This window comes from Bos javanicus, chromosome 26, assembly GCF_032452875.1.
Source record: "Bos javanicus breed banteng chromosome 26, ARS-OSU_banteng_1.0, whole genome shotgun sequence".
NCBI lineage: Eukaryota > Metazoa > Chordata > Mammalia > Artiodactyla > Bovidae > Bos > Bos javanicus.
In genome coordinates this window covers 33,875,400-33,936,358 of record NC_083893.1, presented here as the reverse complement: position 1 = coordinate 33,936,358, position 60,959 = coordinate 33,875,400, and the positions used below count along the sequence as shown (strand labels likewise).

The 60,959-nt window shown below is 43.8% G+C and overlaps 1 long non-coding RNA gene across 1 annotated transcript; it reads left to right on the top strand.

Annotated features, from left to right (window-relative positions):
- Nucleotides 1-33,567: 33,567 nt before the first annotated feature.
- Nucleotides 33,568-49,966, top strand: LOC133239427 (uncharacterized). The gene is made up of 3 exons (XR_009733834.1): nucleotides 33,568-34,298; nucleotides 46,249-47,765; nucleotides 48,509-49,966. It is a non-coding gene; the product is annotated as an uncharacterized LOC133239427 (long non-coding RNA).
- Nucleotides 49,967-60,959: the final 10,993 nt, after the last annotated feature.

Genomic DNA, 60,959 nt, shown 5'->3' with positions numbered 1-60,959 from the left:
CACTAAAACGGTATTGACATTTTAGTCCCGAAAATTTATTTTTTTCTTATTCTGGAAATATCTAAAGTGATGATTTTACTCCAACTTGTCACCATTTCCATCCCACTCCTTACCTTTCCTCCTTCTGCTGCCAGTCACACTGTAGGCATTTTGACATCTCCCCCATTACTAATTAATGGAGATTATGTACATTTTCATAGATCTCTCTTGAGGATAATTATCTTGGTTTATAAAATTCCCACACATACATATTGGTATGTATAGTTTTCATAAGTTCTTACCTTGGAGTTGACTTAGACTAAAGTAATTTATTAAGCAAGCTAAAAACCCACACTTCACCTCACAGAAAATAATCTGTGTGTTATACCATAACCAGTCTTGATGGGAGATTTTGAAAATATCCCTGGCTTATACATTTTTGTTTTGCAGGCTTTTTATTACATAATTTCAAATTGTGGCATTTTAGTAAGATGAAACTAATTTTCATAATTAGTTGTGACATTTACCTCTCAATATATACCATCATCGGAGAAGGCAATGGCACCCCACTCCAGTACTCTTGCCTGGAAAATCCCATGGACGGAGGAGCCTGGTAGGCTGCAGTCCATGGGGTCGCTAAGAGTCGGACACGACTGAGAGACTTCACTTTCACTTTTCACTTTCATGCATTGGAGAAGGAAATGGCAACCCACTCCAGTGTTCTTGCCTGGAGAATCCCAGGGACGGGGGAGCCTGGTGGGCTGCCGTCTCTGGGGTCGCACAGAGTCGGACATGACTGAAGTGACTTAGCAGCAGCATATACCATCATGATTAAGCATGCAGCCTGTGGAATCACACTGCCTGAGTTAAAATCCAGGTTTTTGCCAGTTAGTAGCTGGATAAGTTAACAAGTTATCTGAACATCTCAGGCCTCTGTTTCATCATCTGTTAAGTGGGAATAATAATAATTGTACCTACCTCTAAGGTATTTGGAGGGTTTGATAAGATACACAAAGCCTTTGGTGTAGTGCTTGGCTCATTGTTAAGTACTTAATACATGTTACTTTTTCTTTTTTTCCATTCTCCCGCTCCCCCCTGCCCCCCCTGCCACCAATGAGAAAGATCGTGGCAGAAAAACCCTCATTCTGCCCAAAACCAAGGGCCACAAAGGAGGTAGCATCTAGTCCATGGAAACTGAATAATTGCATTTTCCTTTTAAGTGAGAGGATGCAGTAAAGAATCTAATTTGGTAAGTACTCTTTTGCTTTCAAAGGCAAGTTTATTCCTCTATGGTTGTTTAACTTGATTATCATTCCGTTTGGGGAATTAGAATTTCTCAAACTAATTTTACATTATGGAAAGGTCATTGTAGGGATTTCCATCCTGTGATATAAACCATCTTCCAAATATATGAAACAATAGCAATGACCAAATAAAGCCTCACTTGGACTCTTAATAGAGAGGCTTATTTCCTAAGCTCTAATTGATTCAAGCTGCTTCTTTTTATGGTATAAATTCATAAGATTTCAAGGAGACCAGAAGGTTCTCTTGTGACTTGTTTTGTGTCAATGGAAGACATTTCGGTTGTCCTGAGGACAAGGGGTCTAACCAGCCCACACCCTAAGAACAGAGAGTAAAGAAAGAAGCAGGCAACAAAAGGTTTTCCCAAGACCATGTGGCTTAAACCCTCAGAGAGTCTTTCAGACTCCCACGCAGAACTATTAATTTTATTCCCCAAACAGATTCAATATCTTGTTTGGTTTCTGATTTTTCATAACAGATCAGGAGAAGCAAATTAAAGTGAAGGCACAAGGATGGTGAAGGGATCAAAGGGGCTTCGGGGAACTTTACATTAGAGGAGAAAACAGGAAAACAGATGATGCCATTTACTGCAGAGACCAGTAGTGCTCTGTGCTCTGCAGCTTGAAGTCACTGATAGACCTGGGTCACTAAGAAAGTTGTGTGCATGCATGCCAAGTCGCTTCAGTCCTGTCCAACTCTTTGTGACCTTATAGACCTCTGCCCAAGGAATTCTCCAGGCAAGAATGCTGGAGAGGGCCACTGTGCCTTCCTTCCTGACCCAGGGATCAAACCCACGTCTCTTGCATCTCCTGCATTAGCAGGCAGATTCTTTACCACTGGCTCAAATGGGTAAAGACAGTTGTAGATTACATTAAATCATCCTCAGTTTAAGAATATGGAAGGTGTGTTTTAGAAACATTTTTATTGAACAATAGTGGTATGAAAATTGGTGAACTTATTTTCTAGAACACTTTGGTTATCTAGAAAGCGAATAGATATAGGCTATTTTTATCCTCCCATGGTACTAGATCAATGAGGTATACAGTAGTTTGCTAAGAGTCCAAAATCAAGATGTTGGCCAAGTTGGCTTCTTCTGAGGTGAGCAAAGGACCTGCTCCAGGCTTCTCCCCTTGGCTTGGAGATGGCTGTTTTCCCCTCTATGTCTGTCTCTGTGTCCAAATTTCTCATTTTCATATTAGATTAGGAACCACCTTCATGACCTCACTTTGCCTTGATTGCTTCTATTGCCTGTATCTCATACATGCTTTATTTGTTATGTCTACTAGCACAGAGGGCAAGTATAATGTCTTCTCAAAGCTCATACTAAAAACGGCTCTGCAAATAAATAGTACTCAGACCCTGATGAGAACTCTCAAGTTTGTAGTGGAGTTCCAGGCTGTCACAAAGTCGTGAATGCCGCAGGCTGATGGTGCTCAGATCAAGTCCTCAGGTTTGCTGAGTAGCCTGGTTCTTAGATAGGGTGGGGGTGTATGTCCTATGCCTTTTAGGTACTTGTTTCCCGGGTGGCTCAGAGGTTAAAGCACCTGCCTGCAATGCAGGAGACCTGGGTTGGGAAGATCCCCTGGAGAAGAAAATGGCAACCCACTCCAGTATTCTTGCCTGGAGAATCCCATGGACGGAGGAGCCTGGTGGGCTACAGTCCACAGAGTCACAAAGAGTCAGACACGACTGAGCGACTTCACTTTCACTTTAAGGTAGGAAGGAGCTGATGTACTACTCCCTTATACTTTTCATTAGGCACTAATGGTAAATGGTGCCAATCAACCTGCCCATACAGGAGATACAAGAGACGTGGGCTCAATTCCTGGGTCAGGAAGACACCCTGGAGGAGGAAATGGCATCCCACTCCAGTATTCTTGCCTGGAAAATTGCATGGACAAAGGAGCCTAGCGAGTACAGTCCATGGGTTGGCGGAGTCAGATACAACTGAGCATGTGTGCACGCACAAACCAGGAAACCACTGTTCTCTGGGAAATGGAGTAGAATAATTCAAACTCACCTTAGTAATTCACATTCAAGGAGAAGAACCAGCCAATCCACTTGGTTGTTGTATAAACCACTTTCCGCAGGTTGTTTTGACACTGTGTGGACACATTCAGAGTTGTCCATAGCTGCAACACGCCTGTTATTTTTTTCCTGAGCTAAAATTAAAGTAACAGACAGCAAATAACTGAGTAGGTGAGATATAACAAAGCTTTATAACTGAAGAACAAAGCTAGCCTTTGAGGTGAGATAAACCAGGTGCTTACTCATATGGAATCCATTGAAAAACAAGATTTTTATGACCTTGAAGTAAAGATTTTGATTGAGAGAGTGATTCAGATCTTACAATACTGGCTAGCAGAGGTTTGACCTAAGAAATAACTGCCTTCAGTATGTTGATTTAGATTTATTATGGAATCTGAAGTTCACAAAGAGCCTGCTTGTATGTGTCCCTAAGTTGTATATCTGATTGGCGTTTGTTGATACTGATGATCAAGCTAATAATATCTTAATCTATACATGTCTGCAGACCAAATCAACCTGACCTTCATGCCCAAAAAACAAATCCCCGCCTAATTAAGATCTAAAAACTCAATCTGATAACTTGCTTGCCATTTGGTATTAAGAATGACTCACAGCTGTCCTAAATACCTCTGCCACCAGAGCTGAATGAGAACTGGATGCCCAAGTAGGAAATTCTGAGAATCTAACATCCTTACCATGCATTCTCCATGCAATGATGCCAACTCCTCCTTACAGTGTATCTGCTCTGTGTATGCTACAGTAAAAGGTAAAAAGCATGGATTTGGATGTATATGAAACTGTATCTTTTTTTTCTTTTGAAACTGTATGTTTTTAAATGTCACATCTATATTTGTTTAATGGTGAGGTTAGTTCAGTAGAACAAGCTTATATAAGATGGTACTTAAAGAAAAGCTCAGTTCTGTGGATCTTAGTATTATTTAGTCATCTGTTTGTGCAACTGTATTTTTAACCTGATTTATGATGAGCAAATAATTTTTCTGAACTCCCAAGCTGTGTTTCCATACTTCAGTTTGGTTTATTTTCCTCTCAGTTTCCTTCAGAAAATATTACAGGGAATTTTCTTTGGAAATTTCATAATACTTCCCTGAAAGTAGGTAGCATCCATCAGAAAGGACCAAACTGAATGATGAAAATTAAAGAATTGAAACAGAATCATAGAATACATGCATTCTTTCCAGTGCGGTGCAATAGAAACAGATTTATGTCACATTCTCTTTAGTTTGTCCTTTTTCTTGTTTCTTTTTATTTTTATTGAAAATATTTCCTGTGGTCATGTAAAACCTGTGCCAACACTTCTGACTGACAAAGATTCTTGAAAATTTTAATTGAAATATCATTATTGTCATAGTATTAATAGTAATATCCAGCTGTAAAAATTCACTTGGTATGAAATGTAGAGTAGTAAGTCTGTATGAAAGATTTGGACCCATTCCTCAAGAAGCTTATCTTTGCAGAGTTTCTTTCTTTTTTAAATTTAGGAATAAGTGACACATCTAATTGTGCATATTTAAAGTGTACAGTGTGATGATTTGATATACATACGTGCTGTAGAATGATCACCAAGATCAAGATAACTGGCATATCATCACGTCATGTTGTTAGCATAGATAACTCTGTATGTATGTGTTGGTAGAGCGGTAAGGATGCTAGATCTGCTCTCAGCAACTTTCAAGTCTGTGATACCATAACTATAACCACCACATTGCACTTTAGATCCTTAGAACTTGTTCTCATAACCAAAGATTTGTACCTTCTCATGTGTATCATGAAGAAGGCAATGGCAACCCACTCCAGTGTTCTTGCCTGGAGAATCCCAGGGACGGGGAGCCTGGTGGGCTGCCGTCTGTGGGGTCGCACAGAGTCGGACACGACTGAAGCAACTTAGCATGCATGCACGTATTGGAGAAGGAAATGGCAGCCCACTCCAGTGTTCTTGCCTGGAGAATCCCAGGGGCGGGGAGCCTGGTGGGCTGCCGTCTGTGGGGTCGCACAGAGTCGGACGTGACTGAAGTGACTCAGCAGCAGCGGCTTGTGTATCACCCTGTGTTTGCCTCCCTCCAGCCCCTGGCAGCCACCATTTCTCCATTCTTTGTTTCTGTGAAGTTGGTTTTGATTGTTTTTGTTTTGATTCAACATGTAAATGACACCATACGGTATTTGTCTTTCTCTGACTGGCTCATTTCACTTGTCGTAATGGCCTCCAGGTTTATTCCTGTTGTTGTAAGAAGCAAGATTTCCTTTTTATTTTTAATGACTGAGTAATGTTCTATTGTGTGTCTATGTATGCATGCCCGCTCGGTTCTCAGCTGTGTCCTGCTCTTTGTGACCCCATGGACTATAGCCTGCCAAGGCTCCTCTGTCCATGGGATTTCCCAGGCAAGAATACTGGAGTGGGTTGCCATTTCCTTTTCCAAAGGATCTTTGAGAACCAGGGATTGAACCTACATCCCCTGAGTCTCCTGCATTGGTGGGTGGATTCTTCACCACTGAGCCACCTGGGAAGCCCCTGTGTATGTATATGTACATTCTGCTGCTGCTAAGTCGCTTCAGTCGTGTCCGACTCTGTGCAACCCCCAGAGACGGCAGCCCACCAGGCTCCCCCGTCCCTGGGATTCTCCAGGCAAGAACACTGGAGTGGGTTGCCATTTCCTTCTCCAGTGCATGAAAGTGAAAAGTGAAAGTGAAGTCGCTCAGTCGTGTCTGACTTTGTGCGACCCCATGAACTGCAGCCCACCAGGCTCCTCCGTCCATGGGGTTTTCCAGGCAAGAGTACTGGAGTGGGGTGCCATCGCCTTCTCCAATATACACATTCTATATAGACATATATAGAGACATACACATATGTCTAAATTTATAATTTTCTTCATTCATTTGGACATTTAGGTTATTTCCATATCCTGGCTAATGTGAATAATGCTGCAAAGAACATAGGTAGGTAGATATCTCTTCAAGATACTAACTAGTTCCTTTGGATGTATACCTAGGAGTGGGATTGCTGGATCATATGGTAGTTCAATTTTAAACTTTCTGAGGTGCCATCGCACTGTTTTCCATAATGACTGTGCCACTTTACATTCCCACCAATGGTGCACAAGCGTTCCCTTTTCTCCACATCCCTGCCAACACTTGTTATCTCTTGTCTTTTCTATAACAGCCATCTAGCAGGTGTGAGGTGGTATTTTACTGTGGTTTCGATTTACATTTCCATGATTATTAGTGGTGATGTCACATTCTCTCTCAAAACCAATGACTAAACAGCAGACACTTTGCAAAGGGTATCACTTATAATATCCCATTTACTTCTTGTAATGGTCTTGTCAGGCATTATTTTCCCTCTGATGGAGTAAATTGAGGCTTGGAGAAGTTGAGTGATTTGCCCAAAGTTTCACAGCTACTAAATAGCAAAGCAGGACTTCCAAGCCAAGTCTGTGTGACTCCAAAGGGAGCCCTCTTTATGGCTCTAAAATAAGACCTCATTTTATTTTCCTTTCGTTTTGAAACAGCTTATTATTTTGAAACTAAGGTCCAAATTCAATTGATATCAAAAAGTCTTAAGTGAATGCTACACGATGTCATAAGAGGTTTTTGTTTTTTTTTTTTCCTGTGCTTGTCTTTTGTAAAAACTTCGTTTGTAAGGATGTTTTCCATGAACTTAGGGCTGGTCCTCTGTGACTTACTGAATCTATCTATTTGGCATTTTTTTCTCTTCTGCTGTTACATTGGCTGCCTCCTGACTTCCCACACAAATCAACAATTACACCCTTATAAAGCCTTCAAGATTTTTTCTAACTTTCTATGACCAGTAGAGAGAAAATAGCCACTAACTAGGGGTCACACCACCTGAAACAGCATTGATGACAGTTGACCTTGGTCCCTTCTCTTTCCTCACTTAGGGCCCAGACCAGAACCCAGCCTCTCACTATTAGGGTTTTTCAAGCGTGAGGCAGGTGCAAATTCTCTGTCTCCCCAGTTCCGTAAGGCACAGGCCACACTCTCCAAAAGACTCTCTTAAAGCTCCCTGCTTGGTTTGAGGCGGGTGGGCAAGAGCCACAACAGCCCCTCAACTCTGCAGAAAACCCAGGAACCACCCCCCAGCCTCCAGTAAAGATCCTCAGGATGAGACAAGGCCCCTGTGCAGTGTTTGGGTCACCCTTCCAGGGTCTGCATGGATGGCCTAACCCCTCTATTTAGAAGGCATGGCTGCCTCACAATCCTTGCCATCAGCTCTGGGGTCTCAACCCAGATGGGAGCATCAGAAAAATCCTATTTTAATATCTGATTCCCTATACATTTGACAGTGTATTTAAAAAGCAAAGACATCACTTTGCTGACAAAGGTTCATATGGTCAAAGCTATGGTTTTTCCAGTAGTCATGTACGGATGTGGGAGTTGGACCATAAGGAAGGTTGAGCACTGAAGAATTGATGCTTTTGGGCTGTGGTGCTGGAGAAGACTCTTGAGAGTCCCTTGAACAGCAAGGAGATCAAACCAATCAGTCCTAAAAATCAACCCTGAATGTTCTTTGGAAGGACTAATGCTGAAGCTGAAGCTCCAATATTTTGGCCTCCTAATGAGAAAAGCTGATTCACTGGAAAAGACCCTAATGCTGGGAAAGACTGAGGGCAGGAGGAGAAGGGGGAAACAGAGGATGAGATGGTTGGATGGTATCGTCAACTCCATGGACATGAGTTTGAGCAATCTCTGGGAGATAGTGAAGGACAGGGAAGCCTGGAATGCTGCAGTCCATGGGGTTGCAACAAGTAGGACATGACTGAGCAACTGAACAAGAATACATTTGGGCATTTTTAGCACATAGTTGTAATTAGAATCCTGATGGAGAGAGAGGAGGCAGGGAAGAGCTGCTTTAGAAAGATACACAGAGTAGTGAGGCTGTGAAGATGAGGAGGACTACCATGTAAAAGGTACCAAGGGGAAGAGTAACCCACACACAGAGGGGGAAGAAAGAAACCAAATGTTGAGATGAGATCGTAGAAGGTGAGAGAAGACCTAGGAGACAGTCCTGTAGTGGACACAAAGAGAAGAGAGTTTCAGGAAAAGGGGATGCTTTAAAGGACCAAACTCTGTGATATTTACACAGCTCCTAGAAATCAGAAATAAGACTCACAGCTCCACAGAAAAATGGGCAAAGACCACGAACAGATAGCTCTCCAGAAAGAAAGTCAAATGGCCCTCGAACATTTGGCAAAATGCTCAACTTCACTGTCAGTGAGGGAATCGCAAGTGAAAACTACCCCGAGATCCAGTTCTCACCTTCCAGATTGGCAAACATTCTGACAACGCGCTGCGCTGGCAAGACAGAAAAGAGCACATCAGTGCTGGGCACGGTGCACACTGGCTCCACTCGGGTGTAGGCGGAGCTGGCAACCTCTATCCAAACCACATTTCTTGATACAGATGGCCACTGTACTTTCTGGAAGCACTTTCTCTTTTGGGTTCTAAACAGCAACTCCCGTAATTTTCCTCCAGTATCACAGTTGGCTCCTTTTGAACCTCTGTATTTGGCCAACCAACTTCTGCTTGGCCTCTAAATATCAGTGTGCTCCAGGGTTCAGTCTGGGGTCCTTTTTCCCGTCAACATCCTCTCCTTAAATTGTCTCCTCCAATCCCCTTGCTTGTTTTTTTTTGAGTGTGACAAAATACCATTAACATACATTTTATCCTTTCAAGCATGCAGTTTAGTGGCATATGGTACATTCATGTTGTGCAACCATCACTTCTATCTCACTCCAGAACATTCCCATCACCCCCCCAAAAAATAATGCCATCCCCATTAAGCAGGCACGCCCCATTTCGCCCTCCCTCCAGCCCCTGACCATGAATCTGCCTTATGTCTCTGTATGCTACTGTTATGCATGCATGCTCTGTTGTGTCTGACTCTTCTCAACCCCACAGACTGTAGCCCACCAGGATCCTCTGTCCATGGGATTCTCCAGGCAAGAGTACTGGAGTGGGTTGCCATTTCCTCCTCTGGGGGATCTTCCCAACCTAGGGATTGAGCTTGTGTCTCCTGCACTGAAGGCAGATTCTTTACCGCTGAGTCACCTGGGAAGCCTGTGGATCTGTTTTTTCTGGATGTTCCAAATGAACAGAATCATTCACTTAGCATAATGTTTTCAAGGGTCATCCATGTAGCACGTATCAGCACTCCATTCTTTTTCATGGCTGAATAATATTCCACAGAATGGTTATTTGACATTTAGTTTATCTGTTCATCTGTGGATGGACATGTGTATTGTTTCTACCATTTGGCTATTTTAAATAGTGCTGCTATGAATATTTGTGTACAAGGTTTTTTTGAACACCTGTTCTCAATTCTTTGGGGTCTATACCCAGAATGGAATTGCTTATGTGGTAACTGTGGTAACTCTATTTTTAACTAATCTGACTTCTTTTTAAAAAATCTGTGTTCTGATAACTTCAAAATTTGTATTGCTGGCCTAACTTCTCCTAGCCATCTCCTTCAGATCTCCCCTGGCATACTGGCATCTCAAAGTTGACTTGTCCAATATTCTCAGCTCTCCCCAAGCTCCTGCTCCTGTCTTCCCATCTCAGGAAAGAGCACCAACATTCAGCCCAGGTGCTGGGGCCAAGGTCCTGGGAGTCATGCTCAATTCTTTTCTGCCCAGCTCTCCCCACAGGCAGTTCATCAGTGAGTGTTATCAACCCTGCATCTGCAAGATTCTCACCTTCCCCACCGCCGCTCCCTTGGTGGCAGTATCTCCTATCCAGGCTCGTGCACAGACACCAGCATTTCTGCTCCTGCCCCTAGAATTCATTTTCCACTCTGTAGGCAAGGTCATCTTTCAAAAATACATACATGATTACTTAGCTTTCCTGCTTCAACTCTCCCAGTGGTTTCACCTTGCAATCAGAATTAAACCCAAACTCACTTCTGTGGCCTGAAGTGGTCGGCGATCTGTCGCTGCCTCTCCTCCCCCACACCCCCCTCTGCTTCCTGTGTTTTACCACACTGGTCCTTTTGTCCCTTGAACTGGTACCTGCCACAGGGCCTCTGAACTCCCTGTTGACTGACCTGCACAGCCAGTTCCTTCTCACTCCTGAGGCTTTCAGCTCAAATGTCACCCCTTTATGGAAGCCCTGTCCAACCACCCTTCCCCCAGCCTCCATCTCATTATAACAAACTCTTACGTCACTGCTATATTATTGACATTGTCACATCATCGTCTAAAAGTATTTATTTATATTTATGTGTTTATTTTTATATTTGGTATGTTTTTCCACCCGTTCCCTTTCCTAATCCCTCCCCCGAGCATAAGCTGCTGAAGGCAGGAATTTTGCTGGTTTGTATTCGTGGCTCTATCTCTGGGGTCTAGGACAGTGCCTGGCACATACAAGTCACAGAAAACATGTTTGAATGCTGTTGAAAAAGAAAAGTTCCTATCGCCTCTGGACTTAAATCCTCCCCATCCCACCACCACTTCTCGTCTGTCTCCTCCTCCTTGTCAATACACTTCTCAAAGAAGTAGACCATATCTAATGTATTTATTTTGCTATTGTTCCTTCCCTCTGTAGTTCTGAGCAGTCCGGTTTTGCTGCCTCTACCATTCAAAAGTGCTTGCTCAGAGGTTCTCGGAAACTCCTGGTTGTTAGAACTGGTCGCTTTGTGCACTGTGCCCTTTCTGTAGCTTCTGACACTCATAATCCTATTCACACTCATGAATCTTCCTTTGAAATCTTGTCCTTTCTTGGCATGAGGCCTGGGTCTACCAGGAGCCTGGGGAGCCTGGGAATGGATCCTATAGTCTCAGGAATGTGTGCTGAGGGTTCCATCCCTTCACACCTGCTGAGCAGGCTGGCTCTTAGCCAGATGGTCCAGAATATCTGTTGGAATGGGTCGGTGACACAGATTCCTAATGCAAAGTGCAATGGGAGATGCTCAAAGCACTGGAAGGGATCCTGACCACATTCAGGTGGTACCTTGGCAGTGTTGTGCCATGCTGTGCTCCCGAGGGTAAGGGAAGCTGTACCTGCTCTGTGTGGCTTCTCTGGACTCTAAATTGGTCTTTTATCTGTCAAGTGACTTGGATCCTTTTCCTGAACCTATAGAATTTTTTGATCCATTCCATTGGGTCAAAGGTATATCTGCTGTGTCTAGACTCTTGATGTTCTTTTAATTGAAGTATAGTTCATTTACAATGTTGTGTCAATTTCTGCTGTACAGCAAAGTGAATCAGTTATCCATATATATACATTCTTTTTTAATATTCTTTTCCACTGTCATTTATCACAGAATATTGAATATAATTCCTTGTGCTGTACAGTAGGAACTTATTTATACATCCTAATATAACAGCTTACATCAGCTAACTCCAGTCTCCCACTCCATCCCTCCCCCTCAGCAACCACCAGTCTGTTCTATCTGTCCATGTAGACTCTTAATGTTCTAAAGCACAGGCCTGTCTTGTCCCACTCGGTTCCCACTAGGTATGAGATGCGTGGAGTTTTGGAGAGCCTGCCTCTCCCACTTACTAGCTGCATAACCTTGGGCAAGTTAACAGCACGTCTTAAGTCCTCCTGCTCTCCAGCTGAAAATTGAGCAGAACCACTGCAATCTCACAGGACTGTGGTGAGGATGGAAGGAGTCCACTCCCAGAACATTCAACCATCAATGGCTCCGTGTTACCCTCCTAATTAGGTCTGGCATTCAAGTTCCCACCCCACTTTCCTCCATTATTTCTCAGGCTCCCCAAAAGGTCCCACTATCCCTCCTCATGCCAAGTCCCACACCTTCTGCTGCTTATGCGAGACCATTTTCTTCTTGGATTTTTCTTTGTTTTCTATATTTTAAAAAAACCAAAAAAATGCATTAATTTTATAATCAGGAACAAAATCTCACCATTAATGTTCTTTGGAGCACTCACCCTAATTTTAAAACCCTCCTTTCTGTAAACTTTTGCCCTGATTGCTCATCATCTGTGGTTGCTTGGGCCTTTGAATCATCACTGGATGTTTTAAACCTTTCCTAGAATTCATAGTATTGGAACTTAAAGTAACAAAGTCAAGTGTGTACAGAGATATTATACAAATATACAACCAATTGTTATAGAAATCAAAATCGTAAACATTCTGAGGGCAGAACCATATTTTTTTACTGCAGTGACTGGTGACTATCAGATTGCCTTGTTCGTGGTTTTAATAAATATTTGTTTAACTGAATTGTTAACTAATGCATGTGAGAACAAGCAGGACCTCCATGCTTTGTCTCTTATGAATAGAAGTTAAAAATAGCCCATGTAATTCATGAGATTAACTGATAAAGGTTTTGTTCTTTTGCCTAGAGAGAGGGCTCTTAAACGATCATTTAGAAGCTTTTCTTTTACAAATCCAGCAGTTTCACGCCGCTTGAATGGATGACTAACAGCAGCAGTTATAATGACATATCAGTTCATATCTATCTTTTGGTTTCTCACCCATGAAAGATACTCGAAGTACTTTACAAGGGCCAGATCAGTCCCGCTGAGGGAATGGGGGCCGCCCTCACTGCCTGCCTCACAGAACAGTAATTGCAAAGGAATGTTTGTCCCAGCTCACACTCTTCACTCTGAGGGTTGCGATCATTCACTGTTGTGGGGGATTTCAGTTTACCTGCCTCTTACCTTACCTTGTGGGAGCAATTTCACTCTGAAGTGATGGACCCTTTTCTTACAGGTTTTCAGTTCCTCTGTGTGGTTAATACATGAGAGCTGATTGTTGTTTTAATCTTATTGATTTGAACGGAAGGCTGAATAAGACAAATCATCCAGTGTTTACTTGATCATCTGTTTAAATGTTCCGTTTTCTTTAGATGTGAGCCAGAAATTCTTGTTACAATTTTCGTGATAGTGATCATCACTAAACAGCCTCTCTGAGCACCTTCCTGTTGTGAAGTCTGTACAAATTAGGTTAGTTCCGGTCCAAGAGGAGCTTGTAATTTAAAACAGCATAAAGGCCAGTGTTTTTCAACTGAGGACAATTTTGCCTCCCTGGAGGACATTTGGCAATGTCTAGAGATAGTTTTGGGTGTCGTCACTTTGGAGGGAGTACTACCAGCATGGAGTGTGTTGGCCAGGGATGTTGTTAACCATCCCATTGTGTTTAAACAGCCTTACAACAAAGAATGATCTGGCCCCAAATTTCAATAGTGCTGAGTTTCTGAAGCCTTGATATAAACATATGGCCTGAAAGGCACAATTAATTTAAAAATGGATTAAGAAATGCCTATGGGCTTCCCAGGAGAAGGCAATGGCAACCCACTACCATATTCTTGCTGAGAAAATTCCATGGACAGAGGAGCCTGGCGGGCTACAGTGCATGGGGTTGCAAAGAGTCGGACACGACTGAGCGCGCGCACACACACACACACATGTGGAAATAGCCCCAGTGACAGAGTAAACTACCTTTTTATTGGAGAGGTTTTGGGAAAGGGATTAAAGAGGATGTCAGACATCTCTGGGGGAGCCGAGAGATCTTCCTGAAAGTGCGTGATGACTTGAAATCATTCTGAGTATTAACACTGAGGTCTACATCTAAGAAAAATGCCAGTCCTTTAGGAAAAGGATCCCCTACTCATCAACTCTTTAAACTGTAAGACGGGGACTTTATCTTGGGATTACAAAATTAATTCACAAAAGCCAGAAACAAAGCTCAGAATCATATGAATTCAAAGACCAAAAAAAGAGGAACCATTCAGCCAGCTCAGAGAAATTCTTGCATCATTTCCTTGTGTGCGGTTCAGGTTAAAAATAACCTTTAATCCTCACCAGGAGTAAACTGTCTTGTCAAAGAGAATTATCTCAGAGCGTGCTTTAGAGGGTGAGGGAGAGAAGGAGCAGTTAGTTCATCAGGAAAGAAATTATTTGCCGTGTCTTAAGATGAAAGTTTCTGAATGGCTAAAGAAGTGTGGGGCTGAGGGGTTAGGGACTGTGATGGAGCAGGGCCAGAAGGTGCTTGGGAAGGGTTTGCATGTGTGCGTGTGGAGGTGGGCAGGAGGCACGTGAACCCTGGGGCTGGTGGCTGGCCCTGGTGGCTGGCTACGGTGTCTTGAACTGTTGGGCAGCCAGGTGTCCCTTTGTTGTCAGTCTTGGGCAGTCTGCCTTGGCCTTGAGTGCTGCCAGAGACAGAGGTTGAACCACAAGCTTGGTGCCCTTTGGGCCATGACATGACACATGGGAAAGGCTGACCTTAGACTGAGCCCCAGAGCCGTATCAGCACCCCCTGCATCACCACAACACACTGGGGACGAGAGCAGGCATGACCCTGGCAGGGTCACCACTGCCGAGTAGCCTACAAACGAATGGGGAGGGATGGCATATGTGAAACAAAGGCTTCTTTGACCTTTCGGATTAACTGTAGATTTCAGCCGGTCGGCAGTCACCTCCAGTTTGCCACTGTTGTTAAAAATTCTACAAAGCAAAAACCAAGTTGAGGTGCTGCCATTATGTCCTGGATTCTCAGTATGAGCACTCACGCATAGGCAAGGATTATCAAAGGTTGCAATGTCCTCTCACTCTGGCCCTCCAGCCTTGTAATTTGGGCCAAGGCTTATCGCTCTGGAGGTAATCAGCCAGACTCATTCTACCCAGTCATTTCAGAGTACATGTGAATATGCATATTGTGGAAACCGGTACTTGAAAGATTAAGGGCTTTTTTTTTTTGAGGTCACACTGTACTGAAGTCAAAGGAAATCTACACATCTGAGCTTGTTTTTTCTTTTTTTTAATCACTCAAAACCACAATACCTCTGAACATGGTTTTAGCACATGAGCAGTACCATGGTGTCCTATGTAACAAGCAAAAGAGATGCGTTTTTTCTTATAACTACAGTATCTAAGCCAGGTGATGGAGTAGAAAGAACACAGGCTGATCTAGGTATAAGTCTTACTTTGCCAGGGACTATATGTCTTTGAGCAGTACCTTTCATTTTTTCTGAAGTTCAGTTATTTCACCAACAGAATCAGAATAATATCCCTTATTCCCTAGGACTCTAGTGCGAAATGACTAAGCAAATAGGTGTGAGAGCCCTGCATAGTACTTAGTAAGTAGTATTTATTATTTATTTTCATAACTTTTGTGTCAGAATACAGTACCTCTAAGAGATATCTTTTCATCAATGATTAAATGTCACATTATATAATAGGCCACAAAACCATACCATCATTGACAGTGCATTGAACAAATAACAACACACTTTTCATTTGCTTTATCATCAAACCCCCTATGAAGTACTCACTATGTAGAATTAGAACTTGCTTAACTGCTTGAAATTCCTGTAAATAGTGGGAAATCAAAGATAATGGGTACATATGTTGATGTAAGTCCACTGTTAGAAAAATGCATGATAAAGAATATGATGTCATTTGGTTTGACGGCTGAGGAGGTTTGGTCAGCAGGAGGCTGCAGAAGCTCCAGGGAGATGCCGGGAGTCCAGCCAGTAACTTCTGACCTACAGAGAAGAGACTCTGGGAACTGAAAGGTCACTTATCACATTTTAATTCAAAAAATAAAATCTTATGCTCTAGAGTCAGAATCTATAAATGGAATAAGATATGAGGAAGAGTAGTTTTCAGGTGATAAATAGTGCCTTTGGCAAAGAGCTTTCCCCATGTGGCATCAGTGAATCACAGAACTCTTTTTCTGTCTACTCTCACCATTCTTATCATCAAAACAGATGAATGTCTGGAACTTAATGATAATCCCATGCATTTATTTAACAGCTGAAATCCGGGACACCTTGACCGATAGGACCTTGAAAGTGGGGAAGCTTATTGAATGATTGGTCTATCTGTTCATCCATCCATCCTTCCATCCATCAACCCATCATCCATCCATCAAAGCATCCATCCACCTACCTGCCTACCTACCTACCCATCCATCCATCCATGTCTGTCTACCCATCACCCATCCATCTATTCAACCAGCATTAATTGAATGCACACTCTTTGCCAGGCCCTGGGCTAGAGGCCAAGGCTACAAAGACAGAAAGGCTCAGTCCTACTCCTCAAAAATCTTTCAAAGCACTGAGAGTCAGGCACAGTCAAAAAGCAAAAATGTTCAAAATTCACTGAGTTACCCACGGGTTGGGCCCAGTGTAGACTTTCAGTAAATACTGGATGAAAACAATGGAAATGAACCGCAGGTTCTCTTGGCCATATTTAATTTGAGGACAAGGGATTTTGAGCCTGAATTTTGGCAATTTGGGTGGAGTAACTGAACCAGGTAGGTGGCTCTTGCTTCTCTTTCGAGTCCATGTTCTTCCTCTCCAGCGAGTGACTGCTGTGGCTTGAAGCCTTTAATAGAGCCAGCTCTCCCCCACAGGCTGTCGGCACTTCAGGCGAGGCAGGGCTATTCACTGCATGCTTCGTCAATGACGATCCCAGTGGAGAGGATTCAGAATCAGAGTCACTTTCAGCCGCTGAGTGGGCTGGATTGGAGCCGTCTCCCTTTATCTGTGTGTATTCGGCAGCTAGGAATATATTTTTATAAGAAATACTCAGAAAAGTTAAAAAATGGCACAAAATGCCATCCTTAGTTCAATATCAAATTGTGATTTAGTGTTCATTTTAGTTTGTGTTTTGTGTGTTTTGCCAAAGACCTAGCCGTGTATATTTTGGCTTTTCTGAGTTAGAATTTCCCACCACATGGAAACTCTGGTTTTAAACAAACAAACAAAACTTGAGTGCCACGTTTGTCTGTTTTAAACATTAGCAAAGCTGAAATTGATTTTCATAGAATTGTGAGTTTTAATAACTTTCACCTACTTGGATTTGGTTTGCAGTTTTGGCAAGCACTGGTGAGAGCTAAAATAATGTTAAGCTTTTAAGAAAAAAAAAAGAAAAAACAACTTCTGGTTTGGATTTGAAAGATTCTGGAGGTTTGAGATTTGAAAGTAATCATTGTAGAACATATGATCATCAATCAAATTACTGAGACCACAGTGTACATGGTGTTCCAGTCCACCCTGGGGAAAATCATCCCATCAATTCTAATCTAGCCATTGTCACCAAGGAAGACAAAGAATCAATCAAACCAACAAGTATTTATCTGGGACTTGTTATACACGTAGCGCAGTTCCAGGATACCATTTGCAAGAAGAGCAGGAAGACACGAAAGATGAGTAAAAAACACATTCCTTCATTCTGTGAACAAGAGAGGAGGAAAATGGCAATTGATTCCTCAAAATGCTGTCTGCTTCGGTCGTTAGCTTTGAATAGCTGTATGATTTTAGGTTATAAGGTTGAAAATATTATAACTGCTTTGTACTTTCAATGTGAGCTGAGTTATATCTGGGGAAGAAAAAACCTGTACTTTCATTATATTGGCCTGTTTTTTTTTTCTCTTCTCTCTTTACAATTGCTGCTGATTTGGGCAGCATAGAAAGGACCCCACATCCTGTCTGCTGTAAAGCTCCACAGTACAGAGAGGGCTTCGGGGGCCTTCTTTCCTCCCTGCCATTCTCATTGTGGAGTGAGTGGGCATGGGGCCAGCGGGGCCCTGTTTGTCGGTTGGTGTCGGGCTGTCTTGAAGTCCCACAGAACTGACCAGCAAGCAGATAGACAGATACTGCTGTTCCGTCCATAGTCCCTGAAAAGGTGGAAGTGGCCAGGTTATGTAACAGTCTGACTCAAGAGACATCCACTCCCTTTCCAATAAAGAAAGCCGCAAATGAGAAGTAGAAGGGAAAATCTCGCCTGTATCAGGCCCAGTGAGGGAGGCTTTTCAAAACACCTGTGATTTTTCTAACAGCTTCACGAGGTATAATTTACATAGCGTAATTTGCCTGTTGTAAGTGCACAATCCAATGCGTCTTTATAAATGTATACAGTTGTGCAACCAGAACTAGAATCCAGTTTTAGACGTCCAGCAGCCCCTAAGGTCCCCTTGGCCCCATTTGCAGTCAGCCCATGCTCCCCTGCCAGCACCCCAGGCCCAGGCAATCTCTTATCTGCTTTCTGTCTACAAATTTCAGATAAATGGAATCATACCATATGCTGTCTTTTGTGTCTGGCTTCTTTCAGTTATCATAATGCTTTTAAGGTTGGTTCGTCTTGTTTCGTGTGCGTGCGAGTACGTGCTCAGTCGCTCGGTTGTGTCCAACTCTTTGCAACCCCATGGACTGTAGCTTACCAGGCTCCTCTGTCCATGGAATTTTCCAGGCAAGAATACTGAAGCAGGTTGTCGTTTCCTACTCCAAGGGATCTTCCTGACCCAGGGATCAAACCCTCGTTTCCTGTGTCTCCTGCATTGGCAGGCAGGTTCTTTATAGCACTGTGCCTTATTTCATGTATCCGTAATTTATTCTTTCTTATTTCTGAGTAGTATCCCACTGTATGGAGAGATCAATTTGTTAAAAGTCTCCATCTGCTGATGGACTTTAAGATCCTTTTCAAGTTTTGCTGTGATATTACTTGGTCACTGATCATTTTAAGTGACGTGACACTAATGTTGAAATGGCAATTTGATCCAGTCCTGATTTTGAGTTATTCAAAACACAGAATCTGTTCTGAAGTGTTCTTGTAGTGGATCCACACAGCATCAAGCACATTGGAAAGTAGGAAGTTATCAAATGAATATTTTGTCCAACTAAGACTCCAGTTTAAAGGAAAAAAGGCCTAAGTTGTGCCTCATGAACCAGATCCTAGCAGCTTGAAATAACCCAGTTCTTTCCCAAAAGGAAGAAAAAACTTCCCTAAAACCCTCTTAAATTTTTTCTCTTACCTGTTTTCTTGCCCTTCAAGAACTTCCTCGTCCTAGCTACTTGCACTTCATTATTCATGCATGCTCTGATTCATTCTTTGGACAACAAAGGGATCAAACCAGTCCATCCTAAGGGAAATCAACCCTGAATATTCATTGGAAGGACTGATGCTGAAGCTCCAATACTATGGTCACCTGATGTGATCAAGGTGCTGACTCATTGGAAAAGACCCTGATACTGGGAAAGATCTGGGCAAGAGGAGAAGAGGATGAGATGGTTAGATAGCCTCACCAACCCAATGGACATGAATTTGAGCAAACTCTGGGAGATAGTGAAGGACAGGATAGCTTGGTGTGCTGCAGTCTTTGGGGTCACAAAGAGTTGGATACAACTTAGTGACTGAGCAATAACTGATTCATTCATCCCTACGTATTCCACAAATGTTTAGTAGACATCTCCTTTGTGTTAGGGCATGGTGCTTGGTGCTAAACTAGATAAAAACAGGAATCAAACATGAAGATTATAGCCAGTTCTAAAACAGATACCCGAGTCAGATGTTTGAACATTTTTGATTGGGACCCACAGTATGAAGTACATCTAACTCCTATATACATAACTGAGATAAAAGTGTCATAAAAGAATACTTTACCATGTGTGATGCACTATGTCACTTTCTGTTTAATTTTTAAAAAGTAGTTGATGACAACCCACAGGACTGACCTTAGTGACACTAACGGGCTGCATCTTGCAAGTTTAAGACGCTGCACTGAAATATTAACACTTTCTGATGGAGAAGGAGAGGACAGTGCTTGCCACGTAGAGGAGGCAAGGGGAGAATTGTGTGGAAGCTGATGGATGGTTGTGGGAGGGTGGCCAGAATATAGAGGGAGGGCCCGAGTGCCATGACAGTGCCATAACACTGCTCAGAGCATTAGTCACTCCAGTTTCCACCACAGCCTGGACCACAACCACGCCAGCAGTGAATCCTGGGTGATGGAGAAGCCCGGCCTCTGTGGGCTTAGCAGAGGTCGATGGGGGAGGAGATCAGCTTCCTTCCCAGCTAGTAGAACCAGCCCAGCTTCAGAAAGCACATGTGCCCTCATTTATTCTAAATTTACTGCCCTTGGATTTGATAATACTTCTCTCAGGGAAGCTGAAACTCACAAGAATGGAACAGACTTGATGACCTTCCTGGAAGGTAGAATACTTCGGCTGTATTTCTCTCTCTTTCTGGAATCAATAATTATCTTCAGCTTGTTTGTCTTTCCTCTTGGTCCAGTCCTTTAAAAATTCCTTCTCCAGCCTGTTTTCTCTCAGCTGTCTGTCTTATGAGCTAACTAAAACTGGGCACTGTAACAAAAGAGCTCCTTTTAATAAATGCCACCCGAATCCTTTATCTGGTGGTACTTCTCTCCTTTCCTGAGGCTAAAGGGGGGCAAGCACTGCGGCACAGGTGACTGTCAGAGATGCAGGGGAGACCTAATTATCCAAAAAGCATTTACAAAGAGTTTGTTATTAATGAAAAAAAAATGTAAGCATCTGTTGAGAGCTTATTGTTGACTAAATTAAAAAAAAATTATTGGCAGTTTATTATCGACTAAGCATTTTGCATATTTTGCCCCATTTAGTTCTCAAAATAAGCCAATGAAGTAGACACCCTGACCCCCATTTCTGACGTAGAAAATGAGGCTCAGCAAGGTCAGTTCACTTACCCAAGCCAATGAGTGGTAGAACTGAAATTCCAACTCACATCTTCTGACTCGAAAGCATGTGAAATTGGCAGTGCTGATGCAACAAACATGATGGAGAATCTGTCTGGTACAGACATAATCCCTGTCCTGAGGAAGTCATGACAGCGTAGTCATGACCTGGAGACAGAATGACCTGGCAGCTGTGGGTGGGAGGGTGGGGGGATCGTGCAGGGGGTGAGTGAACTGAGGAGTTGGAGGTTTGCTGTACAGCAGATGAGGAGCTCCTGGAGGTTTCCGAGCAGGGGAGTCACATGCCAGGTGTGAACTCCATCTGGCAGCAGGCGAGAGGTGATGGGCATCTGGCTCAGGAAGGCGGCCGTGGGAGGCAGAGGAGAACATCAAGAGTGTGGAAGGGAGAGGAGCAGGCTTGATGGCTGATTCTGTCCAGGCATCGGAGCATCACCAGCCACCGGGGCTGACCAGAGTGACCCCCTTCCGGAGCCATCCAAGATAACCCCTCCGGAAAGAGCCCCGAGCGCTGCTGCTCCTGAATTCTGCCTTTGGGAGAAGTCCTGTTGCCTTTTGACTCTGGCTGCTATTGGGTTTGGCTAGTGGTCCATTTCCTTGGGTATCCTGAACTCATTAGCGTGTGCGACAAGTTTAACTGCTCTTGACCACAACAAATTAGTTCACATTTTCCCCAGTCACATTCGAGCGATTTTGGAGCCTATGATTTTCCTCGCCTTGGTCCAAGTTCCCCGGTGTCAGCAGTTAACTCAGCCCCATTCCTGCAATATGTTCCCCCATCTGCCACTGCTTCCCACAGTGTTTAAGTTTGAAAATCTTGAGTAAAGATTTCCTTCCACGTTGGTGGATTCTCATTTTCAACATTTTCCTCCAGCTTCATAGTTTCCTCCACCCCAGGCAGAATCTCATGTTTCAGAAACTCAGGGCTCAGACCAGAACTGCCCATCGCTTTGACCCTGATCATTTTGATCTCTCCCTGAGTCTAGCTGCCGAGCCCTTCCAGCCCTAGTTGCTTACTAGTCTCTTGGTTTGGGGGAAAGAGGTGAAAGGGTCAAAGCATCGCACAATTAGGAAGTGTCAGGATGTATATAGCACAGTCGGTAAAGAATCTGCCTGCAATGCAGGAGACTCGGGTTCATTTCCTGGGTTGGGAAGATGCCTTGGATAAGGAAATGGCAATCTACTCCAGTATTCCTGCCTAGAGAATCCCATGGACAGAGAAGCCTGGCAGGCTACAGTTCATGGGCTCGCAAGAGTTGGACACGACTTAGTGACTAAATTACCAGGATCTAAAATTTAAAAAAAAAAATTAGAGAACAACTCTAGCAACCTGGACCAATTCTGCCTCTGAGAAATGACAAAATATGGAGAAACCTCTTATTTTCCAACCACAGCAATAACTGGGACTGGTGAGTCTGAATGGGGTTCACTGGCTGGGGGATTTGGGGAAACTGGTCTAAATCTCTGCCCCCCAGGTACCTTGACTGGGAATAGAAATGGTGACCGTGTCCTAGAGTTGGGTACCATAGTTGAATGAGCTAAAACTTCGCCCCTGGTAAGGCTGGGCAAACCCTCATGTTCTTGTCTCTTATTTGCATCCATGTCTGTGGTTTCTTGGCCCCTAACCTCCTCTGGGGCAGAATAGTAAGTGGTCAAGAATGTAGCCTCTTTTGTCTGACTATCTGGGTTTGGATCCTAAACCTGCTTCTCAGACATATGTGACTTGGGGCAATTGACTTCAAAGTTCCTGTGCCTCAATCGGCCAGGAGGTAAAATGGGGCTGTTGTGAGCTGATCTCTATGATTCTTTGAATCTTGGATGCTACCAGTTGGTCAAGGAAGCAGGCCTTTGCTCACCTTCCCTTTGCTTCCAGTTGCTTATTCCTTCTCACTGATGAAATGTCCAACACAACCTGGAATTTAATGACAGTGAGATCTGCCATCAGTCTTGGATTCTACAAATGATTTCTAAGAAAGCCACAGGGCAACAGTCTCCAGCTTAAGCTGCTTTCCTCCTGGACACATTTCCTATGGCAGCTAAGCTTTCTGAACAAAAGAAGAAAAGTTAGGCAACTTCATTCTTTTCCTGTTTAAAAGAATTGTGGCAATATATATATTCCCCAGTGGCGTAAAAGAATCTGTCTGCCAATGCAGGAGACACAGGAGATGCAGGTTCAATCCCTGAGTTGGGACGATCCCCTGGAGGAGGAAATGGTAACCCACTCAGTGTTCTTGCTTGGAAAATCTCATGGACAGAGGAGCATGGGCTACAGTCCATGGGGTTGCAAAGAGTCAGACACGACTGAGTAACTAAGCATGCAAGCTTGCATATTTATAACAGATTTTGCCATTTTAACTGTATTTATTATAAATGGGCAGCTCAAGACATTAAGTACACTCACAATTTTGTGCAACCATCACCACCATCCATCTCCAGAACTTTTTCATCCTGCTAAACTGAAACTCTGTCCCCACTGAACACAACTACCCCTCCCCCCAGGCCCCCGACCCCTGGCAGTCACCATCTATTTTCTGTCCCTACTCTAGGCGCCTCATATAAGTGAAAGCAGACAGTATCTGTCCTTTTGTGTCTAGTTTCTTTCATGAGGCTTCATTTTTTAAGGTTCATCCATTTTATAGCATGTGTCAGAATTTTATTCCTTTTTAAGACTGAATAAATATGCCATTGCATGGCTATACCACATTTTCTCTATCCTTTTACGAGCTGCTGATCATTTGGGCTATTTTCACCTTTTGGTTATTATGAATAATGCTGCTATGAACACTAGTATACACATACCTGTTTGAGTTACTTAGGTAACTTCATTTAAAAATTATGGTAAAAAAATACAAAATGTATTATCTTTTTTACCTCTTTTATACTTTTATTGGAAAATAATTGCTTTTCAATGTTGGGTTAGTTTCTGCTGTACAACAAAGTGAATCAACTGTACGTGTACACGTATCCCCTCCCTCTTGAACATCCCTTTTCAACTCCATCCTATCCATCTAAAGCATCACAGAACACTAAGCTGAGCTCTTTGTGCTACACAATAGGCTCCTATATATTAACACATGTCTGTGGAATAAAAATGTATGGTCTTAACCATTTTTAAGTATATAGTTCAGTAGTGGTAAGTATATTCAAATTGCTCTGAAACAGTTCCAGGACTTTTTCATCTTGCATATCTGTAATTTTATACCTACTAAATAATAATTCCCCTTTTCCTCTTCCCTAGCCTCTAGTAATCTCCGTTTCACTTTCTATTTCTATGAATGTCTACCTTAGTTACCTCATGTAAGTGGAATCATACAGTAGTAGTCTTTTTGTGACTAACTTATTTCACATATAATAATGTCCTCAAGGTTCATCCATGTTGTAGCCTGTGATAGAATTTCCTTCCTTTTTAAGGCTGTATAATATTCCATTGTATGTATATGCCACACTTTGTTTATCTACTCATCTGTTGATGGATATTTGGGTTGCTTCCACATCTTGCCTACTGTGCGTAATGCTGCTATGAACATAAGTATGAAAATATCTTTTTGAGACCTTGCTTTCAATCCTTTTAGGTATATACCCATAAATAGAATTGCTGGATCATATGATGGTCCTATTTTTAATTTTTTGAGGGATTTCATACTATTTTCCATAGCAGCTGCACCATTTTGAAATCCTACCAGTAGTGCACAAGTGTTCCTATTTCTCAACATTCTTGCCAACAATTGTTATTTTTTTATTTGTTGATAGTAGCCACCCTAATGGGTGTGAGGTGATATCTCATTGTGGTTTTGATTTGCATTTCTTTGCTGATTCATGATGTTGAGCTGTCTGCTCCATTTTTCCACCAACCTGAAGCTGCTCTAAAATAAAGTCTCTTACATTTTTTAAACACATGCTAATAAAAAATACAGTATGCCATCCCACCTTACTCCCCCCTGCCTCCAAGGTTACCTACCAAGACGTATTGTCTTGCATTTCTCTCATCCTCTGATTGTCCACCTCCCCCATTTTATCCTTTACAAGGTTTCTCTCCTAAGGTGCTATCTAATGGGAAAAGGGTTTTGATTGGATCTGTCATCATCTGACAAAGAAAGATAGGACTGTCCTTTCCTTTGGGAAGGGGCTTCCCTAGTGGCTCAGTGGTAAAGAACTTGCCTACCCAATGCAGGATACATGGGTTCAATCCCTGGATCAGGAAGATCCCCTGGAAAAGAAAATGGCAACCTACTCTAGTATTCTTGCCTGGAAAATACCACGGAGGAAGGAGCCTGGTGGGCCCCAGTCCAGGGGGTTACAAAGAGTCAGACGTGACTGAATCTGAGTGACTGAGCACACACAGCACTCCTCTGGGAAATATCTGCTTTCTCAGGGACTAACAGCCTTTAAGCAGAGGCTCTATCCAAAGATGGAGGGGCTGGAACGAGCAATGAGAACCACTCACAACTTACCTTTGGTTTACATTCCAAACAGATGGAGTCATCTGTAATAGGATCTTGTCCTAATTACAAGACCTCATCTCTTATTAGCTGCTACTAGTCGGTGGTAACCTGTAAGTAATGTTAAGACCTCCTGTCTCACCGGGGTATTTGGGTCCTACCTGGGCTGACTCCGGAGCTGCTCCCACAGCTGCCCTGTTTGAACTCTGCATGTTCTAACTACTCTCAAGTAACACGATTGCCATTTTCCCTTTTGAAGCAAATGAAAAGATGGAGAAAGAATATAGCTTGCATTTAACACCAGGGAGATCAGCTGACAGCACATTCATATAGAAATATTCTGGACTGAGCAAGTTTGCCTTGCTGAGATCAATATTCAGCCTCTGGAACTGAAATGCCATCACGGGCTTATTAATTGTTCTCAGCGTTGGATGTGGTGCTGTCTCACACCAACCCTGAAGTGTGCCTTTGGAATATTACAGCTGCGTTCCCTGAAAGGCCTGTATATCAGGCTGAAGGCAAATAATATTGAGTGTAGAAAACTCTTGGGTGATTAAGAAATGGGTGTAATAAATGATGTGATACGAGTTGTTGAAAACCTTTGAAACTTTCCTCTGGCTACTAAGTGTGGCCATTGCCGAAACCCCCAGATGCTCTTCCTTGGAGTTGCTTTCCATCCACAGTCCTCCATGCAAGCAGGAGCTGAGTTGACAGTGTTTGCCAAAGCTGACTGGGCTACAGGGGCTCCTGACCCCAGAGGAGAAATGCTGAATGAGGGGATAGAGAAGTTGGAGTTGACTGGGGGCCCCTGGAGCTCTAAGGTCATGTGAAGATGAAGCTTGGGCGTGTATCCTGGGAAGTCAGCCACATAGGCTCGGGGTGGGAAGCAGAGGGTAAGTGCCTCACACAGGGACAAGCGGATGAGCAGGGAGAGGCAGAGACAGGACTGCACCATCCCCAGAGAGAGAGAGGAACAGGGTAGTCGTCTGATGCCTTTCCCAGCCCCGGAGGTCCACTGAACTTCCTGTACCAGGATCCCAAGAGGGGTCCCCTTTGCCTCATAATAACTCCCTTCTAAATGGTGACTTTTGGGGAATCTATATCTGTTCCTTGCCATCAAATGTTCTGCGTGGAAAGCACTCTGATGCTGAGTGTCTGCCTGTCCCAGCTTTTTGCAGATGCCTCTAGCAACCCTTTTCAAAAATAGGCAAAAGACTTGAATAGGCATTTCGCCAAAGAAGATACACCAATGACCAATGGGCACATGAAAAGATGCTCAATGTCACTGCTCATTAGGGAAGTGCACATGAAACCCACGTTACATCCATTAGAATGGCTACTGGGGAAAAAAAAAAAACACAGAAGGAAAATAACAAGTGTTGATGAAGATGTGAAGAAATGGGAACTCTTGTCTGTTTTTGGTAGGAATGTGAAATGGTGCATTGTGGTGGAAAACAGTTTGGTGGTTCCTGAAAAAGTCAATATAGAATTACCAATATGACCCAGAAATTCCATTCCAAGTTATGTACTCAAAAGAATCAAAAGCAGAGTGTCAAGCAGGCACCCACACACAAACATTCAATTATGTGAATCATTACAGCACTGTTTATAATCCTCAAAAGGTAAAAACAATCTAGATGTCCATCAGCATTTTGGGGTAAATCAACAAAATGCAATCTATCCATTCAGTGAAATAAGATTCCAAGAATATGGGTGAGCCTTGAAAACCTTATGTCAAGTGAAAGGAGCCAGACATCAAAGGAAAAGTACTGTCTGATTCCATTGATATGAGGTGCCTAGGCAGGTGCCCAGGGCTTGGAGGAGAGGGGAACAGGAAGCTACTGTTTAATGAGAGCAGAGTTTAAGTTTTGCAAGATGAAATTGTTCTGTAAGAGGATCGTGATGATGGTTGCATGACAATGTGAATGTACTTAATGCTCCTGGAATAAAACTGATTAAATGGTAAATTTTATGTTATGTGTGAAAGTGAAAGTCACTCAGTCGTGTCCCATTCTTTGCAACCCCATGAACCCATGGAATTCTCTAGGCCAGAATACTGGAGTGGGTGGCCTTTCCCTTCTCCAGGGGATCTTCCCAGCCCAGGGATTGAACCCAGGTCTCCTGCATTGCGGGCAGATTCTTTACCAGCTGAGCTACAAGGGAAGCCCAAGAATACTGGCATGGGCAGCCTATCCCTTCTCCAGCGGATCTTCCTGACCCAGGAATTGAACCGGGGTCTCCTGCATTGCAGACAGATTCTTTACCAACTGAGCTATCAGGGAAGTCCTATATGTTTTGCCAGAATAAAACAGACAATGAGTAACTAGGTAAAGGGCAGTGGAGAGCGGTCTCCTTTCCCTCCTTCGTCGTTTTGTTATGGCCACTGGGCATTCGGCAAATGCTGCCTGATTCTCCCTCATCAGAAAGTTCTTGCTGCTGCATGTGGGTGAGACTTGGCCACCTGATAGGAGGGAGATAATTGTTGACTGACCTGTGTTGCAAACCAAAGTGCTTTTCAAGAGCAGTTGGAGTCTTAAGTCCTAAAATGGAGAGCAACTGAGGTCTGATTTTGTGCATGTTTTATGGAACTGCTCCATTGGGAGCACGCATGTCATTGTCTCTAACGGACCATCTTTGAAACTTCTTCCAAGCTCTGTGGTGTCATTTTTTTTTCTTACTGTGTTAGTAAGTCTACCTGCACAGAACACAAAGATTCTCCCTAGGTTGTTAAAAATAAGTTGGGAGGAGTGTTCATCGCAGAGTGATTGATAATAATGAAAAGTTGAAAGCAATCTAAATGTCTAAGGTAGGGAAATGGTTAGTTCTTGTGTATCCAATTGATAGAATAATATACAGCCATTAAAAAAATCACATTTCTAAGGCTGTTGAATGATGTGAGAAAATGCTCACAGTATAATACTAAGTGAGAAAGCGGGATATAAAACTGGATATTCATCATGGTATTTTGTTATAACCTATGACCATATCTGTATAGAAAACCATTTTAAAAGAAAAATACTAAAATGTTAAAAGTAATCAGGGCAGAAAGATGATAGATTTTTTTTCTTTATACTTGTCTGAGTTTGGTTTTCTATAAGGCATAATTTAACTTATTTTTTAGGGCTTCCCGGGTGGTGCAGTGGTAAACAATCTACTTGGCAAGCAGGAGATTCATGTCCAATCCCTGAGTCTGGAAGATCCCCTGGAAAAGGGAGTGGCAATCCACTCCAGTATTCTTGCCTGGGAAATACCATGGACAGAGGAGCCTGGCAGGCTACAGGCCATGGGGTTGCAAAAGTGTCGGACATGACTTAGTGACTAAACAACACTGGTATTAGGAAAATTAAACTTTGCTAGTTTTTCTTTTTTTTTAAGAAAATGAGGTGGGCTCATTTTACTGCACAGGAATCCAACATAGTACTCTCAGGAAAGTTTTGAAGGCCCTCAGGCCACTGACCCTTGGCCTTTGAACTCTGGCTTGGGTCTGCAGCTGTTGTGTGTATTAAGAGCATTGATGAGCAGTGGTTTCTTACCCAGTATTCCTCACAGAGACCTCAGCCCAGTGCATCATTTGTTTTGTTCGTCAATGATGGGAGGTGGAAACAAGGCCATCGGCTTATTCTGTTAGAATCTGTGACTGAGTTCACTCACTCACTGTCCTGTGGACACTTTCCTATTTCTGAAGCTTTCACTACCTGTCCGCTGCATGGCCCCCAAAGCTACACAGCCCCGCCTTCTGCTCCAGGGTTCCTGGTGGACCCCATTCTCCAGGGCTCTTGAGTTCTGCTTGCTTACTCAGAGAGATGAGCGATTCATGCTTGGAATTCCAGTGCTTGTTTATAACCTAGCGAACAATTATTTGGGGGAACTTCGAATTCATCTTGATTTGAGTTTTACGGAAAAGAATAGATTACTCTTCTTCCCCAATAAAATATGTTCCCAGCTGGCTATTTATGGAATAAGTAAACTACAAACAAAACAAAGCTAATGACATACTTCCTGGTGTTAGCATCATAGACTTTATTACAATTAAGGAAAGGAAAATTAAATCAGCAATTTAATCTAAGCGGCATTTTATACCACTTATTATTGGCATTTTTGATGAGCCCAGTATTTATCGTTCTGTGGGAATTAATACTTTTGTGTTTCATAAGTCCTGTAAGCCCTGTCACTGGCCTAAGCATCTTCTCTTTTGGAATATTTAAAACAGTGAGATGTGTGCCTTTTTTACTACATGGGTCAATGTGGGATTGTGTAATGATAATAAGTTTACTCAAAGTTAATAAAATCTATAACCGTGAAGTGATATACACCCTCTAAGGAGCATTGTCATTTTGTTTTGTTTTATTTTAAATAATAGCAGCAGTATATTCTTTGGCATCCTTTTAAAAAGCCATCATGTCTAGGCAAAAGCACCATATTCTTTGATGCCTTTGGAAACAAATCACTTTCTTTAGCCAAAATGGAAGCAATCAGGCCATTAAAATGATTATCTACTTTGAAAACAGAGACTCTGGGAGATCATAGAAGATACTCCTACACTTAAAAGAGCAAAACCTTATAACAAAAACTAATCTAGAACACTTGCTAAAAAGAGCAGCCAAAGTCATCAAATTCAGTTACACCAGCACAATGCACCCTTGAGAATCTTGTTTGACACTGTTGAATATTAAGACTGTTTGGACACAATTATGGCTATTGTTGGTCACAACTCTGGCATGACATTAAGCTAACAGCATGCTGCGGCTGTCATTGTCTCAAGGTCAAGTTCATACCATACCCAGGGATCTTAGAGCCATAGCTGAGAGGGTGACAAGAGGCAAGTTCAAGAGCAAGACCACTTTCTATGGTGATTGAACACCACCATAATGAGAACATTATTTTTAATTGAAGTGACATTTTTATCCATAAGTGAGGAATAAATCTAAATGTTAAAAAACTTAAAAGGATACGCAGTGGGGAAAGGCTGTGAAATTCCTGTAACCAGTGGTGCTTCGTCTTCTGAAGGGCACAACCAGGGAAAAGTCCTAAGGCACAGAAAATGTCTAGCTTTGCAATAGCAAACTCCTTGACTGGTATTAAAAAGCCCATCCCAGAGGCTGGCCAATGAAGGTATTTACAAATGAACACATGAATAAAAGTCTCTGGAGTGTAATCTTTCAGGTTATAAGCATCAACTGTTTAGTCAGCTTTTGTTAACTGATTTTCATGCTATTAAAAATGTCTAAATAGATAACAGCATTTAACGAGACAATATTGATTTACTGAGTCTAACCTAACATGCTGAATACTCCTATAAAAATGGGATGAAGAAATGATTTTATGGAAAATAGCATATGATTATTGCTTTTAATAACTATTGAGACATAATTCACATATCATCTGATTCATCCAAAGTGTGCTATCCAATGGCTTTTTGAATTAGTTTTTATTCTATGGGCTTCTCTTGTGGCTCAGATTTGCCTGCAATGCGGGAGACCTGGGTTTGATCCCTGGGTTGGAGACCTGGGTTCAATCCCTGGGCTGGGAAGATCCCCTGTAGAAGGAAAAGGCTACCCACTCCAGTATTCTGGCCTAGAGAATTCCATGGAGAGTCCATGGGGTCGCAAGGAGTTGGACACGACTGAGCGACTTTGACATTCTCACATTCACATTTGTCTTTTAGCATACTCAGTTATGCAACCATCACCACAATTATCGAATATTTCCATCACTCCCAAAAGAAACACTTTATCCCTTAGCCATCAGTCCTTAGTTTCCCCCACCCTCAACAGCTTCAGCCTTAAGCAGCCACCAGTCTATTTCCATGTTTATAGATTTACTTATTCTGTATGTTTTATATAAATAAGAATGATACATCATGTGATCCTTTGTTACCAGCTTCTTGCACTTGGCATAATGTTTCCAAGTGTCATCCATGTTATAGCATGTATCAGTATTTCATTTCTTTTTATGCCAAAATATTCCATTATATGAATATATCACATTTTATTTATCCATTTGTTAGTTGGTAGACATGTGTGCCTTTTGACATGTTTCCACTTTTTGACTATTATGAACAATGCTGCTATGGACATTGGCATACAAATCTTTGAAGATTTATTTTCAGTTCTCTTGGTATACACCTAGGAGGGAAGAGTGCTAGGTCATATGCTAACTCTATATTTAATCTTTTGAGTTGTAGTAACCCATCATTATGACATTATATTTTCTGAAATATTTGACCCAGCATATATTTTTTTTATAACTCAAAAAATAACTTTAGAATCTCACTATATCCATGGTTCACCTTATTATGGCAATTGATCCAGACACTCCTAGGACATGCAAATCTCTCATTGCTCCAAATGAATGCAGTACTGAAGTTTTCTCTACTTCAGTATAGATTTGGATTTACATATGTGATACCTCTCTTCAAAATAACATAATACATCTTGGAAATTATCTTGCTAATTGTAATAACAGTCTGAAAGAAGGAGAAACAAAATTAGAGGCACTGAGATATTGAGCTGCTTTTGAAAAATCAGAGTAAGTTTGTGGTGGTCTGAAATAAGGTCTTGGACCACCTGTTCACCATGCCAATGCCTCAAAGATGCAATACATGATTACCTTCTAACTTATGAGAAAGAGCTTTCTCTTTATGGGCATAAATCCCTCTCATTTTTCCTTCCTAAGAATATTGGCAAAGTTTTCAGGTGTTTGTGTGTGTGTGTCTGTGAACAAATTGAAGATAGGTGTGAATTCTCTCCTTAGGTAGGGCAGTGTGAATACTTTTTCAAATAAGGAGTTCTGCAATTTTAAGAAATGGGTGTGTGTGTCACCCAAGCACCTTTGAGGAAACTTTAAACAAATACTTTTAACGAATTTTGGGATTACACTCTTATTTTTATATGTATTTCTTTGAAAAGGCCTTAATTCTTCTAATGACTTTTTATCTGAAAACCTTGTATTAAACTTTACTTTTCTCTAAGTCTTGGGCATTTTCTTCATCCATCCATCCATCCGCCATCCATTCATTCATTCAAAGTTGTTCATTTATTGAAAGCCAGTGGGAGTTTCAAGGTAGTAGGAGAGAAATCCAGAGAGAGACATACAATAGGATTGGAGAGGTGGGTGGAGGTAGGTCTAGAAGGGTTCTGTAGGTTTGATAGTAAGAGTCTGAGTTTCATTCTGTGTTTAGTGGGAAGCCACAGAGGGGTTTCAAAGGAGGAAGGGATGTGTATTTAAAGATGCCTCTGGAGTATTGGAAATGAAGAGCCATTGCAATAATCCAGAAAAGAGATGATGGTGGCTTGGATTAGGACGGTGACAGAGCCGATGGGGAGAAGATGGATGGGGGATACATCTGGGGAGTAGCCACAGGCCTAGAACTGAGAGAGGTGAGAAAGGGGGAGAGAGAATCAAGAATTACCTCCAGATTTCTAGTTCAGGCCATGGGATAGAGGGTGGGGCCCTTTGAAACGAGAAAGGCTAGGGAACGGGAGGAATCACAAGTTCATTTTGGATATATAAGGTTGACGATGCTTGTAAGACATCCAAATGGAGATTGAAAATGAGCATCTGTGGATGCCAAGGAGAGGACAAAGGTGTGACTCAGGCCTGAGAGACAATTTCAGGCATTTAAAGCCCGTGAATGATACAGCTGTGGGATTACTAAGGCCCCCTTGGGAGAGTGTGTGGAGGGAGGAGAGGAGAGCTGGAGGCCAGGCCCTGGCAGACAGTGAGAGGCTGGATAGAGGAAGAAGGTCTTGCAAAGGAGACTCAGAAGAAGCAGACAGAGTAGAAGGCAAGCCAAGAATGTGGGTGTCATGGAAGCTAAGGAGAAGAATGCCTTGGGAGGGAGGGACCGTGTAAGAAGGTGGAGGTCTTGACTCATGCAATTTTAGTGTGATGACAGGGAGATGAAAGTTAGAGTTGGAGTATGGTGGGTTAAGGAATGAAAAGGAGGTGGATCCAGTGGGTGTGTAGACCATTCCTTTGAGAATTTGAGATGCAAGAAAGAACAGTGAAATGGGGAAACAGCTGGAGGTGGATGAGCAGGGAGGTTTCCTTTAAGATGAGAGATGTGCAGGTAATTATTCACTAAAAGGGATTCTCTCCCACTTAACCAAGAAGAAAGCCTCAGTGTGGTGCCAGTCCATCTAAAGTACTTCTCTAACTTCTGTTGATGTCCCTTTTGAATCCAGAGAGAGCAGGCTTGAGACCTGGAGCTGTCCATCAGAAATTACATCAAGTAGGAATTGAACCACACTGCTTTGCTTTCATTGTACTTAATTTTTTATGTTATGGTTATGTCAAGTGATATCAGTTTTCCGTTTATATTCAGTTCAGTTCAGTTCAGTCACTCAGTCATGTCCGACTCTGTGACCCCATAGACTGCAGGACATCAGGCTTCCCTGTCCATCACCAACTTCCGAGCTTGCTCAAATTCACTTCCATCAAGCTGATGATGCCATCCAGCCGTGCCATCCTCTGTCATCCCCTTCTCTTCCTGCCTTCAATCTTTCCCAGTATCAGGGTCTTTTCCAATGAGTCAGTTCTTTGCATCAGGTAGCCAAAGTGTTGCCATTTATGTTGGTGATATGCAATTTCCTTTGAAGATAGAATTGAGTTTAAAAAGGGAGGCCATATCAAGGAAAATCTGTGGTAAAGAATAGCATAGGAAGTATGGGATGTAACCAAAATGGGGACAGTGGCATAAGAAAGACAGAGGCGGGAAACATTACGTCCTCTCACGTGGCCTGACCTGCAATCAGGTGAGAGTTAGCTTCATCCACTCCTGCAAGGTCATGTCAAAGAGATGCGTCTCAAGATGCTGGAAGGGAGGTGGGCAGCACCGTGTGACGGGAACCACTCAAATCATTTGTTCAACATCCCCTCAAGAGTTTGTGAGTCAGCAGACGGCGGGAAGCGCCAGGGCAGAGGAGCAGCTGAGCTGTGTTGCGCCGCCAAGCGCTGTGCTGTCCCCCTCCTGCTCCCAGGCCCTCCTGCTGCCATCAGCACCCACCTCCCCTCGGAGTTATCATTCTGCTTCGGGACTGTTCTCACAGCATTTAGTGTCAGCCGCCTGCCCTGCTGTGTAAGAAAGAACACAAGGTACGTTGAGGACACGTTATTCCCAAATGACCTAATTTCAGCATTGGCCTTTGGCCTTTGTGAGGGCATGGGCATGACCATTGGATGAGTCAGAGTTTCTGGAATTTTCCCAGTCAGTGGTGCCTTAAAGGAAAACATCTTTTCCTCAATTGAGAGTTTGCCCTTCCAGGCAGAAGGGGGGAAAAGTCCCTTTTCTTTGTTCTTCTATTCTGGATTTCCAGTCATATGTTTAGACTTGCTTCTAGCAAAATAGTATCCTGTAGGGTTATCAGCTCTTCTCAGTTAGTCTGAGACTGTCCTGATTTTAAAACTGAAAGTCCCATATATCAGGAATTCCCTCTGTCTCAGGTAAACTGGGGTGGTTGGTCCCCTAATCTTAGGTCCAGAGATGAGCGTACATTCGTAGGGTGATGCTTCTCTTGGACATTAAAGAGTGTTTGAATGGTTGTGTCCAGAAAATTGTGTTTTGACAAAGTCAAAGGGTATTAAGTGATTTCCTTATTCAGATTTAGACTACAGTGAAAATATTCAAACCATACTGTTTTTGTTAATACTAGTTATGTAATGCATTAAGAGAAGGGTCTGTTGCATCAGCAGTGGCTTTAATTGGGCTGAGCCAGGAGAACCTGAAAAGAACTATTCTTCAAGGCATGTTTATAAAACCTTCTGGGTTCATAGTGACACATAAGCCCCAATCAGCTTCTTACAGTTGGCATTGATCCCTTGGTGTGCCTGTCTGCAAAATAGACTGTGCTTACCTAAAATATTTGAGATTTGCATTGTATTTCCTTACAGTTATGCTACCTGCTATGATAAACAACCCCCCAAGTGTATAATTACTCAGTGCAATAAAAGCAAATTTCTTATTTACATAAAGTCCAAAACAAATGTTCCTGATTGACTGGTAATTCTCCTCCAGGGGGTGATTCAGGGACCCAGTCTCCATCTGTTGTATGGTATATACAACATATTGCTTCCAAGGTTGTCATGATTATCTGCATCAAGCCAGTGGAAGGGTAAAGAACATATGATAACATGCATGGCGGGGTGTTGTTGGAGGAGGGCAAGCTTGGGTGTGACACTTATCATCCACTCGCATTCCATTGGCTAGACCTCAGTCACAGGCCACCCCCAGCTTCAAGGGTGGTTTGAGGAATGCTATCTAGATGCTGCTGCTGCTAAGTCACTTCAGTCGTGTCCAACTCTGTGTGACCCCATAGACGGCAGCCCACCAGGCTCCCCCGTCCCTGGGATTCTCCAGGCAAGAACACTGGAGTGGGTTGCCATTTCCTTCTCTAATGCATGAAAGTGAAAAGTGAAAGGGAAGTCGCTCAGTCGTGTCCGACTCTTAGCCACCCCATGGACTGCAGCCTACCAGGCTCCTCCGTCCATGGGATTTTCCAGGCAAGAGTACTGGAGTGGGGTGCCATTGCCTTAGTGACCAGGAACTCCCACAAGGGAACTGTCTTGCAGAAAAACTGGTCTCTAGCAGCATCTGACCTCACATGAAACATCTGCTGCTCTCTTATAAAAAAGGGGGGGGGGGATATAGTGAAAAAAGTTTAAAAAAATTTTTTTATTGGAATACAGTTCATTTACAATGTTGTAATTAGTTTCAGGTGTATAGTAATGTGAATCAGTTACGCACATATATACATCCATGCTCTTTTGGATTCTTTTCCCATAGAGGTAAGTTTTGTTGTTTAGTTGCTAAGTCGTGTCTGACTTTTTGTGACCCCCATGGACTGCAGTACACCAGGCTTCTCTGCCCTTCATTATCTCCTGGAGTTTGCACAAATTCATGTCCGTGGTCTCCATGATGCTCTCTAACCATCTCAAACTCTGCTGCCCTCTTCTCCTTTTGCCTTCAATCTTTCCCAGCATCAGGGTCTTTTCCAAAGAGTCAATTCTTTGCATCAGGTGGCCAAAGTATTAGAGCTTCAGCATCAGTCTTTCCAATGAATACTCAAGGTTGATTTCCTTCGGGATTGACTGGTCTGATTTCCTTGCAGTCTAAGGGACTCTCGAGTCTTCTCCAGCACCACAATTCAAAAGCATCAGTTCTTCAGCTATCTGCCTTCTTTATGGTTACCTTCTTTATGGTCCAACTCTCACATCCATTCATGACTACTGGAAAAACCATAGCTTTGACTATACAAACCTTTGTAATCAAAGTGATGTCTCTGCTTACTATTGAGTTCCCTGTGCTGTACAGGTCCTTATTATCTATTTTGTATGCTGCTGCTAAGTCACTTCAGTCATGTCCGACTCTGTGTGACCCCGTAGACCTCAGCCCACCAGGCACCCCCATCCCTGGGATTCTCCAGGCAAGAACACTGGAGTGGGTTGCCATTTCCTTCTCCAATGCATGAAAGTGAAAAGTGAAAGTGAAGCTGCTCAGTCGTGTCCGACTGTGAGTGACCCCATGGACTGCAGCCCACCAGGCTCCTCCGTCCATGGGACCTTCCAGACAAGAGTGTGCAGTAGTGCGTATATGTCAATCCAAGTCTTACAGTTCATCTCCCCTCCCCATCCCCCCGGTAGCCATAGCTTGTTTTTTACATCGTGACTCTATTTCTGTTTTGTAAATAAGTTCATTTGTACCTTTATTATAGATTCCACATATAAGTGATGTGATATTTGTGTTTCTCTATCTGACTTCATTTTTTTTTTTTTTTTGCATTTCTTTTCTATGGGAATGGTCTTGATCCCTGTCTCCTGAACAATGTCACAAACCTCATTCCATAGTTCATCAGGCACTCTATCTATCAGATCTAGGCCCTTAAATCTATTTCTCACTTCCACTGTATAATCGTAAGGGATTTGATTTAGGTCATACCTGAATGGTCTAGTGGTTTTCCCTACTTTCTTCAATTTCAGTCTGAATTTGGCAATAAGGAGTTCATGGTCTGAGCCACAGTCAGCTCCTGGTCTTGTTTTTGCTGACTGTATAGATCTTCTCCATCTTTGGCTGCAAAGAATATATTCAATCTGATTTCGGTGTTGACCATCTGGTGATGTCCATGTGTAGAGTCTTCTCTTGTGTTGTTGGAAGAGGGTGTTTGTTATGACCAGTGCATTTTCTTGGCAAAACTCTATTAGTCTTTGCCCTGCTTCATTCCGTATTCCAAGGCCAAATTTGCCTGTTACTCCAGGTGTTTCTTGACTTCCTACTTTTGCATTCCAGTGCCCTATAATGAAAAGGACATCTTTTTTGGGTGTTAGTTCTAAAAGGTCTTGTAGGTCTTCATAGAACCGTTCAACTTCAGCTTCTTCCTTGGAAGGAAAGTTATGACTAACCTAGATAGCATATTCAAAAGCAAAGACATTACTTTGCCAAAAAAGGTCCGTCTAGTCAAGGCTATGGTTTTTCCTGTGGTCATGTATGGATGTGAGAGTTGGACTTTGAAGAAGGCTGAGCGCCAAAGAATTGATGCTTTTGAACTGTGGTGTTGGAGAAGACTCTTGAGAGTCCCTTGTACTGCAAGGAGATGCAACCAGTCCATTCTGAAGGAGATCAGCCCTGGGATTTCTTTGGAAGGAATGATGCTAAAGCTGAAACTCCAGTACTTTGGCCACCTCATTCGAAGAGTTGACTCATTGGAAAAGACTCTGATGCTGGGAGGGATTGGGGGCAGGAGGAAAAAGGGGACGACAGAGGATGAGATGGCTGGATGGCATCACTGACTTGATGGACGTGAGTCTGAGTGAACTCCGGGAGTTGGTGATGGACAGGGAGGCCTGGTGTGCTGTGATTCATGGGGTCACAAAGAGTCGGACACGTCTGAGTGACTGATCTGATCTGATCTAATCTGACTTCATTCAGCATGACAGTCTCTCTAGATCCATCCATTTTTGCTGCAAAGGACATTATTTTGTCCTTTTTAATGGCTTAGTCATATTCCATTGTACAGATGTACCAGCTCTTCTTTATCCATTCCTCTGTCAATGGATGGACATTTAGGGTGCTTTTATGTCTTGGCATTTATTTATTTCTGTATAGCAAATTACCCCCAAATTTAGTGGCTTTAAACAATAACAATCATCTATTATTATCATCCCTTATTGTTATGAAGGTTGGCTGGGTTCATCTAGGGGTTTGTCTTGGGGTATCTGCATGTTTGCAGGTAAACTGTAACTATGGCAGGAATGATCCTGAAGGCTTCTTTGTACATATGTCTGATGCCTGAACTGGGAACACTCAAACACCAAGAAACTGGGAGAGCTAGTAGCTTCTGGGCAGCCAAACTTCTTACATGGCGCCTCTGGGCTCCAAAGTGGAGTTCCCATATAAAATATAGGATATTCAGTTAAACTTTTAATTTACAGAAACAATTAATAACTTTTTAGTATATGTCCTTTGTAGTATTAGGGATATACTTTCACTAAAAAATTATTTTTTATTTTTCCAAAATTCAAATGTAAGTGGATATCCTGTATATTTAGACTTGCTAAATTTGGCAACCCTATTCCAAAAGCAGTGTTCTGAGACTGAGAGAGCCAGGCAGTGGCTCTGTTGCCTGTTTTGACTTTGTCTCAGAAGTTACACAGTATTCTTTTGCCTGCCCAGATGCGGGGATGTCAACAGCACATGTAGTAAAAGCACACGGGATGGGGTATAACCCTTACAGTAGTCATCTTTTGTCCAGATTAGGAAACTTTGGTTCAGGCAAATTCCATGACTTGGTTAGGTGATATTGCCAAGAAGGGGTAGACCCAGGATTCGAATTTTTGACTGCCTGGTTCAAAATCCATTTTTGAGCTCATGAGCATCAAGGACAGGGGAAGTTTTGCAGTAAAAACACACAATCAGACTTTAGGGAAGCAGATTTCCCAAAGGTCAGAAGAGAGATAGCCCAGATATCACTGTCAGAGATTTTTAGATGAATCCTGTCTCAAGAGGGTTGGGACACTCTGAGAAATGTCACTCTAAATCTTCGATTGAAAGTGCTCCTGTTTCAGAAGGAAAGGGAAGGGAGCTAGTAAAACCAGAGGCTGCACAGGACATCCTCTGATGCTCTCAGACTTTAAAGGGCTGGAACAAAAATGGGAAGGAAGAGCACTTAGCCAAGGACAAATAAGAATCAGTTGCGGAGAATTGTAGGAATAGCAGCAGGAAGTGTTACACCCCAAATGATTTCAGGGAGAATGTTTGGGAAAACAAGACAGGGTAACACTTGCTGCTGCAGGTCAATGGCACAGAATTTCTGGGTCAGAAAAAGAAGGGACTCCTCCAAGACAATCACCTTGAAACTAAAACAACCTCTAAGAAATAGGAGATGATCAATTCATATTGGTTCAACGCATGAATGAACATACAAATATGTTTAGAAGGAATGAGAAGTTATGCCACAACTGACCCCAGGAAGAAAGCACCAAATTCTTTTACATGGAGCTTCAGTGCAGAAGATCTACAGCCAGGTGGGATGCTAAGAGTAGAGACTCTAAAGGAAAGGAAAGTAAGATGAGCAAACATCAGTCTAATGCCTACAAAGAATAATTAATAACAATTAAAATGAGTTACTTGCCAAAAATTAGGACCACTGTTCCATTGAAGGGTTTCCTTGGTGGCTCAGATGGTTAAGAATCCACCTGCAATGCCAGAGATCTGGGTCCAATCCCTGGGTTGGGAAGATCCCCTGGAGGGGCATGACAACCCACCCCAGTATTCTTGCCTGGAGAATTCCTATGGAGAGAAGAGCCTGGGGGGCTACAGTCCATGGGGTCGCAAAGAGTTGGATATGACCGAGCATCTAAGCACAGCACAGCATAGCATTCCATTGAAGAACTGGCAAAAGAAGTTTTGATTCAGAAGTATTTTTGGCTTTAGAGGTTAAAATTCTAAACATAGATATGTTTAGATTTTCCTGTTTTAGTATACTGTAATTTTAAAAATCTTCTAATTCTGTATTTTCTTGCTAGGGAGAAACTTTGAGTTCAATTTCTTGCTAGAGAGGTATCAAATCCTCAGGTTTGAGTATGTGCGTGAGGGCTTAGTCGCTTCAGTCATGTCTGACTCTTTGTGATCCCATGGACTATAGTCTTCCAGGCTTCTCTGTCCATGGGATTCTCCAGGCCAGAATACTGGAGTTGTTTGCTATGCCCTCCTCCAGGGGATTTTGCCAACCCTGGGATCAAACCCGGGTTTCATGTCTCCTGCATTGGCTGCTGCTGCTGCTGCTAAGTCACTTCAGTCGTGTCCGACTCTGTGGGACCCCAGAGATGGCAGCCCAACAGGCTCCCCGTCCCTGGGATTCTCTAGGCAAGAACACTGGAGTGGGTTGCCATTTCCTTCTCCAATGCATGAAAGTGAAAAGTTAAAGTGAAGTCGCTCAGTCGTGTCCAACTCTTAGCAACCCCATGGACAGCAGCCTTCCAGGCTCCTCTGTCCATGGGATTTTCCAGGCAAGAGTACTGGAGTGGGGCACCGTTGCCTTCTCCGCCTGCATTGGCAGGCAGGATTGGCAGGCAGATTCTTTACCACTAGCACCAACTAGGAAGCCCCAAAACTCCGGTAAGTGAAACCATTATAGCTTAATTTGGTATTTGGAAATGTGTTCATAGACACCAAAAATAAAAGACATCAGACACATTTATTCAATCATTTTTTAAAAAATTCCTACCATGTGCAGTCTGTGTTCTAGGCACTGGAGACAGAGTGATGAATAGGGTGAGCCCTGTTTAGTAAGTAATCAAATAAATTTCTAAGAAAAAGTTCAGAGTTATATATGCCATAAAAGAACAGGTGAGGGGATATGGAGTGAGTACAGAAACTTCTGTCTTAGATACTTAGGTAAGATTTTTATAAGGTGGTGACATAAGAGCATAGATTAAAAGATAAAGAGCCAGCCATTGTGTATACATTAATAATAAGTATAATAAAATGTATTATCCTTGTAATAAATCCTATAAAAACTTCTTTAGTTCATTCATTTGTTACTGAGGGATTTAGCCTCACAGAACCCTGGCAGCCAGTAACTAGCTGGTGTGAGGTTGTTGCTCCTATATCCTGTGATCCATCCTAAAGTCAGTGAGGCAGGCAGTTGGGAATGGTGTGGTGTGATGAGAGGGAAGGAAGGACCAGCAGGGAGTGCAAGAATGAGTTGGAATCTGACTGGTCTCTCGATGCCTTTAAGCCTCCATCCTCAGCGCCCTTGGTCACAGGGCTAGGTGTTCCCCTGGCCAGGAGCTGGAGTTGCTGAAGGAAGAGACCCTGTGGGAACTGAAGGAACTGGGGCTCAGCCTCTGGCTAACAAAGCAGAGCCAGCAGAGAAGCATGGTCTGGAGCGAGCTATGCCTGCACCTCGTAGCCTACTTTCCTAGCAAAAAATACTACTGCCTCCAAACCACACTTAGGACTGTGGGCCGTGCTAACCCAGAACTATGCATGCAGCTACGTTCATCTAAGACAGACATTCAGCTTAACTGAGCTGACACAATACAAACCCACCTCCTGCTCCTGCTGGAAACACAGGATGACCAGGGTGGTTTGTCTTCCTCATCTTTGTTTAGGTCCTGTCCCATCAGTGACGACCTACCTAACATTGCAGCCAGTTTCTGCTGGGCCAAACACAACCCTTCTAAATCCTCTCTAATGTCTCTTTACTTTCCATAGCACTCATCACCTTCTTTTTTTTTTTTTTTTTTGCCTCACTCTACACCATGCAAGATCTTAGTTCCCTGACCAGGGATTGAACCCATGCCCTTGAAGTGGAAGCACAGAGTCCCAACTACTGGACTACCAGGGAATTCCCACTCATCACCTTCGTATATGTGTGAGTGTTTAGTTGCTCAATTGTGTCTGACTCTTTGCCACACGCCTGCCAGGATCCTCTGTCCATGGGATTCTTCAGGCAAGAATACTGGAGTGGGTAGTCATTCCTTTCTCCAAGGGATCTTCCTGACCCAGGGTTCAAACCTGGGTCTCCTGCGTTGCAGGCAGATTCTTTACCGACTGAACCACCAGGGAAGGCCCACCTTATTATATGAAAGTGAAAGTCACTCAGTCATGTCCGATTGTTTGCGACCCCATGGACTATACATTCTGTGAAATTCTCCAGGCCAGAATACTGGAGTGGGAAGCCTTTCCTTTCTCCAGGGGATCTTCCCAATTCAGGGATCGAACCCAGGTCTCCTGAATTGCAGGCAGATTCTTGACCAGCTGAGCCACAAGGGGAGCCCTAGAATACGGGAGTGGGTAGCCTATCCCTTCTCCAGCAGATCTTCCCGACTCAGAATCGAACCAGAGTCTCCTGCATTGCAGGCGGATTCTTTACCAACTGAGCTATGAGGGAAATGCCTACTCAATTATTATTATTACCATGCTTATTGCTTGCTGTTTATTTCCCATCAGTAGAACGGAAGTTCCACAAGAGCATAAGTATTTTTCCAACCACGATGTGTCCCAAACACCATGCACAGCTCCATCCCTGAGCAGGCCCTTAGGACTTGCTGTTGAAGGAAGGAGAATAATTGAGAGGGTCAGAGATGAGTCTGGAAAAGTCGGCAGTGGCCAGGTCAGTAGAATGGATTGTGTTTTAAATGTGGTGAGAAGCCTTTGGGAGTTCTCAGTGGAGGAGTCAGGTGTTCTATTGGACATGTTTTAAAGATCACGCTGGCAAAGTGTGTGTGTGTGAAGGGGTGGGCATGAGGACTATGGGAGGTGGGAAGCCCAGGTAGAAAGTGATCACCATTGTCTAGCTGGGGATAGTTTGGACTATGATGTTTGCAAAGAAGTGGGGGCAAGTTGTCAGACTCAAAATGTATTTTGAGGGTCAAGCTGTCAGCACTTGTCAGTGGGTTGGATGTGCAAGATGAGGGTGGCTCAGGGTTTTAGCCTGAAATATGGAGTGAAATGGTGGGGGCCCATTGGCAGAGTGGAGACTGGAGAGGAGCAGGTTTGAAGAGAGAGGCCCAGATTTTCATTTATTTATTCAGCAAGTGTCTACTGAGCCCCTGCCATGTGCTGGGCACTGTCTTAGGAATACAACACTGAACAAACTGGACTAAAAGCCTTGCCCTCAGGGAGCTTACATTCTAGTGGGAGAGAAAAAACAGCAAACAGGCAAGTCAGTATGATATAGCGTGTTGAAAAGTGATGGGAAGTAGGGATTGGGGAGGGGATAGGGAGTGTGAAGGATGTAAAATTAGGAGGCTTGTTTAACATGGGGCCTTTGGTAAAGACTTGAGGAAGTGAGGGAGAGAGTCACGTGGACATCCCATAAAAGAACTTTCCAGGCAGATGGAATAGCAAGTTCTCCTAAGGTTGAGCCTGTCTGCCATGTTTCAGAAACAGCAAAGAGGCCAGCATGGCAGTGGGGAGAGCAGGGAGAGAGGAGAACAGGAAAGTGATTGGCTGGGCACATAGATCAGACCATTTTGGGGATTTCTACTTGGCATGAGATGCGAAGCCTCCAGAGCAGAGAAGTGACATGAGCCAATCTAACCTCTAACCTAAGGTTTGAGACACCCATTGGACTTCCTAGTGGAGATGTCAAGGAGAGAGTTGGATGTGAGTCTGGAGCTCAGGGAAGAGATCATAGCTGGATTTGGGTGTGATCAGAGTATAACAGTATTGAATGCCAGGGATGCCAGCCAGAGAAACATTAATTACAGAGGAGAGCAAATAACGGCAGCAAATGTCCAAGAAGAAAGTGTCATGTGAGGAGACTCAGGCCACCTGTAGTTACTCTGGTTCTGCTTGTTTCAAGTTGGGGGACCACTAATAGGAACCACAAGGCTTCCCAGGTGGGGCTCGTTGTAAAGAACCCACCTGCCAATGCAGGAGACTGTTAGAGATGAGAGTTCGAGCCTTGGGTCGGGAAGATCCCCTGGAGGAGGGCATGGCAACCCACTCCAGTGTTCTTGCCTGGAGAATCCCACGGATAGAGGAGCCTGGCGGGCTACAGTCCATGGGGTCGCAGGATGTGACTGGAAGTGGCTTAACACCATCACCGGTAGGAACCACGGCTGACCTAATTCATACGCAGTGCTCTGTGGGTTCATAATAAAAGAAGTCTATAAATTCAACATTCAGATTATATGTGTGTGCCTATTGCTGTGACTCTTAAGTGGTTTCAGGTGGACAGATATAGGTAACAAGAACCCAGAAATGACCAGGATTCTCAGCTACAGGTAATTCCAACCTTTGGTCTGAGAACCATAGGGGCTGCTTTTAGCAGAGGTTGGTGCTTTGAATAATAAGTCCTGTCAAGGTCACAGTCAGTTTGAAGCTTTTTCTAAAAACTTACTCTTGCCTGTTCACAAATGGTCAGGTTCGCAGCCGTGTTCTGGTAAAGCAGCTCTTCTGCATAGGATGGGAGGAACCTGATTTGTTGTGTTTGCTGATTTGCATGATGTTATTTACTCTTACCACAGCCAGTCTTAAGGTACCAGTCACTTAACAACTGACTCTCAAAATCCTGCAATTTTGCTGAGTATATAACAGCTGGCTTTGGTGTATCAATATTTTCCTCTCCATAACCCAGGGATAGGCTACACTTCTGCAGCCCCAATTCCTGTGGCTTCTCAGATTTTCTCCACTCCCTGTATCCATGCCTCTGGGTCACACTGAAGACAGTCAAGTGGCCAGTACAATGGCCTTTACCTCTGGAATTAGGAATTCCTTTTAGGAAGCTTTCCTGGTGACTCAGATGGTAAAGAATCTGCCTGCAGTGCAAGAGACCCAGGTTTGATCCCTCAATTGGGAAGATCCCCTGGAGAAGGGAATGGCAATCCATTCCAGTATTCTTGCCTGGAGAATTCCATGGACAGAGGAGCCTGGCAGGCTACAGTCCATGGGGTTGCAAAGAGTCGAAAACGACTGAGTGACTTTCACTTTTCTGTGATAGTCGCTTTTAACCATGACCCCAGGAAGACATCAGCAAGTGTTTTCTGAACAGAACTGCTGTCCTTGTCATTTCCTACTGCAAGATACTTGTCCTCAGTTCCTTACATAAATGGAACTTTCTACATTATTAGGTTATTTTGAGATCTTCTGCAGGGAGGACCCTGAATCTGATGCTGGGGTTACAATAGGCACATATCTGCCCTTATTGTTTTTTTTAATCAGAATATAATTGCTTTGTAATGTGTTCATTTCTACTGTACAATGAAAGTAATCAGCTGTATGTACACGTATATGCCCTCGCTCTTGAACCCCCTCCCACCCCCTCCCCAACCCAGCCGTCTAGGTCATCACAGAGCCCCAAGCTGAGCGCCCTGCGCTACACAGCAGCTTCCCACTGGGCACCTATCTCACACCTGGCAGTGCAGTGTGTCAACCCCAGTCTCCCAGTTCATCTCATCCTCCCACTGGGCACCTATTTCACACCTGGCAGTGCAGCATGTCAACCCCAGTCTCCCAGTTCATCTCATCCTCCCACTGGGCACCTACTTCACACTTGGCAGCGCAGTATGTCAACCCCAGTCTCCCAGTTCATCTCATCCTCCCTCCCGCCATGTCCACAGTGTCTGCACCACTATTCCTGTCCAGAGTCTTATTGGAGACTTGAGAAAAATGGAAAGAACACCTAGAAAGGTTATTAGCATTATTCTATGTGCTGTGCACGGGCTAAGTCGCTTCAGTTGTGTCTGACTGTTTGATAGAGCATGGACTGTAGCCCGCCAGCGTCCTCTGTCCATGGGATTTTCCAGGCAACAATACTGGAGTGGGTTGCCATGCCCTGCTCCAGAGAATCTTCCCCACCCACGGATCAAACCCACACCTCTTATATCTCCTGCATTGGCACCCGGATTCTTTACTGCTGTGCCAACTGAGAAACCCATGTCCCCCATGAAAGCTTACCTGAATTTGCCTACAATGAACATCCACCAATCTGTGGCCCTCGTTTTGCATGGAACATTTGCTAACTCTAAAATAATATATAATATTATTTAATATTAATAACATTATTATTATATATTATTATTATTATTATTGTTTCCCCAGAGCGCCTTAATGATCAGCCAAAGACTATGGATCTCAGGATTGTCCACTGGAAAAAATACAACCACTGTATATGTGTCAACCATTGTACATGTGCTGTGCTTAGTCACTTCAGGAGTGTCCAATGCTTTTCGACCCCATGAAATGCAGCCCTCCAGGCTTCTCTGTCTATGGGGATTCTCCACGCAAGAATACTAGAGTGGGTTGCCTTGCTCTCCTCCAGCGGTTCTTCTCAACCCAGGGGTTGAACCCAGGTCTCCCACATCGCTGGTGGATTCTTCACCATTTGAGCTACCAGGGAAACCCCAAATTCAATAGTTTAATTCTATGCACTGCTCTCCCCACCCCCACCCAAAATTCCATCCCATTTCTAAAAGTCATGTGTGGACAGTTGAACATCCTTTGGGACTCAGCAGTACTTAAAAGCAGGAAGAGGACTCTTTACTAAACCAATTCACCACGTTTAGAGACCAGCAACCTTTCTCTCATATGCCTATTATTTGGAGAAATGATTTAAGCTCTGGTAGCTGGTCAGCTGGTACCCTACCTGTCACTGCAACCTCCTGTTGCACACTCATCAGCAGACCTGGAGTAAAGCGTCTCAGGGGGGTCACGTGGCTGGGAGAAGAAGGAAGACACAGCTACCGCAAAGAGACACCCATCCAGGTCTACAGGACAAGGAGGCATTTTGTGACCCGTGGAAGACACAAGTGCCTCCTATCACCTTCTTTGTATACATGATACGGTGAAAACGGGAGAAAACGCACAGACCAGAAGACACCCAGACAGTGGGCTGTTCTCACTGACGACATTTGTGCCGCATTCCTCCTCGCCCCTGGAGTGCATTGCGACACTCAGACTGGTGGTTCTGGGAGCCAAGCAGCTGATGGGGGAGCCTCAGGAGGCAGCAGAGACAAATTAATCTTCAGATCCACCAGTTCCCCTGAAACATACCACTTGCTAAACTGAATTTCGAGCCAAGAGCGGCAGTTTTCCACAGCCCAAGTCTGGAAAAGTCTGTGAAACCATGTTGGGTTCGAAACCAAAGTTGGTTTTTTGCTGTTTTTCGTGGAGCACCAGAGGGACAACTCCAGAATTCCAGATGTGAGGCAGCTGGAGGGACGTGTGTGTCCAGGCATCTGCACAGCAGCTTCAGAAAGGCGACCACGGACAGCAGCTAAAAACCACCACTGACGACCTTCTTTCTCTTTTCTTACCTGAACCTCTGGACTTTCTTGTCTGAAAAGAGAGAGGAAAAAAAAAAAGCTGGCACTCATTGTTTTGTTTTCTCAATTTTCTTGTCAACTGACTCATGATAAAAGAATGTCCTTTTCAATCAATTTCAATTCCGCAGAACAGAAAAATAGAGAATTTATAGGCAACTATTGGAAACAAAGGAACCATCTGTTTTTTTAAGTATAATTTTTCTCTGAAATCGTTCTCTCCAAATACTTGGATCATTTATTTTCCCTCACCGCACCACTCTGCAGTGACCCAGAGAACCCCATTGTCCAACCCAGGTAGGTTTCTTTGAAAAGAACCCCTCCTCCCAAGAGTGGGTGGGCTCCCGGAACAGAAGTCTAGTGGGGTAACCAGGACCTCTGTCTCTGCACGGGGAGGGCTTCGTTATCATGGGAAGCAGCCTGGGCGGCTGGTGGAGGTCATCCAAGCCTGGCTATTCCGGTTCATTTGTCATTTTCTAGTGACAGTTTTCACTTTTCGGCCAGGAATCTCCAGGGGTGTTTTAAAACATTGTGACTACAACTCAGTCATGTGCTGGTAGCTGCCACGGACTAAAAATTCACTTATCCGAAAGCCAGAGATGGCTCTGTCAATGGAGATGAGTCTTATGTAAGCCAGGGGATGGCAACAAGTTGTCTCTGAACCTCCCAGCCTCTGGGCTCCGTCCTTCCAACTTTTCAGTGTATGATGCTCTCAGTCCCACCGCACATACAGGAACCGTTTTGCATCCACGCCAAGGTTGCTATAGGTCCCTGGTGGAGCCTTGCAATCTGCTCACCAGCCCCTGCCTCAGAGATTTCCCCGGTTCAGACCTGCCGAACTCAGCAGCCACCCTCCTGGACTGTCTCTCGTCTCGGCCTCTCTCCCTCACCCACCCAAGAGCTGACCGCAGCTCCCTTCCCGTGAGACACGCTATCACAAGGTTGTGGCACTTGGCCGACTTTCCTGTGGGCTGAAGAGTGGTGGGGTGGAGTCCGATAGAATATTTCAGTCCTGACCTATGCCCAACTTTCCTTTTCAGGCTCTTGGTCTCCTGCTCTGCTGCTGGATCCCTTTTGTTCCCCAGAACTGGTCTTATCCCTCCCAGCTTCTCCCCCATGACTCTTATTCCCAGCCCCGCCTCTCCCTCCTTAGGCTCCCCTGAAATCTTCCTGTCGCACCCACTTTATTTTGCCTCAGTGCTTTCTGAAGTCCCCCTTTCCAGGAAGACTATGGCTGGGCACCCCACCTCCTCCCATGACCAAAAGGCCCATCAAACCCATGAGGGTATTTCCATCCTCATGGATGAAAGAAAGAAGAAAGAGTGAACAGCACAGCGGACTATAGGGGCTCTCCTATAAAGGCCTGACCACAAATTTGGGTATTAGCCAAATTAGAAGTAGGTTGACGTGGCCTCAACCAAGCCCTTGCCTGGCTCCTGTGGAATTATCTGCATGGGAAACCACTGGTATTTAGTCTACATTTAAAACTTCTATATACCTTACTTTCATTTCTTCTAAAACTGTCTGCTAGGCTTTCATTTCTATTTTTAAAAGGCATGAAAATAAAATCACTGGTTAGTGACGAAGAAGCCACCCAAATTTTCAGTTCTAAAAGGAAAAAATAAGACAGATCAGAGAAATACACCTCAAAGCGTACACAGCTTTTGTTTCTAAACAAAACAGTGGAATTATGAGTTATTTTATTGTCTTATTGGGTTTTTTGCAAATTTTCTATGATAAACATGAATTATTTTATAATATAAAGATGAAAGCTACAAAATTATTATAAGAAAGATTTGCTCCTTTAAAAAAAACAACAACTGTACGTGCCTCCAATAAACCATTTTTACAGAGTTCATCACAGCTAACAACCACACTAACTGGGTTTTTCTCCTTTTAATCATTTGTAGCCCCAGTATGAAATGTATCTGTTTCAAAGTCTCAAATATGAGAATAAATAGCTGATATGCCTAGAGCCTTCTATGAATATATCAGATGACCTTTGCTTTTGTAAACAGCATCCGATGAAGGGAAAAGTCAGTTATCTGACATTGAGAGCTGTGGTCCCTCAACCACCCAGGCAGAACCTTCTCTTTTTAGTACTTCATTTTTAGCTGGTTGAAAGTCATAATTTTTGCCATCGCTGTTACCGCGACTACACCATCACCATCACCATTGTTACCATCATCACCATCATCGTTATCCTTTCTTTAACTGAGTACCTACTATGTGCCAGGCTAGATACCTGATATGTGACATACACAATCTCATATGAATATGAATTATCATTGAGACTCTATAAAGTAAGAATCCTGTCCCTGCCTTATAGCTGAGGAAACAGGCTCAGAGAAACTAAGTTGCTTACCTGATCATTCATGACCAACCCAGCATGAACTATAGTGATTTTTTAAAATTACATAAATATTTTAATTAAATAATAAAATAGATATTACAAAGATTTCTCTCTATTTTTTAAATTATGAAATATGATAACACATTTGCAGGTGACTTGGAAAATACAAAACAAATTTACATGTAGTTCCACTATATATCATAATTATTTTTAAAAATTCATTCTTAAAGTATAATGATATTCTTTATAATATTGTATTGGTTTCTGTCACACATCATCATGAACAATTATCTTTTTAAGTAGATACTTTAAGATTTTTAGTTGGAGTTTTAATAACAAACTCTCAAAAATTAATAGAATGGATAGACAGAAAAGTCAAAGGATGTAGTAGACCTGAAAAGCACTATGAACCAATTCAGCATAATTAAAATTTATACATTTTTCACACAACAGCAGGATACGAATCCTATTCAAGTTCCCATAGATTAGAGGAAAGAAAGACAATGTTTAATTCTGCCAACCTCACCCAACAATATAACACAGCAGCTAGCTATATTACTGCAATTCAGTCATTCATCCATCCACTAGGAGAGTCAACAGTTGCTTGATATCCCATCTGTGGAAGGCATAGCCCTAGGAATTAGGAGATCTGCACAAGCATAAAAGGACGTTCCCTGGACAAATTTAGGAAAGGAAATAAGCCAAGCATAACTATAACCCAAGTCCAAATGTGGCAGATGTGCTAGCAAGGACAAATGCAAAATGGTACGAGAATCCAAAGAAGAAATTACCAGGTGGGAGTGAGTCTGTTTAAGGGAGATCTTCATGGAAGATAACTGTGTTTACTCATTGAACTGAGTAGCAACTCAGTGTATTTCAAATGGAGGGAATGACAGGGGCTAGGGAATTCACATAGCATGCAAAGGGAATTGCAAGGAATCCAATGTAGCTGGAGCAAGGGGTAGCTGTGTGTGGGTGAGCAGGGAATGGCTGATTATGGAGGGGACCCTAAGTGATTCACCTGAGGCTTTAAACCTTATTTCAGAGGTGCTTGGGCCAGGCTGTGCAGGAGGACATGACCACAGCTGTGCTTTAGGGAGAGTAACCTACCAAGGGTAGGGTGGTGGGGACTGGATAAAATGAAGCATGGGGTGGATCAAGAGAGTCAGCCTCCCCAACACTGTAAATCAACTGTATTCCAATAAAAATCTTAAAAAGTTAATTAAAAACACACACATATGCAAAATAAAACATGATCTAACAACCACAAAAAAGAGGGTCAGCCCCAAAGACTGGGTGAATGGAGAGACAAAGGAAAGAGATCAGACCTACATTCCAAGCCTGGGTGACCAAAGCCCTCACCATGGCCTGGGCAGCCTGTCATTCTAGACTCTCCTCTCCTTCTGATTTCATTTCCTTCTTATCTCCCGCCTTGTTCACTCTGCTCTAGCCTTTGTGGTTTCTCTAAACATCAAATACTGGACACATTCAGCCATGAGGACTTCTCTCTTGGCTTGGAAACTCCTCCCCAGATATGTGCAGGGTTCACTCTCTCTCCTCCTCCAAGGCTTTGTCCCAAGGTCACCTCTTTGCTGGGCCCCCCATCCCCCTTATTTTACTATGTTCTTCTCCGTACCAAATATTACTTTCTGACGTAGTATGCACGTTACTTATTGATTATGTTCGATTGTTTATCTTCATCTGGCTTGTTCACTGCTGTATCCCCGGAGCTGGAACAGAGTAAATGCTCATTAAATATTTGTTCAATGGTAATGCTGACACGGACAAAAACTGGGATGTCAGGAAAGAAAGCTAGTATGGGTAAGAGGAGAGATTAGGGCTGGTCTTGAACATTTGGTCTTAGGTGCTGAGGAGTGCTAGGTGGAGAAGTCTTTCTGGCAGCTGGGAATATGTGTCTTGAATGGAGGAGCCAGGTCTGGCCTGGGAGCCTGGGAGAAGAAGCTGTCCAAATAGAGACGACAACAAATGAGTTTATTGGAGGGCTGTTTTGGTTTTTTACCTTTTAAAGATGATTACTAGATACTTTCAAATTACACATGTGACTCACATTATATTTCTCTTTTTTTTTTTTTCCTGAACAGTATTATTTTGAACACAAGCATTTCTTATGATTTTGTGTATGTTTGTTGCTATCTCTTTTTCTTGCAGATTATCAGATATTCTGAAGGGATGATGCAATGTGTCAACAAAGACTCCATCTGCTGTTATATAAGCATCTCTATGCTCAATAAAAGAGAATGATCCTAAGCTCTAGTTATAAAGAACCATGACAAAAAAAATATGAAAATTTTCTAGGCAAAAAAAACAGGCTGTTAGTTTATTTTAAATAAATATTTTAGTGACAGTGGTTTTGTTTTAGCATACTGAAAATACTAAGTCCTAGATTATGAACCACCCCCCCATTATATAAATAGATTAGAAGGGCATGTTGGATATGATCTCATTCCTTCATTTGCTCATTCATTTACTCAAAAAGTATTTACATTTCTTTAATATTTAATGTAGTGCTTAATATAATGTTGTAGATAATAAATATGACTTGAGTTTATTCATGCATGTGTTCTTGCATTAATATTCATAGAACAATCACTTCATGCCAGACACTGTAACTTAGGGATATTTGGTGATCCATGAAGATAGTCTCTGCCGACACATTTCTATTGGACACAGCTGGCTAGTCTACTGGGGTTAAAAATTCAACAGCATTTATAAATTTGGCTTTCTGCCTTTCTATCCTTCTCTCTTTGCTTCCTCTTTCTCGTCCTTTTTCCCTTCCTTCTGTCCTTCCTTCCTTCCTCTCTTTCTCAACAAATGCCTTTCAGCAACTACATTATTTTCTGAAGGGACACCTGATTAGTTGATCTTCCATTCTCAGTAAAAGTGAATGCTTTTTATGACACAAAATCATCACATTGCTTTAGCATTTAGTTGCCTGGAACTATCAAAGTCAGTGACATATGTAGTCCGTTAGTTACACTGAGCTCTTAACCTCCCTGTGAGAAAAAGAAATGACATAAATGAGGCTTCTTTTACATCAAGCAGCAAATAAATGAAGTCATTTGAAGAAGCCACCTACATGAAGTCCTGGAACTGTAATTACCCAACTTTCTCTTTTGGCAAACAAAGGCTTTCTTGCAATACAGCTGTCTCCCCAGTAATGGTCCTTCCCAGTGGGATGTGGTGAGACTGTGGGTCACAGGGGCCCAAGACAAAGATGATAGTGATTTGGACATTTGAACTACTGCTCAAGGAGATTCCCAGTGCTCATCTTGGCCGAGATCAGGAACTGTTTTGGAAGCTGTGAGGTCAGCCTTTAGTCTTTATAGATCTGTAGTGCAGTGAATTTGTTAACTTCTCAGAAAAGTAAAAGAACACTTAATAAAATAAATTGCTTCTACTCCCCTCTGGTTTCTATGAAAAAATAAAATTCAGTATTAAAACTTCTGTAGCAGTGTGGACATCCTTCCTAGAAGAGATAGAGAACTTTGGAACTGGACAGGACCCAGGAGGCAATCATTTCAATAGATGAGGAAGTGGATTCAGAGAGGTCCCACGGTCCCACAATGCCTTAGTTTGTCCAGCAGCCACAGAGTGGAAAGGAATCTCCCTGTGCCCCCTCCACCCATTCATCCTGCCATCTGCTACTCCCTATGGCTTGCCTCTTTCCACCAGAGTGTTTTTTTTTTTAAGCTAATGAAAGTGTTCTTTCCTCAAGTATTTATTTAAGAACTTGGATTATAAGTGAACACTTCTGGTAATCTTTAGTAATTTTTGTTATCAAGGAGCAGTGAAAATAAAACCAAGATTAATTGATATTCTCTTAGGTTTGCATGGCTTTAATCTAAGGACAAAGCAGGCATTATAAAACTTCCCCATGTAATGATTTCCTTTTTTAAAAAGAGGAAACCAGTTTGCATCCAGAGTCGCAGCTCAGAGGTGGGACTCATCTCTATTAACGATGTCACCTTCCAGGCGGGCCAGAGCAGACGGCAGGATTCTCACTGGCTGTGTACACCTCTGGCTATTTCGATATGTCCTGATTTCTCCGGAAGCAGGCCCAGAGATAAGGCCATGTATGCAAATGATTTATTAAAAGTCTTCCCAGGGACTGGGGGAGCAGGACAAGAAAGAGGAAATGTCAAGTACAGATAAGCTCTCAGGTCAAGTCCTAGCCTCAGCCAGGTCCCCTGGGGGAGCCCTGCAGTGTCAATTAATGCCTCAGAGTCAGTCCACACCTGAGGCAGGAGAACTGGTCTTTCATTTCCCTCCACCAGCCAGTCATCAATCGAGGGCCAGCCTATCCCAGGTGAGCTGTACAGTACTGTCAGTGACTTCATCACAGTTTTGGCCTGGACAGAATCCTGATGTCTTCCACTGCTCCATTTATGTCTGCCAGGGCTCCTTCCCCGACACCTGGCTTGGGAGGCGTCGTGGGCATTTGTGGCTTTTGGTTGCCCCATCTCCATCCCCCACTTTCCCTTGATAATTATAAGTTAATTATCATTAGAGTAATTTAGCAGTATTAAAATATTAGCAATTTCAGGAAATGATTCCTCTTAGTCTGTATCTCTTGGCAGGGATGACTAACCCAGACTCTCTGGGTCAGAATGTGCCCAAGGCTCAGGCCGTCAGCATGTTCCTTTCCCTCTGGTCCAGGGACTGGGCCAGGGATGGGGCCTTGGTCAGGAGTCAGGCACAGGGAGCAGGGATGACTCAGCAGTTTTTAAACAGAAAGATATTTAATGCTGGGAAATAGACACTCATGAAATCACCAGAAAAGCTCTGGCTGGGTCTCCAGGAAAGATGCTTTTTGCCCACCAGGGATCAAGGTGGAGAGAGAGGAGCACCACCTCCACCCTGCCATCCCATTCAAGAATACACCCAGAGGCTGCAATCAGGCTTCAGAAGCTTCTGGACGCCCACAAGCTGGAGACTCTATGTAGGACTTGACCAGGAGCCACACCTGAAGCAGCAAGAGAATGGTACCCAGCTCACTGCTGCCTTCTGAATCTCACGCTGGGACATCAGGTGAGTGGCACCTAATTTGCATGCAGAACCCTAGCTGAGAAGGGCTGAGGATGTAGGTTTCCACTTTGCAGGCTTTGCAGCACAGGGAGGCATCCTGAAGGGATCCTGAACAGGGATTGGTTTGCTGTGACCCCACAAATGGGGGGCACCAAATCATCTTTAAGAAAAAGTCAGCACTTTCATTTGGCCAGCAATGGGGAAGAGAAGCTTTCTCTGTTTGCTGTTCTCTGTTTGCTGGTTAGGAGCTACGGGGAGCCATCTTGACATCATGGAAGGTCTGAGAATGTTCTCCACCACTGGGAGGTGGAGAAGAGCCAGTTTGAAAGATGGAGAAAGATCAGATGCCAGTTAAAGGCCCAGAGAGGGGAGGCGACTCATTCAAGGTCACCACCTGGAATGAAGGGCGGTGTTGGATCTAGACCACCCACCACCTGACTCCCAGTGCAGATTTTACCCCATCATGTGATCCTGCCATCCCTCGCTCCTCCCCGCAGCCTTTGCCCAACAGCTGGCAGGGTCCCACAGGCCTAGGTCTGATTGGTCTGACCCCTTGGAGCATGTAGAGTTCCAGGCCTGAGCAGAAAAGCACTCACTCGGCAAGCATTTCCCCACACACCTGCTGAAGGCCGGGTGTGAATGAATAACTCCTGACCAATGCCTAGCTAGTAAGGAGCTCAGAGCTGGCTTGAAAACACCCTAGGGGTGCTCTCTGAGTGGCACTGAAATGTGGCCACACCGGTTCGGTCTATTTTCAGCTTCGGAAACAAGGGAGGTGAGGTGGGGAGGTGAGGTGGGGTGAACGGCAGGCTCGAAGTGCAGAAGAGTTTCAGGCCAGCTTTCTGCATGCCTCCAAGGTCACCTTGGGCCCTTCCCCTGTCACCTGTGATCTTGTTTTCCTCTCCCCTCTCCTACCTGGAGGGATGGGAAGGAAGGACCCTTCTGACCTCAGGGCAAGTGAGCTGAGAAGGGGTGGTGGGGTGGGGACAGGCACACCTCAGACCCTGAGATGGGTGAAGAAGGTGTCATGGGCAAATCCTGAGTGCTTCCCCTACATTCATTGTGTACATTGCTTTTTTTAAAAAACCCTCCCAACAACGGTTTGAGGTCCGTACAACTGCTGTTTCCATTTGTAGTAGGAAGAAACGAAGCTCACAGAAAGTGAGGAGCTTGCTCAAGGCCCAGAGTAACCCAGCAGAACTGGAATTTGAACCAGATAGGTCTGCCTTCCTGATTACTATGCCCTATGGTCTCAAACCCCAAAAATCTGAGCTATCCTTTCCTACACATGGGCTACTTTCTATTTCTCCAGAACAGCTCTGAATATCCCATTTTATAAGCCCCATCTTTCTGATGGGGAACCTGGAGCTCAAAGAGCTTAAGGAATCTGCTCAAGGACAACGAAGGACATAGAGCCGAACGTGACAGAGCCCAGCTGAGCCTGGCCTCCCTCTGTGGCCCGATTCTGACCTTTATACTGTCCCAGATTTCTGTCCTCTGAAACGCTTGCACAGACTCTCGTAGGACACCTACTCTGATCCCGCCTCACTTTACGCTGAGGGAACTAAGGTTCTCAGTTTGTGTGACTTGCCCTAGGCCTGCAATTCGGAAATCCAGGGTTCAGCCCCTGGGTCAGGAAGATCTCCTGGAGAAGGGAATGGCTACCCACTCCAGTATTCCTGCCTGAAGAATCCCGCAGACAGAGTAGCCTGGTGGGCTACAGTCCATGGGGTCGCAACGCGTCAGACATGACTGAGGGACTAATACACACACAAGCCCCAGGTCCACACAAATGGCTGGATGGGCTGGAATCCAGACTCTGGACTTTTCAGCGGTATGTACACAAACTCTATTTCTGATTCGTGTTGTAATTTCAGAGATGTTTTATCTCCATTTCTAGCTATTCTTCATTGGACAGTGGCTTCTACCACTTTGGCTTGGGTTTTTCCTTATCTCCTATTAAGTAGTTAATATCTCCTATTAAGTAGTTAGGGCTTCTGTAATCACAGTAGAATCTCTATGAGAAGACTCTTCAAAACAGGAACCCTCCTTTAAGGCAGCATTAACACCCATAATCTTTTGCCACAGAGGTCCTGAGCAAAAATACACTAAAACTCAAAACAGCAAAATTCCTCTAGGTACCTCTTTGTGTTTTCCGCACAAAAACACTTGGAAGGCAGCAGAGGGCCGATAAGGGGGTGAGCAGCGGGGAAAGAGAAAAAGCCTAGAATCTGGGAACCAATAGGCATTGGATGGATTTTGGCTCTCCTTGAGGTTTTAGAGGATGCTTCTTTTAAATTTTATTTTTCATTGTGCTGAAGTAGATGATACAGTTCTAAATAATATGACAAGTATGGCAGGAAGCCACATTTTAATTCCTTGACTTAATCCTCCTTTTCTGAAATCAACAATATTTACTGAACATCTCCCCTGCTCTGGGCGCTGCAGAAGCCATGTGCTGAGGATCCAGAAATAAATCAAACCAGGTCCCTGCCCTTCTGGAGCCCACAGTCTAGTGAGAGAGACAAATGCAGGGGGCACAGCTCCAAAGCCCTGTGTGCAGTGCTGTGACATGGACAGGGTCAGTGTCAAGGCCATGTGTCTGGCCAGCAGTGTTTCCTTGGGTGGACAAGGGTAGGATGCTTGGGCTTTGTGGAGCCTGGGAGGCTGTATTGGTGGGAGGTGGGGGCATTTCAGGCAAAGGGAATGGCTGGAATAAAGGCTTTTGGCTGGAATGAGTGACCCCGGGGCCTGAAGAAGCAGTGGTTGGGGGAAGAGCTGCTGGGGAAGGAGCAAGGAAGAGCTTGGCAGGTTTCGTTCTGAAGAGCCCCGGGTGTTATGGAAAGGAATTTAAATTGTCTCCTGGAGGCAACGAAAAACTATTGAAGAGGTTGAGCAGGAATGTGATGTGACAGGGTTTCTATTTTAGAAAGTTGCTCTGACTGCCGTTGGAGGGTGGACTGCATGAAGAGAGAGTCCAGTCATGGGGAAGCCACGTAGGGGAGGATGTCAGTGCTCAAAAGAGCACTGAAATGGCCCCAACTGCCTGCGCTAAGGGCCAGAAGGCGGAGATAGAGAAGAGAGGATGCACGGATTGAGGCATTTAAGGAGAAGAAAGGCCTCAAGAATGAATGCCCAAATTTTAACTCGGTGTTTGCATGGCTGACTTTCTAAAAAGGAAAGGGGGTTGTGTCTTTTTTTTAATGGCATACAGGAACCTAGGAAAATAGAGAAAAGGAAAAAATTACCCAGGAATCCCCTCATCATAGCATAACTCATGTATGTATTTTATTTCCAATCTCAGCCCCTACTTTGTAACTCAGATTTTTAGATGACACTGTCTCTTGAGTGCTGGGTGGTAATGGGAAGCACTGAATGCTTCCTGAAACCTGCGAAAGACTCACTTTTAAGACTCAATCCTGGAGGCTCCATCCTCATTGCGTATTTTAAGGGAGGCCAAATTTCTTGCGTATCTAAGAGCCAGTCACTTTGAACCAGAACTTGACCGTGAGCATTTTCCCATTTCATTTGTTCCACAGGACACTGGATCCAATTATTTATTCTCATCTACCTCCCCACTGGCCATAAAAATGATCGAGATCCTGGAACATCTCATGCCTCTGTGTCCTGGAAAACTCAACCCAAAATGCCAAGAGAAGACAGCACTCAAATGAATCCTTGCTGTGGCCGGTGAGGCCCACTCATCGGAGAAGGTGGTGGGGAGATCATAGATTTTTCACTTCGCACTCTGGTGTTTTCACTGCCAGGAGAGTCTCTGAGCACAGTTCAGCTTTCAATTTTGCTCCAGAGGGAGTATCCGACCTGGAAAATAAGAAGTAATTGATGAGAAGCCCACAGAAATGTCTTGGCTCTAGCAGGCCATTGACTATGAGGGAGCTCTGCGTTTTGCAAAGGCGTGAAGAGAAAGCTGCGGCCTTCCTTGGGGGAGGTGTTAGGCAGAATGTCAGTGGACTTGGCTTTGAATGAAAGGCCTCGGGGACAATCAGACAGTGGCCTTATTCTGTGTTATCAGGCTGAAGGGTGATCTTGGGCAAAGTAGACATTTGATGAAGAGGGCCAAGCCTGGAAGGAGAGCCAAATTAGTTTGCTCACCCAGAGCTGAGACGTGGTTTCCATGGAGCCTTGGCAGATACAAGACCATTGGATGCTTTCCTCGGCTTCTCTCTGCCCTCTATGGCCACCAGGAGACTACAACTCTCTCCTGGGCAGCCTCTGGGAGGAAATTCAGTGACCAAGGAATCTGGGACAGGAAGGAAATTAAAAGTAGGAGATGGGGCATTCCCGGTGGCTCAGTGGTAAAGAATTGGCCAGCCAATGCAGGAGTCACGGGTTTGATCCCTGGGTCAGGAAGATCTCACGTGCCTCGGAGTCACTGAGCCCGTGCACCACAACTGCTGAGTCTGAGCTCTAGAGCCTTGGAGCTGCAGCTACTCAGCCTATGTGCTGCAACCAACTGAAGCCCGTGCTCCCTAGTGCCTGTGCTCCACAGCAAGAGGAGCCACCACAGTGGGAAGCCTGCGCACCGCAATGAAGAGTAGCCTGCACAGCAGCGAAGACCCAGCGCATCCCAAAACAATAAATAAATAATTTTTAAAAGGCAGAGATGGATAATGAAAACTGGGAAAATGCTGATGATCAAGGCAGGAGTTGGAACCATTTCTGTCACATGCTCTTGTGCAGGAACAGCAGGAAGGCATCCAATGATACGTTCTCTGGGGCTTTGCCCAGGCTAATTGTACATGACAATGGCTGCTCTATGTTCTTTCAGGGAGGGTTGGAATGATTTTGCAGGCCCCATGTGGCCTGGTGGCCAGAGTTGGAAAAGGTTCCCTCTTGGACTTCCGGCAGCAGGCGAGGGACACCAACCGTGATTACCCAGGAGGCTAGACCATCACTTCCCCTGGCCGCTCCTGCTGTTCTTCCAGGAGGGGACCTTTACCGGTCACCGGAGGGGGCTTCCCAGTGTACGGCAGGTCACCATCCCTGACTACCGGGCTCTTTCATACAGGCTGGAAAGGAGGTTGGACTTTTCATTCCACCTGGGTCACTGGGAGATTTTACAAGATGGTGCATCAGAATGTTTGTATAGCTTCCTGTGGGCCTGGCCCTTCGCCCCCTGTCCACGTGGAAATGCCTAGCATGACCAGCGGAAGAGCAAGGCCTGGAAGCCAACCTGAGTTTGGGCCAGGCTAGCAAGAATGGAAGCTCCACGGTCAGCCGAGTTGCAAGCGGGTTTAGAAATTTACTGGTCTCAAGGCTTCCCTGGTGGTCCAGTGGTTAAGACTCCAGGCTTCCACTGCAGGGGGTGTGGGTTCGTTCCCTGGTCAGGGACCTAAGATCCCCTATGCTGCACAGTATGGCCAAAATAAAAAAAATATGTATATTTTTAAAGACATCTACATTTGGCGGGGTCGGAGTGGGGGAAGAAATTTACTGGTCTCTTTAAAAATAGATAAAGAAAATTACGTGATTTTTTTTTTGAAAGGAAACCACTGATAAAGGAATTGTGACATAAACAAAGAAAAATGTGAGCACTCTGTTCTGAGAGCAATAAAGGCAGCAAACAGGGAAATGCCAGAAGCTGTGACCCATGGTTTTTGCTCTCTCCTCAGATCTCATTTCCATTTGTACACAAAGGGGAGATTCTTGTTCTCAAGTCACCTTCAAAAAAATGATAGAACTCAGTGAAGGAAATGAAGTGTAATTATCATTATTAATTTTAAGTTTGTTCTTTCAATCAAAATATCTCTTAAGTAGGGTATTCCAGTGTAATCTAATCTCTTATGTCAACATGCAGCCTGGAGTGCCTGCAGGGCTCCACACTCACACGGAAGACACAGGTGTTTGGGGAAGAACCTCTCCCCGAGGAAGTCAGTTGCCGGGAACCCCGGGGCCCCTCCACTTAGAGGGCTCCTTGGCTTCCCATGTGCTGTGTTCCTGAAGCCAGAGACAGAACCAAGTAGAACCTTCCCAAATCTTTGAAGTCAAATTTAAACAATATTATAGAGGCTTCCCTGGTGGCTCAGAGGTAAACAGTCTGCCTGCCAATACAGAAAACAAGGATTTGATTT